Source organism: Myotis yumanensis, unplaced genomic scaffold (assembly GCF_028538775.1).
Source record: "Myotis yumanensis isolate MYYU_CA2020_CCGP unplaced genomic scaffold, mMyoYum1.0.hap1 SCAF_10, whole genome shotgun sequence".
Classification (NCBI taxonomy): domain Eukaryota; kingdom Metazoa; phylum Chordata; class Mammalia; order Chiroptera; family Vespertilionidae; genus Myotis; species Myotis yumanensis.
In genome coordinates, this window is record NW_027223761.1 from 2,273,262 (window position 1) to 2,325,421 (window position 52,160).

Sequence of the window (52,160 nt, forward strand, 5' to 3'; positions counted from 1 at the left end):
TGATGCAGGACTACGAGGGGGGGGCCGCTAGGCTTTCACACTCATGCCCCCTTTTTTCCGTAGGGCGCCCCCGCCAGCTGGTGGAACCACATGCACTTCCAGCACCACGCCAAGCCCAACTGCTTCCGCAAAGACCCAGACATCAACATGCACCCCTTCTTCTTCGCCTTGGGGAAGATCCTCTCTGTGGAGGTGAGCCGGGGCGTGGGCGGGAAGGCCTGGGAGAGTGGAGAGCTGCCAACAGAGGGCTCGGGGTGCTCACAGTGCCGCCAGGGGGGCGAGGGAAGACACTGGGCCGGCTGCCCGGCTGCCCGGACGTTGTGGGAGGCAATGGGCTGCCCAGGGCAGAATCACCTGTTCTCCCGAGTGAGTTCCAATTGGCAGAACAGTTACTGTGTAAGGTGCCCCACGCTGCTGAGGACCCAAAGGGTAACCTGGGGACGGCTGTGCAAACACCCCCCTGTCCTTGAAAGTGACAGATGGCCCCCGTCGGGCGACCCCACGTGCGGCCCGCCGAAAACATTTGTTTTTTTACTTCAAAATAAGATATGTGCAGTGTGCATAGGAATTTGTTCGTAGTTTTTTTTTTAAACTATAGTCTGGCCCTCCAACAGTCTGAGGGACAGTGAACTGGCCCCCTGTTTAAAAAGTTTGAGGACCCCTGCAGTAGAGAGTGAGAAAACAACGCGAGAGTCTAAGTGGAAGGGAACCTTCTCACATCACTGCCTGTACTGCTGCTGCTGGCACTAGGGTGTTAGGAGATTCCTACCCGCAGACCTGGGACCCCCCCCCCCCCCCCCCCGCCCCCGCTTTTTTGGCCTGGTTCTGAGGTTGGCGACAGGCTGCCTGCTGGTATGTCAGTAAATGCCCGGCTCCTGCTGCTTGGGCGTGGCCACCCTCTCTGGCTGTGGCTTACCTGGGCATGGATCCCTGTGCCGGCCCGCCTTTGCCTCCCAGCTCTCCTGCAGGACAAGGGGTACAGAGGACCTACCACCCCAAAGAGAACCGTCTGGCTTCCCAGGGCCAAAGCATACGGGGGCAGTTATTAGGGTCATAAGGACAGGGCTCCCTTCCATGACTGTCGCAGGAGGAGGCCAGAGCTCTGCCCACCACCCAGCCAATGACACACGCTCCTCCCAGGGTCCCCTCTCAGTGTTGCTTGGGGTGGGGTGACCCATATCAGCAAGCCTTGCTTCTTTTTCCTTTTCTTTCTAAATAGATTTTTATTGATTTTAGAGAGGAAGGGAGAGAGGGAGAAACATGAATGAGAGAGAATCATGGATCAGCTGCCTCCTGCACGCCCCACCCTGGGGATCGAGCTCACAACCAGGGCATGTGCCCTGACCGGGAATCGAACTGGCGCCCTCCAGCAGCAGCAACAGCCCTGGAGTGGGCCTGAGCCGGGCCAAGGTCAAAGGGGGAGGGGAGCGGTGACTGGGCCGGGGGAGTTGATTTGTGTTTGCTTTTCTTCGCAGCTTGGGAAACAGAAGAAAAAGTACATGCCGTACAACCACCAGCACAAATACTTCTTCCTGAGTGAGTGTCCCTCCGGGGGCGTGCGGGCGGGGGCGAAGCATGTGAGGAGGGAAGGCGTCTGCCTGCCCGGGTCCTGGCATCTCAGGTAAAGGCTGGAGGAAGCACCACCCCCAGCAGGGCACTCCCCGCGGGGGAGCAGTCTGCCCTCTCCGCACTGAGCCTCCTGTTTGGTCAGGTTCCTCCAGTCCCACCCTGGCTTCCACCGGAGAACTGAATGGTCTGGGGGCCGGGGGGGGGGGGGCATCCCAATTAAAACCTCATGTCGAAACCTGTCAGAGACCTGGGTCAAGGTTTCTCAGTGGGGCATGGTCCCACCCAGAGACGTGAAGATGTGGCTGTGGAGGTTTGGGCCCGAAGAGGGATTGGAGGAGCTGTTGGAAAGAGGAGGAACATATCTGTCGTCTTAAGCTCTTTCTGAAGACGCCACATGCTCCCTGCTTTGAAACTCTGCTCTACAATGCTTCCAACCGGAGTTTTAAAGGAAGGGAGGAGGGTCCCAGCTGCCTGCTACCAGCCGTCCCCACTGGAGAAAGGGGGATGGAGAGGGTAGAGCAGGAACGTCCAGAAGAAAGGATGTTGGAAGGCAGGACACCTCAGGGGAGAGGAGCCATGGTAGGCGTGGTAATGTGGGGGTTGTGCAGAGAAGGGGCAACGCACCGGACACTGTCCCCCTCCTCAGCTCCCAGTGTTAAGGGAGGCACCTCCCCCCTCTCCACAGCTGACTGCTAGGCTTTGGGTTGGGTGGGAGTGAGCTTTCAGCCCACAAGGGAGCAGCAGGGCCCCCCATCCACGCACACGCACACGCACACGCACACGCACACGCTCCTGCCCCCTCACCTGCACGGAGGAGCAGCCAGGAACGCAGGGCAGCTGACGGCAGGGGCAGGCACAGGGTCAGTAGGAAGGCCCGGCAGGGGCAGGCACAGGGTCAGTAGGAAGGCCCGGCAGGGGCAGGCACAGGGTCAGTAGGAAGGCCCGGCAGGGGCAGGCACAGGGTCAGTAGGAAGGCCCGGCAGGGGCAGGGCTGTTGCCAGGACAATGGGGGAGTGTTAGCCGGCCCTTGGAGAGGCACAGGGGCAGAGCAGGTTGCCATTCCCACCCCGCCCCCTGCTGGCATCCTCTTGGGAGACTGCCTTCTGCAGACTTGCGTTCATGCCCACCTCCAGTGCCTGCTGGTTCCCAGGGACGGGGTGCCAAGGCAGCAGGGGCAACAGGAGGAGATGGCGGAGATGCTGGAGGCCATCCCTCCAGCACCCGCCTGCCCTTTAGTGACTTCGTGCTGCTCACACCTCCTCCGCGTCTCCGTTTCCTCCCCAGTTGGGCCCCCGGCCTTGCTGCCTCTCTACTTCCAGTGGTACATCTTCTTCTTCGTTATCCAGCGGAAGAAGTGGGTGGTGAGTCTCCTGGGCCTTTGTCCCCAGCTCCCGGGGGGAGAGGGGGGGAGGGCCCTCCAGGGGAACCCACAGAGGTTGACTCCAGGCCTGAAGTAGAGCAAGACCAGGTATAGGTCTCCCTTACCTGTCGGCGGGTGACTCGGACTCCCCCCCAGCGCCCTGTCCACTCAGCAGTCTCCCGAGGTCCTTGGCTGGGCTTGGCCAGGGGCAGGCTGGGGAGTGGGGAGGGCGAGTGGGAGGCGGCGCCCGCTCCCAGGACATTTCTGACGGAGCAGGTGGAGGGCGCCGGCGGAGGGCGCCGTTGACACCGGGACGAGGTTCAGGCAGAGGGGCCTGAGATTCCAAAAGGGACTGACGACACTCGGCTCGATAAGAGGCGTCAGAAAAGGCTCTGTCATGTGTGCAGCTGCCGCTGGAGGACAGATAGATGCGGGGGGAGGATGGCCTCTGAGCCGAGTGTCGGGGGAGGGGTCTGGTGCAGAAAAGCGATTGGAGATTGGCCCGGGCACCGCGTGACCTGAGCCGCGATGCTGGGGGACTTGCTAGCAGCACATGAAGGACGAGGCTGGGTTGGGAGGAGCGGGCGGCAAGGAGACCCTGTAGCCACGGCGTCCATGAAGGAACAGGCAGGGCGGCTGGGGTGCCACTAGGAATGGGAGGAAGGAGCCGTGGCGCTAGACCCTGCAGACAGTTACTGAGTGTTCCATCCAGTCGGGGTAGCAGGGCGGGGCCACAGCAGGTGAGTGCGAGGGGAGGGGGAGTGCTGTGCCGTCCTCACGCTCTGCCTCTCCGCAGGACCTGGCCTGGATGATCAGCTTCTATGTGCGCATCGCCCTCACTTACCTGCCGTTGCTGGGGTTGAAGGGCCTCCTGGGCCTTTTCTTCGTGGTCAGGTAGTGTCAGGCGGGGGCAGGGGTTGGCGGAGAAGAGATGTTGGGGGGAACCAGTCTGGCGGGGGCTGTGTGGGGCTCTGGGTGGCGGGTATCTCAGGCATTGGCCCGGGAAGGTGGCCGGGCTGGAGCAGGTCCCTGCGGGAGAGGAACTCTGAGCTCCGCTTGTCCTGTCTGTCTTATACCCACCAGGTTCCTGGAAAGCAACTGGTTTGTGTGGGTGACACAGATGAACCATATCCCCATGCACATTGACCACGACCAGAACAAGGACTGGGTCTCCACCCAGGTAAGGGACAGTGACCTGGAAGAACGAGGCTGACACAGCTAGGAAAAAACGGGGTGGGCAGAGACGCGGGGAGGGGACCGGGGAGCAGTAACACAAGTTCCGGCAGCATCGCCTCATTAGCTGGACGCTTCTCCTGCCACCATGTGGAGCGGGGTGACCGGGGACAGTCCCACAGCCCCGCCGCCCCTCCGCTGAAAGGGCTGGACTGGCCTTTGCATCTGGTACTCAGAGCCATGCCCTCCCCTCCCCCTCCAGCTCCAGGCAACGTGCAACGTGCACAAGTCGGCCTTCAATGACTGGTTCAGTGGGCACCTCAACTTCCAGATTGAACACCAGTAAGTAGACACCGGAAGCAGGGCCTTGGGCAGGGTCCGCGCGGGGAGGAGCAGAAGCCCTGACTGCCCGTTCTTCCCGAAGCCTCTTCCCCACGATGCCGCGACACAATTACCACAAAGTGGCCCCCCTGGTGCGCTCCCTGTGTGCCAAGCACGGCGTCGAGTACCAGTCCAAGCCCCTGCTCACGGCCTTCGCGGACATTGTTCAGTGAGTCTCTGAGCCTGAGGGGGTGGCTGGTGGGGAGGGAAGCGGGCAGGGCGGGGCGATAGGAAGGTCGGTCCCCCCCCCCGCCCCCCGCCCGTGGAATGGAGCCCCCCGAGGCCAAAGCAGGGCGCTCCGCGTGGCCAAGTCAGCCCTCTGCTCCTGTGTGCGGCCCAAGCTCTTTCTCAGATAGAGGGGAAGAGAGTTCACCTGGAAGGGAGGGGGCCTCAAGCCATGGACACGGGCTTCCAGACCTCTGCGAGAGTCCTCACTACCTCTCTGGTGGGTGGGTTGGCTTTGGGGCTCGGCCCTGCCCTGCCCCCCTCACCGTCTGCTCCCCTCTTCCCCCTGCAGCTCCCTGAAGGAGTCAGGGCAGCTCTGGCTGGATGCCTACCTTCACCAATAACAGCAGCCCCCCTCCTGGAAGAGGAGCCTCCGGAGCCAATGCAGAAGGAAGCCCCAGGGACAGGCCACTACAATCCTAACACCCAGAGGGGGGCGGTTTGAGATCAAGGCTCTGCTCAAACCCCTCCCCTTGACCTTCCAGGCAGATTTAGGACCCAAACAGGGAGGGGAACGTGCCAGCCCCGGGAGGAAGGGGTGGAGCTCTTGGGGCAGGGATGGGAGTTTGTTTCTTTTTTCTAGTGTCAGATGTAGGTGGTTGCTGAGCAGGAAGGTGTGAGAATAGGGAGGACCAACTGAGCCCAGGAATCAGGAAGTTTAGCAGTAAAATTCCACCCAGAAAGGGATGAACTCATCTTCCGGGTCCACTTCACTCTCCTTTGCAAACCTGAGGTCCGCAGGGTGGAGGGAGGTGAGCAGCTGAACCTCTGGAGCCAGACTTAGGAAGCATCAGTGCTTAGAACTCTTGAGGCCAGCCTCATGCAGTGCCTGGGGGCTCAGCTCACTCGAGCGCCACCAAGTCTGTGACCTCCAAGAGCCTCAGGTTCCCGGAGAAGCAATTCTGCACTTGTAGAAGCACGCAGGGCAAAGGCCGGCTGCGGTACGGAAGACATCTGGCCCCGAAGGATCCTGCTGACGTTGGTCCCGTGTTCCACCCAGAGTCCCAAGGGAGCATTAGGTCCTCGGTCCTGCTAAGCTTGCTGGCTTTGGGCCCAGGCTGAGCAAACCCAGCGAAGCTACCTGAGCCAAGCCCAGGGCCTCAAAGCGCCTCAAACGTGTGGCCTTCTCCTGAGCCTGGGCCAGTGTGGTCTCACCTGGCCAATAACGGACACACCGGTGACAAAGGCTCCGACGGTCACAGTGGGAACATGAGTGATCGCAAATCCCATGACAGCTGAGGAGACGGGCTGAGATGGAACAAGTCGCCTCCGGTCAGATTGTGGCAGAACTAACATTTGAACTCACTTTTGAAAAACTCCCAATGTGCCGAAACCGGTTTGGCTCAGTGGATGGAGCGTCGGCCTGCGGACTAAAGGGTCCCGGGTTCGATTCCGGTCAAGGGTGTGTACCTTGGTTGCGGGCACATCCCCAGTGGGAGATGTGCAGGAGGCAGCTGATGATGTTTCTCATCTCATCGATGTTTCTAACTCTCTATCTCTCTCCTCTCTGTAAAAAATCAATAAAATATATTTAAAAAAAAAAAAAACAACTCCCAATGTTTGCGTTTGTCTTAGTTTCATCTTCCTCCCACTTGGCCAGAGGTGTTTCCTGTAACCAGGCCCAGCATCGCTATCCTTTGGTACCTGCCAACTCTGTTACCACATCCTGACGGAGGAAAGCTGAGAAGTAAAGCAGATTTCGACCAAATGAAGGCTCCTCTGCGCATGTCCAAAGGACTCCCTGTGCCTGTTCTTGAAGCCACTGTACGTCTGTGGGTCTAAGCTCTTTCTGAACATGTTTCGAACATGAATCCCCACACAGCCTGCCCTCTGCATAGGCCCCTTGGGCAGAACGAGCATCAGGAAACCCAGGGGACAGCACAGGTGGACTATGGCCAGGAAAGGCCAGCCCTTCCCAGGGCGCCATGTTCAAACGCTAGAGCCTAGGCTTCTGTGCATCCCTCCTATGAGGCGGTGCCCTCACCCTTGAACTCATTTCTAGTCTGTGTACCTGGGTGGTCCCTGTGTCTGCTTTTTGCCTAAATCTTCCTCTGCAGGCACACGGCCTCAAAGCTGAACTGCAAAGCAATGCTTTTCTAACCTCCATCCTACTAGAACAGCAGTCTTTGAGCCAGCATATTAGAATATGCTAAATAAAAATTGGCAGACTTCTCACTGGTCTAATTAAACAGACATGAGATTAGCAAGAGAAAATAACCAAACTTAGCACCTGTGTATGGGAACCCAGCTACAAAGACTCCATAGGCACTGGAGGTTCGGAGGTAAAAAGGGGACGTGGATATACAAGCCGCTCTGAGCTAGGGATTAGGAAAATGCCTTGGGGCTTCAAAGGGTCACTGCAGGATAAGAGCAGACTACTGTTGTTTTTCTGAGAAAATAAAACTAATTCAAATGCAAAAAAAAGTTTGTCCCGACCTACAGAGATGTTATGAATGAAACAGCAACCTGGACCGGACTTCACAAAAGGAACAAGGAAGTGATGTTTAAAGCAGCTTCTGCAATTTACAAAATGGTGAATGCTCCAATGCTAGAATAGCAGCTTATCTAGTCGGGTGGGGATCATCCAGCCCAGGGTGGTATAAGCCCACAAAATCATTTGATCCGGTCCTGCCCAGGCACTAGGGGTGAGTTAATTAAGTGTTTGACCAAATATAGCAAGGCTGTTTTTGTTGTTAATCCTCAGAGAATATTTTTCCATTGATTTTTCTTTTCTTTTTTTTTTTAGAGAGGGAAAGAAACAATGTGAGAGAAACACATCGATTGGTTGCCTCCTGCACAAGGCCCTGACCAGGGCCTAGGTCGGGAGGAGCCTGCAACCAAGGTAAATGCCCTTGACCGAAATCGAACTCGGAACCTTTTGATCCACTGAGCCAAACTGGCTAGGGCAGGCTAATTTTTAAGTTGGTAATTTTGTATGGTCTGTGAATGATGTTACAAATATCCCAGTGGCCTTGGCAGAAAAAGGGTCCCCACCCCTGACTAAATAGTGAGTCTTTCTCAAAGGAGTCCCTTTATCTCACACAGTAGTTGGAAAACTGGTGACTGTTCCCAGCAAGATAAACTGGCATCCTCCAAATGGCTGAAGTACCTACCGCCCAAGTTCCTTTAGCCATTCAGTGGGGGCGCAGCGCCACCTTGTGGCCACGCTCAAACCACCTGTTAGTAGGGTACAATTCCAGCATGTTATGTTAGGAATGAAAGGAACACTATATTCTGCCTACTTTTATTGACTTTTTTTTTTTTCATACATTTAAAACAAAAATAGCACATGACAATAGCATCTTATCCCAAAGTTTCAACTCAGCTGACTGCCTCAGAGAGGCCAGGAGAACTAAGCCACCTTATGCCTCTGAATAACTAACTAAAGATTCAAGTTACATAGCAAGTTCAAGTTTCTGCCCGGCCGAGAGACACAGCCAGTAGTGAAACCCACGTTTCGAACTCCAGGGACTCCAGCTCGCCGCCTGTCATTTCTCAGTAGCTCTTCTTATCTGTTTAGACCGAGTCTTCCTGCTGGCTCTCCTTCAGGGTGGGTCCAGGCTGAACCAGAGAGAAAAGTGCAGACTGGCTCCGCCATCACTGGCTAACAGCTGGCCGGCGAGGACATCCTCTCCATTCAGTCTTTCGCCTCCACCATGTATCTCCTCTCCCTCCAACACTTGTTGCTATGGCTTTTATGTAACAGTGGGTTCAGTGTTCGTTAAGTTGACTGAAGGGTGGTGTGAGCCTGGCCTATTTTCCTGAGCTAAAATAGAAGAGAACAGAGTACCTCTGTGGCCTTCCTGCCACAAGATCAAGTAAAAAGGGAAAAGCACTACCGAGAAGGGCAGTCCTGGGGGAGCAATGCAATCCCCTCCCTGCCCCTCGCAGGTTTCACTAGCACTAGCTCTTGAGGGTACAAAGCAGGTATTCCGGGGTCAAGGAGGTATAACGAAGGGAAACGCATTTATTTGCCCCTTTTAAACTTCCCTGCCGCCCCAGTCTTTGCCTTCTTCTTAGCGGATCCCTTGGGTTCTGGCTCCTTGCGCTTAGCTGAAGAGAGCGAGCCGGTGACCTTGAAGAAATCTTCCAGGCGGCCCTGGGTGCTACCTTGGCGACTCTTGTTCAGCCGCTTGACGCCGCTGCGGATTCGCTCCTCAGAGAACTGCTTTTCGCCACACAGGAACTTGACGAGCTCCTCTTCCTTCGGCTCACTCCACTTCAGTTCCACAGACTCCGGGTCCAGCACCTCCGGCGCCAGGAACAGCTGCTGGGCCTCCTTGTGGAGCCAATTTTCTGGCACCGGGTACTTGTTGGGGTCAAGTCGGCGCACAATCTCCTCGATGCTCTTGTGCTTCTGGATGAGGTCCACGGCCCGCTTGGGCCCAATGCCCCGAATGCTCTCGCAGTAGTCACTGCCCAGCAGGATGCACAGGTCCACAAACTGCTCCTGGTTCAGGCCCAGCTCCTGCAGAATCCGGCTCAGGTGGAACTCCTGGATGGGCAGCTTCTTGGCCTCGCTGGCAGTCAGGTGCCGCATGAGCACAGGGCTGCCGAAGGTCAGACAGTCCATGTCCTCCGTGGCCGCAGCGTAGACTTTGCCAGCCTTCACCAGGGCTGCGCAGCTGGCCTCTGCCTCACTGGGGGCATCGAGGTACGGGATGCCCATGAGGCTCAGGAGATGCTTGCACTCATCGTTGTGTTGCTTGGTGACCTTCACCAGCCGCTTAGTGAACTTCTCCACTTCCTCCTCGGCCCCAGCAGCCTGAGCCTGATGCAGCTGCTTCTCCGCCTCGGCCCGCCGCTCGCTGCGTTTGGCCAGCTCACCCGACTTGAGCTGCGGTGGCTTGCCGTCGAAGACATACACGGGCTTGATGCCATTCTCTATCATGCGGATGGTGCGGTAGAACATGCCCATCAGGTGGCTGGTGGTCTCGCCCTCCTCATTCTGCAGCACGTCCCCACCCTGGCGAACAGCAATCAGGAACTGATAGATGCTCATGGAGGCGTCGATGGCCACCTTGCGGCCGAAGTAGCTCTTGATGTCATTCTCCCGAATGGCACTGGGGGCCACGTCAGCGATCAGCTTGGCCAGGCCTTGAATGCCCATAGCAGGAGGGACAGCTGAGAAAGAAAGGCAAGTAACACAAGGAGGAAATGGAAGGATGAAAAAATAATAATAATAATAATAAGGTTATATTGGTGCTATCTCACCAATTTGTCATGCCTTTAGCTAAACAAATTTAACACAACAAAAAGGAAACCAAGTTAGCACTGCAGAAGATGAAAAGATGGCAAGGAACTCCATTCAATACTAACTAAGGCTTCCTGAGTGGAACTAAATTGGGTGCTAAGAGGAATAAGACGCTGTTGAGGTCCTTAAGGGACTCAATATTTTGTGCCTAAAGCAGCAACAGAACTAGCACGCATAGGGGCTAAGCAGACATCTGCATCCGTATCATCTGCAAAATCCAGAGTGTGCCTGGCCCAACTTGAGCAGTCCAGGGACCAGAAGGGCAGACCTGAGCCCCGCGGGACAGGCAAATACTGGTTAGGGCCATGGCTGAGTAGCTCAGTCGGTCAGAGCATCATCCAGATAAGCCAAGGCTGCAGTGCAGGTTCTATCCCTGGTCAGGGCACACACAAGAATCAACCAGTGAATGCATCAATAAGTGGAACAACAAATAGATGTTTCTCCCTCTTGCCTTTCTTCTCGCTCTAAAAATCTCTTTAAATTAAAACACACACACACACAACTGGTTAGGCAAAGGTGAGATGAGACAATTACAGCTGAATGTGTAAAGTGGTGAAATAAACATGACTGCCCATCTTCTTGCCATACGTGAAAACCACACTTCTTTCCCAAATCATCCCTCCGCCTTTCTCCCCTAAGCAGCCGTGATGGTTAGTGTTCCGTGTCTGCTTGGCGAGGCTACAACCAAACAGAAATCCAGGTGTTGCCGTGACGGCATTTTTGTAGATGAGGCTCACACCTGCAATCCGTTGACTAAATAAATAAGAGAGATTGCTCTCCGTGTGGCAGGGGTCTCATCCAACTCATCTGAACAACCTCAGCAGCAAAAACGAAGGTCGTGCCCTGCGATTTTGGACTTGCCTACCCCTCCAATCACCTAACCAGTGGCCGGCAAACTCATTAGTCAACAGAGCCAAATATCAACAGTACGACGACTGAAATTTCTTTGGAGAGCCAAATTTTTTAAACTTAAACTATAGAGGTAGGTACATTGTTATGAACTTAATGAGGGTGCTCCTAAGGCTTAGGAAGAGCCACACTCAAGGGGCCAAAGAGCCGCATGTGGCTCTCGAGCCGCAGTTTGCCAACCACGGCCTAAGCCAATTCCTTAAAGTAAGTCTCTTCAGGTCGCTCTGATAGGGGCAGAAACAGAAGGCTGGGGAACCAGCTGGAATTGTAAGAAATGTTAATCATGCTCTGTTTACTGTGACTGCTTTATTCTGAGTCAAGAAGGCACGTTCTAACCGGGCTGGCAGTCGCTCGTGGGACCTGGGTGCTCACCAGGCAACGCAGCCCGCCCTCCCCATCGTGGGAAGATGAACATCTTTGCTGCAGAAACCAGAATCGCCCGCCCTTTGCAGACCCCAGCCCTGCTGCACACTTGCAGGCCTTTGCACACCTCCAGCCGGCTTACCCGCCCAGCTGGCTACTCCACCGTGGACCAATGTAAGCAGCGGCTTCTGGGGGGTGCAGAGGTCTTTGTGGCTGACCTGCTGTGTTCTCCCCATACCGCTGGCAGGATTGGAATACACGCTCATATATGATTCAATCCGTCTCTGCTTAAAGGGCTCAAGCAGTGGCAGGCGGCGCGGGCCCACGGATCCTCCGGTTACAGATCCCTGTGCTATGCATCTATCTGTTCTTTTCCGGGAGAACCCCGACGCAGACAGCAGCCCTAAGAATGGGAGTGACGGCTTTCCCACACGCAGCACCGAGGAGCGCCCGCTCCCACCTCGATGCTGCCAGGAGGTCTGTCTCCCCCTCCGAGTCCCCCACCGAGTCCCCAACGGGAACTCCACCACCGAGTCCCCAACGGGAACTCCAAGGCTCCCACCCACCCAGGCCCTGACCTAGTCACCCCGCCCTGGGTTGTGGTTCAGGCCTCTTCACACCTAAAAAAAAAACACCACTCTCATAATTATTTTTGCTCCTTCCATCCAAACGTGTCCTTTCATCCACTTAAAAGAGCTTTGTGTGTGTCATCACGTACCCACGGGCGGTCTGTGTCCAACACCCGGCGAACCATTCCACCAGGCCTTCCAACGGCCCCCCTCCCCCCTCCCAGGTCCTTTCGAAAAGCATCAGCGACCCGGCGGCGTCCCTTCTCGTGAAGTGCAAGCACCTCGCCGGGCACCACACCGTCTAGGCTCTGGTTCCCAACCCCCCGCCGCCGGGGCCCCCAGGAGGCCCGTGCCCGGCGACCTGCGACCCTGCACAGCACCCAGCGGCGGGGTCTCCACGAGGAGGTTTAAAACTGCTTCTCCTCAGGATCTCAGTCAAAACACGCACGACCCCGGGAGGTGGAGTTATTCTCCTCTTTCTAAATAAAGAGGCTCAGAGCTTCTCGTCCCACAGCGGGGAAGTGGCGGGACAGCACCCGCGATCGCCCCGCGCGGAGCCGGCCTCGACAGCGTCCAGCGCACCGCAGGCCCCGCCGCTCTCGGGGACGCCTCCCAGGGGGTCTCACCTGTTCTTGGGGGCGCGAGGACTCGGCAGCTAGCGGCTGGCGCGGTGTCGCCCAGCACAGTCCTCCGTCCCGCTCTCGCCTCCGCTCGCCCGCGGGTGCCTCTTGGTCCACCGCCTTCCAAAGCCCGCGCTCCCGTCACGTGACCCGCCGCTGCGCACAGCCTCCTGGGAAGCGTAGTGCAGGCCCGACCGCTCGGCCCGCCTTTCCCTCACGGCAACCAGCCCCGGCTAGGTGAACGCACTCCCTCGGCGACCCTTCCTCACCCTGCTCCACCGCTGGCCCTCACTCCACCCAAGGCCCTCGCTGGCCCCAGCTCCCGCTGCACCCGAAACAGCCGGACTACAAGTCCCACAATGCCGCGCGCGCGGGTGCCGCTTCCTCTTCCGGCCGAGCAGCGCGCCGGCTTCTGCCGACGTGTTTTTCCGGTGGCGGAGTGGCAGGTTACCCAGAGCCCGGCAAAATGGTGAGAGGGGTGAGAGGGGTGATGGGAGTTAGGAACAGGGCTGTGAGGAGCCCTCGGCCCGCCCCACACCCCTTTCTCTCGCGGAGGCCTCGGAGGCCCGGGATCCAGGCTCCCACAGCCTCCCGCTCGGGCCATGGACTCCTTAGGCTGAGGTTTTGATCTCGCCCGTTTTAAGGGGGCGGGGGGGGGGGGGGGCGTGAGGTGCATTTAAAGAAAAATCTCTATTGTTGAAAGTATTACATATGTCCCCTCTTTTCCCCATTGACCCCCCGCCCCGAGGTGCAGTTTTATTATCTTGGCGCTTTTATCCCTCTCACTTGTGACCAAGCCGTTCTCTCCCCGGCCGAGCGCGTCTCATGCGACAAGGCCTGGGGCGAACGTCGCCTTCCCGGGGAGCTTGGCGAACCCCCGGCCGGTGGCCCTTCCCGGGGGCGCCCACCGGCTCCGCGCAAGCCCCGTGCCGCGCCCTTCTGGGCTCCGCTGCCCGCGGCCACGCCTCCCCGCGACCCCCCTCCGCCGGGCCTCCCGCCCTGAAACAACGTCTATTCATCTTTGTATTCCCAGCGCCAAACACGGGGCCTGCCAACGGAGGCCCGTAAAAGGCAGCCATTGTCTTTGTTGTGTTGGGGGGGGGAGGGGGGGCGTAAATGTTTACGAGTTGAATTCCAGTGTCTCTTGGAACAACGGGGTCAGTCTGCTTCCCCGGAGTTGTTCTGTTCAGGGATTTAGAAGCGCTGGCTGCGCTGGACAGTGGAAGCCAGACCGCACAGACCTGTGTGTTCACACCCCTCCCTGCTGGGCGTGACCTCATAATCGCCCCTGACCTCGGGGAAGGGGACAAACACCTGTTGAGCCACTGTCCTAGGCCAGGCCGGAGCCGGGCGCTCGGACATCTGTCATCTTTCCTGAATCAGACACACTGAGATACTGTGACACCTCGACGGAGGCGCGTGCTGTTCAGTGGAGACAGGATTTTAACTGGTGTCTTCTGCCTATAGACCCTGAGGATAACGCAGAAGGAGAGGCTGAGATCACCCCGAGATTCCATAATAACATAGGATAATGCAGAAGGAGAGGCTGAGATCACCCCGAGATCCCATAGTAACATAAGATAATGCAGAAGGAGAGGCTGAGATCACCCTGAGATTCCATGATAACATAGGATAACGCAGAAGGAGAGGCTGAGATCTGGGTACCAGTCCAGTGTCCACAGACAGATGTGGGTCCATAAAACTTTTTTTTTAAGAGAGAGAAACATCAGTTTGTTGTCCCGCTTATTTATACATTCATTGGTTGATTCATCTCTCCCCTCCCCGCCCCCATTGGTTGGTTCTTTTATGTGCCTTGACCCGAGATCGAACCCGCAACCTTGGCATACCGGGACGAGACTCTAACCCATGGAGCAACCCGGCCGGGGCCAGGCTTTTTCTTACATGTGGCTTATCTCAGGTGGGGAGTTCATACCTTTCATTACATTTTTTTTCCCCATAGAGGTCAGTTGCCTCAGAAAGCGTTAGGGGCCGTTCATTGACCCGCAGCTAATCAGCCACCTTCGGCGTCCCAGCCTCTGACTTCTGATTAATTGTGGAATGACACCGTGCCGCCGTAGTTTCAGATGCGATTGTCACCCCCAAGCGGCATCACTTCTTGGTGCAGGATTCCCACATTCCCCAGGCTGGCAAGCTGTCAGCAGTCACAGCGGCCTGGGGCTCCTTGACGGCCCCGCTCGGCCCCCAGGCTGAAGCCGGGGGATTCTTTCCTGGCTCTGATCTCCTCTGTGCCCCTAGGAGCTCGAGGCCATGAGCAGGTACACCAGCCCCGTGAACCCCGCCGTCTTCCCCCATCTGACCGTGGTGCTGTTGGCCATTGGCATGTTCTTCACCGCCTGGTTCTTCGTGTATCCTTTCCGCTGAGCAGCGGGGGGGCCGGAGTTGGTGATGCGGGAGACGGAGGCAGGAGCCATGCTGGGTGCACACGCCCTGCCAACGTTTCCCTGGTGTGGGGAGGGCAGGTTGAGAGAAGGCCGTTGCTGTTCCAAGGTGGGGGTGTGGCCGTATTTTTCAAGTTCCGGTGAGTTCGGTTTGCTCCTCAGATGCCTAGGACAGTGAACAGAGGGTCCGGCTGGAGTAGAGGAAATGGGGGAGTAGATGAAGGGGTGCCCTCTGGTGCCAGGAGGTCTGAGGACTAGTCCAGCTCCACCGTTTATTTCGGTAAGTACCTAACCCTCGGGCCTCATTTCCTCCTGGGTAGTAGAGGGATTGCATGGAGCACCAGCCCGGGTCTCTCTTGGCCTCTGCCTGGCTGCGCGAAGCCGGACAAAACTCCCAGAATTCCGTAGCCGTGCCTTGCTCCCCGAGTTGCAGTGGCCATGCCTCCTGCTCCGTGCAGGCCGTGCCTGAGCTTCTCCTTAACCGTCTCGCCAGCTATGAGGTCACGTCCACCAAGTACACGCGGGACATCTACAAGGAGCTGCTCATCTCCTTGGTGGCCTCGCTCTTCATGGGCTTTGGGTTCCTCTTCCTGCTGCTCTGGGTTGGCATCTACGTATGAGCTCCCACGGGTAAGAGCTGACAGGGTGGGACGCTGGAGAAACCCCCCACCCCCCACATCAGGGGCGTCCTCGGGCCCGCACGACCCTGGGTTCATGGAGACGGGCTCAGCAGAATGGATAGGGACACCAGACACGTGTGCCCCTTTCCCTGCTCCTAATGGGGATTTGAGCCAAGTGTGACCTGCTTTGTCATTCCCAAATTCTGCACACTGCCCGGGGCCGCGACCTGGCTTTGGGGTGTACTGCCCGGGGCTGTGGGCGCAGGCTGCCCAGGGCTGTGCATTACACTCTCACATTCACACGCCAGGACCTTGGAGAGACTGCCGGGGAGTGGCCCAAAGGGGGTCGGGGGCTGGGACTTAAAACTTGCTGCAAGGAGTACTGTTTCGATTAGGAATGTTTCGGCCACTGAAATAAACCCTGATTAAGTGAGGAAAGAAAATCAAACAGCTGTGCTGCGGATAATCCACCAAACAGGTCATGAGAATTGGCTCTGGTGGCTCAGCCTCAACGGCTTGTGCCCTCAGCCCTTGCCCCCCGAGCACGGGGCTCGGTCAGAGAGTGGAAATGAGGATCTGTGGTCTCACGGTGACACCTCTCTCCTCTTTCAGGCTCCAGCCGGGCAGCTGCACCGAATCCCTGCTTTTGTACATTAATTTTTTTTACTGTTGCTGGAGGTGTCCCGCCTGCTGCTCACAATAAAGGCAGATGTGTGCCATCTCGTCTGGTGCTCCTTCTGCGGGTGGAGTGGGTGCTGGTGCCCAGACCTACCGGACTTCCCCCGTCCAGCCCCTCCCTTTTCTCTCTGCCTGCCCGATGGTTCCTGCTGCTGGGTGCCTGCTCCCCCTCTGAGGGCCAAGGGGCGTGGGAAGGCTTCCCTGGGGACAGGAAGGAGCAGGTCCACCCTCCCGTGGTTTCTAGAGCACAGTTCTCCAGGGACCTGCACCAGTCAAGCCTGCCCTGGGCCCGTCCCCTGCCCCAGGTGTAGCCACTCTTCTCTGGGCTGGGAGCCCTGGAAGGCTCAGCTTGTCCCCTAAAACGGCTTTTCCCTGGGGTGCCTACCTTTGGCCCAGGCCAGGCAGATCCCTGGGGTGTGGCCAGGGACGGGGCCTGCTGAGTCCTGTGTCCAAGCCTTGCTTGACGCTAAGAAGGACAGTGGGCTGTAAAGCATCCATGTGGCTGTGGGACCCCAGAGAGTCCATCCAGGAGGTCCCAGCCCCAGAGGCGACCCCACCTCCCACCAGAACAATCTCAGAGACGGGGAGGCAAGCTCAGATACAAACCGCATTTATTCGTTTATTTATACACGTGCATGTACTTCAGAAGGAAAGAACCGTTCAGGCGACAGGAAGCACACAGGCCCAGGGCTGCCTCCCTCTGCCCACTTGAGTCAGAGCTGGTCCACGATAAATATGAGTCGAAGCTCGGGCGGGAACGGGGTTGCGGGGAGGGGGCGCTCTATGCACACGCAGGCTTTTATGGAAGATAAAAGAGGGCCGGGGTCTCGTGCATGGAGAAGCCCTATGTACAGCATGAAGTTTGGAGATTAGCCCAGTGGCTACAGGAATAAGGGCCACAGGGGAGAGAAAGGGAGATGGCTGCTGGGCCCCAGGTAGGGCACGGAGCCACGGCACCCACTCACCAGCACCGGCCCGGCAGCTGCCAGCAGGCGGCCCGCTCCCTTCCCCTGACGCCCTTTCACTTGACTGGGCTTAAGGCAACTTTGGTCCAACGTTGACCCCCCCCTCTAGCAGCTCGGAGCCCCTGCTTGGCCCCAACCCCTGCACCGGGGACCCGCTACCCCAGACATGGAAACAGCCAGCTGCAACCGGCCTGGGGCTGTGCTGTCCAGATGGGCTCCAGGGGGCAGTGGAGGGTCAGTTTCCAGTTAAGGACTGAGGGGCCGCAGTCCGTGAGCACAGCCCCAGAGGAAGCCCCAGAATCATGACAAGGAGTGAGGCGGAGCAGTTTAAAGGCGATTGGGGAGGTTCCCCCACGGGAGGTGAGAGAGTAGTCCCAAGTGAGGCTGGCCCGCACCGTGTGAGAGCCATGTCATTCCGATGTCAGAATGAGCAGTGGGGCCACATGGGAGGGGGCCAAGTGGCCCAGCATCCCCACTAGCCCCCACCCCCTGGTGTCTCCCCATCCTGAGGGCAAGTGCTTTGAGATCACAGCAGAAGGGGGCCCACCCACAGTTCCTAGGCTTTTTCAAGATTCAGCCCCCCCACCCCCCTCCACACACACACACTAAGGCCTCCCATTCAGAGCTGAGAATGAGAGGTAAGTGGCAAGGCCTGGTTCCCAAAACGGTGCAGACCATCACAGAGCAAGGACGTACGGGCAGCCCCGTCCCCCTGTCAACCATGTCAGGGCTAAATGAGTCCCACACTTCCACGAGCCAGGTGTGGCTCAGCATTGCAGGCGCCCACGGAGATGAACTCGCACTTGAGAGAAGACGTCTGCCCTCACCTGAGCCCCTGCCCTTAATTTGGGGAGACGAGGCCCCCAGCAAACTAAGAACGGGGGAAGCGGCCAGTCTTGGGGTGGTCAGGAGTGGGACGGGTGTCTCACTGGGACAGGTCCAAGCCGGGGTCCTGTCTTTGCAAGTGTCACCCCAGCGTCTGGCCCCTCTGGGCTCCCATCACCGTCCCCCCACCCCGTCCTGGTTGCAGTGCAGTTTAGTATTAATGACAGCGAAAGCTACCTGCATCCACCCATCCGCCAAGGCGGCTGCTGCTGCCTCGCAAGGGTTCCTGCTCCTCCGCCCAGAGAACGATGGGCCCTGACACCACTGTGAGCCTGGCCCGCACCACCGTAAGCTCACAGGAACTCCCCTCAGGGCACTCCAGGGTCCAGGCTCCGAGGCTTACCTGGCCCCCTGGCCCCCTGGTTCGGCCAGGCACTACGTGTCCATAGCACATGGTCAGTCTCTCCCATCCGCTCAGAGCCAAGCTCAGGGAGAAGAGACCTCCGGGCCACACTTCAGGCTTCCAAGTGCAAGTCCAGCGTAACAGTCACCCCAGAAGTCCGCCTCCTGGCCACCCCTTGGGGAGCAGCTTCGAGGGTGAGGGCTGTCTGCCCTCCACTGGTGCATGGTCCCAGCCAAGTCTCAAGGCTCCACCCGAGCCCCCGCCCAGCTCAAAGGCAGGCAGGTCTTCGAGGGCCAAAGGGAGCTCCTGGTCTCCAATGGGGTGGCAGAGCGGGTGGGCTCCGGGCCCTGGAGCCAGCCCTCCCACCGCCATCGGGACAGAGGGTCCCGGGTGGGAGCCAGGAGTGACCAGCGAGAGCAGCAGCTCCAGTGTGAGACTTCCAGTGTCCCAGGCAGAGGCCAGGCCCAGCTCGGCCGGGGCAGTGCCCGCGGATGGAGAGCTGGCGGCACAGGCTCCAGTGTAACAACTGCATCCAGTGTGGAGGGGCGCCCGGGGCCCCGGGCCCTGGCGTGCGGCTGCCTCGGAGGGCAGCTCAGTCACACAGGCGGTAGAAGCGGAAGTAGTAGTCCGTGGCCAGCGGGACCGGGGCCTCCGCGCTGCAGTTGGCCTGGCCCTGGGGGGAAGGGCAGAGGGACTGGATGAGGTTTGGGAGTTGCAAGGGGGGAGGCACCCCCCCCCCCGCCCCCACCCCGCTGACATGGCCTAACACCATTCCAAGTCCTGCCCTGAGCTCTGCACCTGCACCCGCACCCCCACCCCCACCCCCACCCCAGCCCCATCTCTCCCCCAAGCCCCACACAGAGACAGGGGCCTGTGCTCACCGGCAGCGCCACCTGGAAGTGGTAGGTGAATTCACGGAAGGACAGGATGGTCACTGGCCACTGGTGGGAAGTGCCCTGGGGAGAGGGGAGAGGGGTCAGGACAGGCCCGGCCGCCATCCTCACCAGCGCTCCGCTCCGTGGCCAACGCAGAGAGCGCCCGGGCTCTGCGGCAAGTTTAGGAAGGAAATGCATCCCTGAGGCGATGGGAGGGAGCAGGGTCTGCTCTGGGCACGATGGCAGCCACTCACTGAGCCAAGTGCCCACAAGTCCGCAGCTGCCTCCCCCCACCCCCCAGTCTCGTCTACCTTCCCTCCTGCCCACCATGCTCTGGGCACATGGAAGTAGCTCATTTACCCGCCTCCCTACAGCCCAAGGAGGCGGCGCTGCTGACAGGTGAGGAAAGTTATTTGCCTAAAACCACTCGTGACACGTGGCAGAGCTGGACCCCAAACCTAGCTGTGTCACTCGAGTTCCCTGGCAGGGCAGCGTGAGGCCCGGCAGGCAGCGGGCCCGGCTCCTACCCAAGGCTCTGGCTTCGACCCGGCGGTACGTGTGCCCAGGCCTGAGCCAGGCGGCCCCTGAGCGCCGTGCCGGGCTCTCCCCCAGCTTCTTGTGCTGCCCCCTCTGTGGGACGGCGGGGCCTGGGCCTCCTGGGCTCCCGCCCCCACCCCCCGAGGTTTCTCTGCACGTCTGTCTCCCACGGGGCCCCACACGGCCTGCGATGGGGTCCCAGTGCGTTTGCGAAGGCTGAGGAGAAACTCCCATAACTTGTGCTGAGTCACAGCTTCAGGTCCCGGCCACTTGCTTCCAGAGCAGGAGGGAGCCCGAGGGAGCTGGCCCCGGCCCCAGCCTGAGCTTGAGGTCCAGGCTCCCAACCCGCTGCCCCCGCCCCTCACAGCCCTGCCAGTTCCAGCTCCACCAACACGCCACCCCCCCCCCCCCCCCCCCACCTCCAGACCTCTGCCCCTGCTGCTCCCCTCTCCTGGGACACTGTCCCAGATTGTCCTTCAGGTCTCACTTAAATCAACAGGACTTTTTTTAATGGCTGTCCTCACCTGAGGCCAGACGGGTTAGCTCTCCCTGCCATGGGCTCCCAGGGCTCCCTCCCTGTCCCTGTCCCTGTCCCCACCACTGCACCCAAGTTAGTCCTTGTGGGACCATTTTCTTCCCAGGGCTCTGCCAGGCAGGAACGGGACAGAGCAAGGGACAGAGAGGCTCCCCCGTGCGTGGTGCACACGCGCCCTCCCCGGCACAGACGCCCAGCCCCCAAGTGTCCCCGTGGAGATGCCTGCACTCTGACCCGGCTGCCTCTCCTCACCCATTTGGGGGCCCCGTTGTGCTCCGGGGACCCCCAGTGGCCCCCTACCTGGGTGTCCTGGTGGGTGTGGAGGCTCTGTGGAAAGCTGCCCTCCTCGCACGGCTCCTCCGACCTCAGGCTGCACAGCACCACGGACACGGGGAACGAGGAGCTGGAGGAGGCCCAGGGAGCAGGGAAATGGGTTCTGAGCGCCCCCGCCCAGCCTCCTCCCCGCCAGCCCTCCCCTCCACCTCCCTGCCCCGCCACCTCTCCCACCCCCCATCCTGCTCGGTCCTCAAGGCCCCTGCGGGCAGCAGCCCATTCTACAGATGAGGAACCGAGGCCCAGGGACCGTTAGCGGCCAGGGACCCGGGTCTCCCCTCCCCACGCGCACTCACTTCATCTGCAGGGTCAGGCCGAGGTGCAGGGGGGTGCTGCCGCTGACAGGGATGTGGTAGGTGAAGTTCCCAGGCCTAAAAGGGCAAAGCTGGCCCCTTAGCCCCAGGCCACAGCCTCACCTCCTGGGCTCCTCAGCCCCCAGTCTCCATGGAGCCCGTCAGGGGCCTAGCCAGGGTCAAGTTCCTCCCCAGTGGGACAAGGTCTGGCCATGTGGGCCGCCTGGGCTTGGAGCACCTGAGGGAACCCGTCCCTGGGTGGGGGGAGGAGCCAGCCCACCTGCAGGCACCCCCCGGAGCACAGTACTGGGCGGTGATGGGCATCGAGTTCTCCAGCAGCTGGATGGAGGTGAGGGCGGGCGCCGAGTCTGCAAGGAGAGGCGGAGGTGAGCATCTACCCCTTGGGGTTTCTCGGTCACTTTGAACTTCAGTCTCAGCAAGCCACAGCTTCTCAACTTTTTTTTCTTTAAGCCACGACACCCGTCAAATGCCAGTCGATGGGGAGGCCCAGTACCCAGAGCAGAGCCAGCTGGTCGAAGCCAGGAAGGCTCCTGGCCTCCCCTTCAGCCTCCAAGGCAGCCCAGGGGCACCGGGGAGGAACCCATTTGAAAACCTCTGCAAGAGAGGGTTCCCAGCTTTGTGTGGCTAAGGGTTTGAGGTTTGGGAAAACAAGAGCCAGGCCCTGGAGCCAGCAGGTTGGTATCAGTTCCAGCTCTGCCGCTGACGGGTTATACGGCTCCTGGCGAGCCACCTCCCTTGTCTTCACCTCTGTTTCCTCATCTGAATAATGGGGACAGTCCCTTTCTTGCAGGAGTGCTGTGAAGATTACATGGGTGATCGGCGCAGGCTCCCGGCCCGATCCCTGGCTACTTGTAACGCTCAGCAAAGGCCTGCTGACGGAGCTGTGCACCCAGACACTCAGGTGCCTGGGCTGAAACGGGCCCTGGCCAGGGAGCCCGGCTGGGCTGGGCTGGGCTGAGAGGTGCGGGGGGACAGGGCAAGTACCTGCTTGGCCCCAGGGCTGAGTGGGCGGGGGGACCCCTCGGCGGGCCCGGCCATGGACTCGGAGGCTGGGGCTGTTCTTGGTTTTGCCCTGCCCCCCCGGGAAGGGGACTGAAGGACTGGCCACAGGCTCCAAGCTCTTTGAATGCTTGGAGTGGCCGATGCCATTGGCTGCCAGGCCCCAGGACTTGGCTCTGATGTTGGTGCCGGGCAGCAGGGCCATCTGGCTGGGGTCTGTGGACAGAACCGGGGCGGGCTGAGAAGAGGGGACTGCTGCCTCCTGCCCAGCTGTCTCTACAGCCCCCCTGGACTCTGGTGAACCCATCGGTCTCTGGGCCCCCCCCAGGCGGCCCGCCAATCCTTTCCAGAGCCTCCTTCTGGGCTCCAGGAGACCCCCCCACCCATGGGCCTGTGGGGTCTTCTCTGGACTCAGTTAAATAAAAACAAACCCAACCCCAGCCCTGAACCCAATAGCCATACCTGAGTGGTTAGCGGAGGGGCTGGGACTGGGGCTGCGACCATGGCTGGGGTCAAAGCTGGGGCCAAGACTAGGGTGAGTGGCAGGGCCTGGCGTGGGCGAGGGGCAGCAGACGACGGGGCAGGGGTGGCTGGAGCACAGGTCTAAGGTGCGGATGGCCGGTCCTGGGGCTGAGCGGGTCAGGCCAGGGGTAACTGAGGAAGCCAGAGGCTGTATGAGCCGGAGGGGGCAGCAGAGCCCCCTCCCCGCCCCCCTCCCCCCGCAGAACACAGCCATCTCCCCCCTCCCACCCGTCCAGACCCGCCCCCGGCACGCACCCAGCAGCACAGAGGGCCGTGTGCCTGGCAGCCCAGTGGTCACGGGCGACTGTCGGAGCTGAGTGGTCCCAAAGCTCTGGCTGGACCTGCTGGGAGAGGGGGGGCCGAGCTCAGAGGAGCTGGAGCCTGGCGGGGAGCTGGAAGTCCCCGAGAAGCAGGAAGGGCAGGAGGAGGTGGACGGGGAGATGGAGAGGAAGACGGCAGCCGGAGCCAGAGGCGGGAGGGAGGGGGCTTGACCCGGACACGTACCATGGGCACATGGCCTCACTCCCCCCCGGGTGCTGGGGCCGGAGCAGGGCCAGAAGACAGGAAGTGGACACGGCAAAGGAGCTAAGGACAGCAGAGAGGAAAGGGGGGGCCAGGCACAGGGGGAGAGAGAGAAGACACAGTCAGAGACGGCCCAGAGGCTGAGGGTGACAGTGGGCAGACAGAGCCCAAGGCCCCACCCTGGCCCTCCTTCCCTCCACCCCCAGTCCGGCCTGGACCCCGCCGATGCCCTGGACTCTCAGAGGCCCGGCGACCCGGAGAAGCAGTGGGTAGGAGGCCTGAGAGAAACACCGGTTTCCGCAGGGACTGGAAGACAGCCGGCCCCCTCCAGGGAGGCCTTCCCTCCTCCACACCCCCCCGCCCCAGCCCCCCGCGGGCTGAGAGCCTAAGCTGGAACCCCTTAGAGGGGACAGCCTCCGCGGCTCCCCTGACCCCGGGCTGCCCACCACAGCCCCGCCCGAGCTGGCGGCTCAGCAGACACCAGGCCTCCAGGGACCTACCCATCCGTCTCTACCAGGTCCTCCTCGGTGCGCAGGCTCAGCACGTACAGCGTGGACATGGACACCACGCTGGGGGCCACGGGGAAGGCATGGTTAGAGCTGAGCCACGGTCTGGGGCTGTCTCTCTGGGCAGGGCCTGGCCTCCCAGGGGGTGCCTGTACCGGGTCTCCCAGCCCCAGGGGGACGGACGGGACAGAATGAGGCAGCCCACCCCCTTCCCCAGGACCTCAGGGACTCTCCCAGGCCCTGCCTTCCTCTTCCCCAGGCCTGGGCCCCTGGGCAGCCACCCCGCCCGAGCCTGCGGGACAAGTCACCTGAAGGCCATGACCACCACCAGGGCGATGATGGTTCCCTGCAGGAAGCGCGGGCTGACGCAGGCCTGCTCCGGCACCACAGACGGCGGCTGAGGAGAAGGGAAGAAGCAGCAGAGGCCCAGACTTAGGGAGCCCATGGCCTTACTCACTGGGGTGCTGCTGGAGGTAGGGGTGCCAGGAGGGCTCATTCCCATGGGGGCAGAGGGAGAGGAAGGGACAGCAGGGCTGGGAGGGCCAGAGGGTCCGTGAGCCTGGAGAGGGGCCGGCAGGAAAGGAAGCCGCGGGGAGGGGTGGCCCCGGTCAACCTGCCCGCCTTACCTTGCTGGCCACCTTGGGGGGCCTCTTCTTGTGGGGGACGCTGCCTGCCCGGCTGAACTGGCTCCCTGTGTGGCTGCAGCAAGAGGGCCAGGGTCAGAGGTGGCCCTGGGGCGCGGGTCTGCCCTCCCCCACCCCGAGCCCCTACCTGAAGGCGCCGGCGCTGCCCGTGGACTTGAAGCTGTCCAGGCGCCGCAGCTTGGCCAGCTTGTGGCTCCAGCGCTCCAGCTCGTCGATGCGCGTCTCCAGGTTGTCCGTCAGCTTGCACAGCTCCTTCACGGCCCCCACGTTCTCCATGAAGATGCGCTCCTGGCGCAGGCAACAGGCCAGTGTGGAGGGCGCCCCGTGCTGCCTCGGACAGCCTCCCGCCTGGCGCCCACTGCCCTCCCCACCCCGTCACAGTGCCCGGCTCCCAGGGCCCACGCTCGCCCCTCGCCCGCGGGAACGGGCGCCTCACTGCAGCACTTCACTGCGCAGCTGAGACCAAAACATGCCACCTGCGCCTTGCAGCCCAGCCCTCGCCAGGGAAGTTACAACAAACCCACAATGAGCCGGTGTCGGGGCCTTGCCATAGCCGCGAGGAAGCCTGAGCGCTGCTCCGGCCGCCCTGCCGCCGAGGAGGGAACCCTCGGCGAGGCTCCTCTGGCCCCGTAGCTCAGCCAGAGCCCAGCCCCACGCCCGAAGCTCCCCCTCCACCTCCGAGGGATGAGAGAGGGCTGGGCCGCTCCGCCCTCAGCACTGGTGCCCAGCCTCCTGGGAGGGGTGACCCGCCCTCTGCCTGGGCGCCCCAGGCTCCCCCCTGGCTGCCGACCTTGTTCACCACCAGAAAGTTCTCGATGGTCTTCCCGTTGGCAAAGACCACGGCGCCTGCGTCCTTCACGGCCTCGGGCAGCACCTCCTTCACTTCCTGGGCGATGACCCCTGGGGAGGGACGAGCCAGTGTGTGTGGATCAGGGGGTGGGGGGTGGGGGGAACCTAGTGGAAGGGGGCCGGGGCGGCGGGCGCAGTTCCGGGCGCTAGAGATCTGGGCTCCCAGGAGCCTCGAAGCAGGGGCGCCACGGGCCCGTGTTCGCAGGGTGGCAGTTCCAGGGCCAAGGTGTGGGGCTCCCCTGGCTGGGGGACGGGCGGGTCCCTGGGAGTAAGAGTCCCAGGGGAGGGGGCAGGGACCCTGGGGTGGGGGGGTGAAGGCAGGGTTCATCCAGGGCAGAGGGGCGAGGATCCCCGGACACGATTCTCCAACTTCCAGTGTCCAGGCCTGAGGCCCCGGGGCTGACGGGGAGTTCCAGGGGTTCAGGGGAGGGTTCCTGGAGGGGTTCCTGGACAGAGGTTTCTAGAAGACCCGCGCAGCATTACCAGGGGACGGGGCAGGGTTCCCGGGTCCCCCGACTCTAGCATCAGGGCCTTACCCGTCTCTGGCGCCGAGGCCTCGATGCCCGCGGTGGCGGCGAACTCGGGCTTGTATCTGTAGTGCACCAGGCGCATGCGCGAGATCCTCTTCAGCTGCTCCATGGTGTCCACCTGCGGGAGCCAGGCCTGAGCCGGAACCCCTCCCTCCTGGACGTCGGGAGCACCCCGAGACCAAGAGGCTGCAGGGTGGAGGGGAGACCCTGCTTCCGGGATCCCTAGGTCCTGAGATCCAGGCTCAGCCTCCCCTCCTCCTCCCCCCCACCCCCGTCCCCACCCCCAGCCGCAGCCCCACCTCCTGCACGTGCTCCTTGGCCCGAAGGTCCGACGGGTGCATGAGTGAGCCCATGACCTTGACGTTGCCGTGCACGACCAGCGCCTCATCGGGACGGTCCGTGTTGATGCCCACGCGGCCGTGGTGGAAGACCGTGTCGGGCACCTGTGCCCGCTGCCACAGCACGTCACTGTCGCTCTCGAACTGGCCTGGGTTGGAGGCCTAGGCGCGTTGGGGTTGGATCGATCAGTGCCGGGGGGTGGGAGACCTGCAGGCCCCTGGGAAAGGGGCGCCCCCCCCCCCCCCCCGCTGCCCCTCCAGCTCCGGCCAGGGCTCCTCACCCCACTGTGCCTAACCTAAGCTGGCCCTCCAGCTGCGGCTGCGGCAGTGTTCAGTTACTTGTGGGACTTGGGGAAGCCCCCAGGCCTGTCCACTTCCTCCCTTTAGGAGACGCCAGGCCCAGAGAGGGTGGAGCCTTGCCCGAGGCCACACCGCCCGGGCCCAGCGGGACCCTGACTCCCCACTGCCCCGGGATTCCTCCCGGGTGCTTTGCTCCCAGCTCTGGGGGGGGGACCCTCAAGCCCCTGGCGGGGGGACCCTCACCCGCACGATGATGCGCTCTGAGATCTGGGCTGCCAGCGTGTAGTTCTGATTCTGTGCGTGGGCCTGGAGGGCCACCACCAGCATGAAGTACCTGCGCACACCGCGGTCTCAGCGGCCCCACCGCGGTCTCCGCGGCCCCACGGCCCTGCCCCCCTCCCCCCCAGGTCAGATGCACAGTGCACAGCACTGCCCGCTCAGGCCCCCGCCCCCCCCCCCCCCCACGGGCTCCCGGCACCCCAGGAAGTGGCATGAACATCCCATCCTAGAGGAGGAACCCGAGTCTCCACTAGGGGGCGGCATTTCCCCGGGACCAGAGGGTTCCCAGCCCAGGAGCCAGGCTTCCGCGCTCCCAGCCTCAGTCAGTTAAGGGCTGAGTTTCAGGTTCCTCATCTGTACGATGGGTGGGTGTGTGGGGCTCTGTGCCTGGCGTGCCACCCGGGGCGGCATCTTCCTGGCCGCCCCCAGCAATGGGGGGGCGGGGGGCTCGGGGCGGGGGTCCGGCCGCTCACCTCTGGTCAGGGTTGGGCTTGCCCTTCTTGCGCATGTTGTTGGCCGTGGTCTCGCTGAAGTGCAGGCGCCCCACAGTCACCTTCGTGACCTGCTCGGGGGGCAGGCTGACCCTGCGGAGAAGGGCAGGACACTCAGGGGGCAGGCAGGGGGCACCCAGGTGTGGAGGGTGGACGTCGTGGGTGCCCGCCTAGCCCCCCTCAGCTCCCAAGCCAGCTGAGGGGTCAGCCCTCCCAGAGGCCACCCCCAAGGTCACACACTCACGTGACAGGGTTGAAGGGCCGCTTGCTTCGGTCCGACTGCGACTGCTCGATGTTGATGGACTGGTTCAGGGCCTCTAGCTGGGGAGGAGCAGGGCCAGTGGGCCCTCAGGGCCGCGGTCCCCCCACCCCCACCCCGTCCTGGCCCCCTTCACCTCTCAGCCCAGCCCGGCCCAGCTGGAGCTCAGGGGGAAACAGAGGCACCGCCTCCCCTCAGCCTGGCTTCCCCATAAACTCAGGTCCCTCTCCTACACAGCCGCACCCCCAGACCCCCATCCACAACCCTGGGGCAGACACACTCCACGGCACCTCACAGCCCCCAGTCCGCACCCACACTGCCCCAGCCTGAGCACACCCCAAACCGGCCTCCACAAACACCCCCTCATACCCAGCCCACCACTCCAGCCCCTCCCATGTCCCCTCGACCCCCCATATGACACTGAAGGAGACACACCCTGCCCCCCCCCCCCGCACCCCCACAGAGCTCATGGGCTCAAATTCACTAGGGTTGTGCTGGGGAGGGGGCCTAGGGCGGGGCCTCCCGGTCAAGATGGGCCTCAGGGCAAGTCTCCTAGGACCGCGGCAGCAGCAGAGTGGACGGTGAGGCCGGGGAGCAGGCAGGCGGGAGAGGAGGTGGGATGGGCGCTGGGAGGGTGGCCCAGGGGAAGGAGACCACTGGGGCTGTGAATGGGCACAGTGGTCCGGGCACAGCCCATGGCAGGGCCAGACAGACCCGAAGGCCTTTGTGGGCTGAGCTCAGAAGTCCTGGCAAAGGGGGGGGAGGGGAGTTGTGGAGGAATGGGGGGGTCATGCCCGCCTGGGCCTCCGGTGGAGCCCGAGTTGGGAGCCAGAGTGGAAGCTGCTGTGGGGGTGGCCTTGTCCAGGGAGAGGGGGCAGCAGAGTCTGGTGCATGACGAGGTGTGAGCAAGTGGGCCCCGGATTTATGGCCTGAGCCCCCATCCTGAGGAGGGAGGCCGGAGGAAGGGGGAGTTCATTTCAGGCGCGGTCAGGAGAGGGGGTCTTGGCTGGGGACACAGACCTGGGGTCGGGGTGGAGAAGGACACGGGAGCCCCACGGTTCAGGTTCAGGGGCATCACCGGGGCAGGGCGGGGGCGGGGCGGGGGCGGGGGTGGACGTGGCGTGAGGGCTCCTCCCCGGCTTCGGCCCGCTGTGCCCGCTGGCCGGGCCCCACACCTGCCTTCACGCCGTGCAGCTTCAGGGAGAAGCAGTCGAGGGGTTTGAGGCCCTCGGGCGTCTTCACGAACTTGGGCTCGCCCAGCACGCCGATGTACACCGTCACCTGGAAGTGGTTCTTCTTCTGGCACACGAACGCGTCGTCGCCCACCGAGAAGTTGAAGCCCTTGTCGGCGTCCACGCGGTAGGTGAGCATGGGCCTGGGGCGGGCAGGGCAGGCGCTCACCGGGGCCCCGGCGGGCCTGGAGCGTCCGCCCTCCCCGCCCCCCACACCGGCCGTCCGATTTCCTACCCTGAACCCCAGATCGCGGGGCAGCCCCCACTTCTCAGAAAGGGAAACTGCGTCCCGGGGGGATTTGGGCTCAGGCCTGCCACCCCCTCAGTCACTATGTCACTATTCTTTTCCTCTACGTGCCTGGGACCAACCACGCTGGGGAGGAGGGAAACACGGCCGGAGACCTGAGCCCACCAGATGGGAGGGAACTCCTGGGGGGGCTTGGGGGCCCCTCACCACACTTGATTCCTCCCCGTAACACTTCCGAAGCCCCCGCCCTCGTGGGAGATGGGGTTAGAGGGGATGGTCTGCGGAGCCTCACTGCGGCTGACAGCTGGTAGCCATGGAAACGGTGGAACCAGGCGCCAGGAGCTGGCCCAGCCCCTGCCCACAGGCTCCCTCCAGCCCCCAAACATCCTCATTCTGACTCCTGTATGCCCGGGGGGGGGGGGGGGGGGCAACGGGGGGGGGGACGGGACCCAGCCTCAGTTTACCCATCTGTTGCTGAGAAAGTGTTCCAAGTCTGTACCCTTTGGGGGGGCCTCCAGGTGGCAGGAAAGAGAGCCATTACAGCGTGGCCCACCCTCACCCAAACCCCCAGGCACAAGCAGTGCCCCCCAGGCCCGGTGCCTGCCTGGAGGAAGCTGGGCAGGGAGAATGGCTCCACGCGGCGGGAAAAGGACCCCGGGCCTGTAATGTCGACAGGAAGGCCCAGGGCTCCCCGATTCTCCCTCCCGGGGCCCCGCCCACCTGACTGCGCCAGAGAAACACCCAGGAAGTGCCCGGGCCACACTGGAGCCCCGGCTGCCAGCTTCCTGGCCTTGGGGGCCTGGGGTGGCAGGGCTGGCCCAGAACTAGGAGTGGGGGTCTGCACCAGGCCATAGGGGCTGGACCCCCAAACACCTCCCCTCAACCCTGGCAGGGTCTCAGGGCCCCTTCAGCCACCGGAGCAACTGGACAGCCCCTAGGCCCGAGGGCTTCTGGGTAGGAGACCCACAGAGCCCGGGTGCCGACTCCAGGAGGCTGGTCTCAGCGGTGACAGGGCCCTCGCCCAGCCACCCTGCCCAGGCCTGGCCATGTCCATGCGAGTTGTGGGGGCCACACGTTCAGTCCTCACCGGCCCCCGCGGGAGCGAGGGGAGAGTCCCAGTGCTCCTGGCCAGGCCGGGAAGCTGAGCCAGGTGGGTGCTGAGGAAGGGCTAAGAATCCAGGCAGCCTCTGACCAGTCCCCCCCTCCTCCCGGGAGGGTCTGCGGGAAGGGCCTCCTAACACTCAGCTTCCTGCTACCTTCCTGGAATGCCGCAGGAGGAGGGGGAGGGGGCAGGGGAGGAGGAGCCCTGACTCGCCCCTCCCTGGCAGGCACCACCTTCTTAAGGAGGCCTCGGGCTGGCCCAGGAGTCAGGAACCCTGAGCACTGTCCTAGCTCTGCTCTCCTGTAAGTGGGCCACCTGGTCCCCAGTGTGCTCCAGGCCCTGCTCTAGGACCACGGTGCCAGGCGGGCGGGCCCCAGATGGCCGTGTGGCCAGGAGGGTGGAGGGGTGCACAGCTCACTCACAGCTCCTTGTAGTTGGCGTCGTACAGGGTCGCCCACTTGTTCTGCTGATGTGGTTGCCACTTGATGGACTGGTAGTTGGGGTCCAGGTAGGAGCCACTGAGGCTGTCATTGTCCTGCAGGAGACCTGGAGGGGGGGATGCTATGTGGGCCCTGCGCCCCACTCCCCAACCTGAAGGGCTGCCCCCGGCAGGGCCCCGCAGGCCAGCCTCGTACCTGGCGAGGGGGCACCTGGCGGGTGCCAAGGTGGTGTCTGGACCCGGGCGATGCTGAGAGGCAAGGAGCCAGGGCCTGGGGAGAGGGGGCCCTGGGGAGGCCAGGGCGGGGAGGGGGCTCTCGGGGGGTGCGCGGGCAGGGCTGTCATGGTCCCAGGCTCCTGTTTGATCATTCCGTTCAGCATCTGGGCATTGAGGGTGTTGGGGGGCGATTCCGAGTGCTTCCTCTTCTTGGAGGGGTGTGTGGGGAGCCTGAAGGGACAGAGGTGTGTGCCATGGGGGGCTGGTTCCCCCTGAGCCCCTGCCCCCAAGGCAGTGCCCAGCCGGATATGCCCAGTCCGGAGGACACCTCCTGCAGGAAGTCTCCCCCCACCCCCCCACCCCCGGCTTGGCCTCCGCAGGGCTCCCCATCACTCTGTGCTGCATTCCTTGGTTCCGCACCCGCCCTACCCCCGAACTGTGGAAGCCAGGCGGCAGGAGCCACACCGGACTTGCCTATGTGTCCCTGTCACACCGCAAGGGGCCTGGCACACGGAGGGCGCAGAACCGGGGGAGGGAGGAGGCCGTCCTCCCCTGCGCTGTCACCCATGTCACCCCGTGTTACCCCCAGGGGAGCCTCTGCAGAGCACCCCACGGGCCACAGAGGCAGGAAGGAGCGTTTCTTGGAACGGGGCTGAAATGTGGGGGGCTGCACAGGGTCTCCTTCTCCTGCTTGACAAAAAGTTTTGGCAGCGGAATCTTTCCTTGAACTAAATCTCTCAGGAGATAGCAACGGGTAGCCCGGCCAGTGTGGCTCCGTGGTTGAGCGTCGACCTATGAACCAGGAGGTCAGGGTTCGATTCCCGGTCAGGGCACATGCCTGGGTTGCAGGCTTGGTCCCCAGTAGGGGGTGTGCAGGAGGCAGCCGGTCAATGAGTCTCTCTGATCATTGATGTTTCTGTCTCTTTCTCCCTCTCCCTATTTGAAATCAATAAAGATATATATATTTAAATCTCAATGTGTAAAACATAAAATGGCAATTCTTCAGGTTGGAGGCAGAGCAGGGAGCTCGGGTCCACGCCCGGCACCTCCTCAGAGCCGAGGGCTCCGTGCGGCTGGGAAGTCACCGGTGCCGGGGAACAGCACAGCCCAGGTGCAAATCTCCACTCCGTCCTTCCCGTTCCGTGACCTAGAGCCCAGGTTCCCAGGCGGACAACGGGGGTGGCCACGCCTGCCCCGAAAGGCAGCCGTGAGCACTCGGCCGTGGCTGGAATACCTGCCGCCTTGCTGGGCACAGGCGGACACATACCCTGACCCCGTGTCCTGGGGTCTGAGCCTCCTGCCTTCCTAGGTTTGCCCTGTGCCCACCTCCACCTCTGTCCTGCCTGCTGCTCCCTGACCCCCCACCTCATCGTCCCCCCCGGGGAGGGGGAGCCCCGTCTTACTCAGCTCCATGTTGCTGCAGCAGCTGGTGCAGCATCTGGGACTGCTGCGTGTGGTGCAGGTCGGCGGGCACCAGCCCCGGCCCCATGGCAGCGTAGGGGGGCATCGGGGGCTCCGCCTTCATGAACAGGTCCCGCTGGAGGACGGGGTAGTGAGGTGGGGGTGGCGGGGGCGGTGGGGGGCCTGGCAGGTGGGCTGGGGGTGGGGGCAGGTGCTCCAGGCGGGAGGGCCCCCCCACGTGGCACAGCGTCTCGGGGGTGAGGGTGCGCAGGAGGTGAGGGTCTGCGGAGAGAAGGGGGCAGGCGTCAGACACCTGCCCGGGGCACCAGCTCTCCCTGGCCTGGGTCTCCCCATTTCCGCCCCTGCCGGGCCAGGCCTGGGGCTGCCCTCCCACCCGGCCCATGTGCGAGGAGGGCTGGGCAGCTCAAGGCTGGCCACTAGAGGCCTGGGCAGGGAGGCAGGCCCCGGCCCAGGCTGGGTCAGCGGCCTTTCACCCCACTTTAGCCAGCTCCTTCCACTGGGCCCGGCTGGGAACCGGCTCCCTGGGGAGGGCCCCACATCCCCAGCTCCTCCCCGGGCCCCCGGAAGGAGTCTCCCGAGACCCCCAGGGCAGGCCTGTGGCAGCATCCTCCCGGCAGCCCCCCACCAGGCCCCGGGCAGCCCCCCAGCCCGAGCGGGCGGCCAGCTGCCTCTGTCCCCAGGAGGCATTCCAGAGATGTTTGGTAAGATAAACAGAACTCTTGACCCCTCTCTGGGCGTGGGGGGACTGCTGCCCGCGATCCTTCTGCCTTCAGCCACCTGGGGGCCACGGCACCCCGCGCACCCCCAGGCGAGGTGGGCCTGGCCGCTGGGAGGCCTGGCCCAGCCGTCCACTTACCGCCGAAGGGCGCATCCATGATGGCGCCGGCGGGCAGGCGGAGGCATCGCCGGAGGGACACTCGCTGGGGCAGGGCTGGCTCCCCACCCGCCCGCGGGGAAACAATGGGCAGCGCCCGCCCGAGTATTTGACCAGCGATAATGTGGCCTGTGGGGCAGCGCTGGCCCCCTCCCTCCCCGCTCCCTCCCTCCCGATAAGGCCGCCCCAACCACTTGCCCCAGCCCCGGGGGGAGGGCGGTGCCCGCTGGACTCACCATTCACCTGCTGGGGGGAGTAGGCCTCGGAGCCCGAGTCCGGGGGGGATTCAGGCAGCGTGCTGCGGGAGAGGGAGGGGTGTCGGGACGCAGCTCCTCCGGGGGCCGGGCCCAGGGACCCCGAGGTGGAGGCAGCCAGGTCTCCTCACTCCCACCCTCGGGGCATTTCTCTGCACCAGTCACCTCGGGGTGCCTGGCAGTTATTGGGGGGGGGGGTCTTGGGCTCTTGCCCAGCATTGCCTCAGACTTACTGGGCACTTGGGGGCCCGTCACCAGCGTCCCTCATGATGGCATCGGCATTCAGGGCTCTGTCCCCAGGCAAGGGCCCAAGCCTGCCCCCCCGTCTTTGCCCATTGAAGCCCCCACTTCCTGGAAACGCAGGGCTCTCGGGGGCTGGGAGGGCCTGGGGGGCTGGCCCACCCAGGGCAGGTGTGGACGGGCAGGGAGCCAGCTCGGCGGGGCCGGGCTGTATTCTTTTCTTGCAGGTTTGGTGTTATCAGCGGTTCGAGCAAAAGAACAAACTCGACCCCGAGAGGTCAGCACGTCCTGCATGAGGCCTGCGCTGCCACCCGGGGGCCGCTCACTGGCCATCCCTGGTCCCCAGTCGGGAGAGACTGCCACCGCTGTGCCCAGCCACGTGGACACGGCCTGGGCGGACCCCAGAGTGCCCACGCTCCAGGACAAGCCACCTGCCCACCCCCCAGCCACATGAGGAGGCCAGAAAGTGCTAAGTGGCAGGGGCTGACCCTCCCTGCGGCCCTCGCTGCTGACCGGGCCTCTCCGCCCCACGGCCGGCCTCCCGGCCGGCTCCCCGCACCCCCTGATGGCGGCCTTGGGTGTCTGCAGTGGGTCAGGGCCTTTCACACCCTCCGACCCCTGCCCCTGAGGCCCCTCGTGCTCCTTCCTTCCGCCTCCTCCAGGCGCTCTGAGCCCGCCACACGGTGGTTCAGGGATGGAGAACGCCCTCCCCCCCGAGACCGCGGTTCCACAGCCGGGCGGGCCCTGCCTGTCTTGTTTACCTTCTAGAACAGGGCCTGGCAGGGGCGGGGCAGTGAAGGGCCCAGTCACAGAGGCCCCGTGTGGCTCTGGACAAGGCCTTTCCTTCCCATTAGAACCCGCGTGATGCCCTAGCCGGTTTGGCTCAGTGGATAGAGCAGTGGTTCTCAACCTCCTAATGCCGCGGCCCTTTAATACAGTTCCTCATGTGGTGGTGACCCCCAACCATAAAATTATTTTCGTTGCTACTTCATAACTGTAATTTCGCTACTGTTATGAATCGTCATGTAAGTATCTGATATGCAGGATGTATTTCCATTGTTACACATTGAACATAATTAAAGCATCGTGATTAATCACAAAAACAATATGTAATTATATATGTGTTTTCCGATGGTCTTAGGCGACCCCTGTGAAAGGGTCGTTCGACCCCCACAGGTTGGCGACCCACAGGTTGAGAACCGCTGGGATAGAGCATCGGCCTGCAGACTGAAGGGTCCCAGGTTCAATTCCGGTTAAGGGCACATGCCCAGGTTGCAGGCTCGATCCCCAGTGGGGGGTGTGCAGGAAGCAGCCAATCAGTGATTCTCTCTCATCACGGGTGTTTCTCTCTCTCTCCCTTCCTCTCTGAAATCAATAAAAATATATTTAAAAAGAAAAAAAAAAGAACCCGCGTGAGGACCAGCGGAGCTTCCCTCCGGGCAGTGACCGGGCCGATGGACAAGCTCACACAGAGGATGGGGTCCAGCAGCGGACGCTTCTTACACGTTAGCGCGCTCCCTGCCTCCCTTCCCTTTGGGTCCGTGGCTCGGCCATGGCCGCCGGGCCTCAAGCCCTCGAGCAGCTCAGCCCTGACACCCAGCTCGCCCTGCTGCCCAACCCGTAAGCCGGGAGACGGCGGCGGTGCCCCCCGCATGGCCCCCCATTTCCACAGCGCCTGGAGGGAGCATCGGGGCTCACTCTACAGGGAAGATCCTGGGGCTGACCCAGGGGTGGGGCCGGGCACAGAGCACTCAGTTATTCCCCCCAGAGACAGGACCCCTGTCCCCGGCGAGGGAACCCAGAGCCTTCTCCCAGGCCCTCCGCAGAGCCCACCCGTCCTGACTTCCCCACGAACATGTGTCCGGGGCTGCCCTGGAGCCTGGCTGGCTGGACTGGTGGCCGCCTGGAGCCTCCGTCACAGCCAGGCCCAGGCTGACCCCTAATCAGGCTGTCGCTGGGGACCCCCCTGACATGGGCGGGAGGGTCTAGGAGGCGGCTGGGGTGGAGCGTCGGGCCCCACATCTGCACATCAGCCAGCTCCCTGCAGCCACAGCAGATGGCGGCTAAACGCACGGCTGAGTGGACGGGGCCGCCCAGTGAGGGGAGTTGGCGTGCCTGCGTACGTACACATGTGTAGGTGTGCACATGTGTGTAGGTGGTCCCGTGAATGTAAACAGTTGTGAATGTAAATACCAGTCTCCCCCCCTCCTGTCCACTCTGCACACAGCTCTCAGAGATTCTTCCAGCACCTCCGTCAGCCCTCGCCCCTCCTCTGCTCGGAGCCCTGCGTGCCGCCCCTGGCTCAGCAGGAGGCCCCGAGTCCCTCCTCAGCCTGGCCCTCGTCCTACCCACCTTACCTGCCCACTGGGCAGCCCGACCACCACGGCCAGGCCTTGGCCAGCTCCTCCCAGGCCCATGGTCACTGGCCCCACGCCCTGCCTGCCCCGGGGCCCTGCTTCTAACCCCCCACACACTCGCTCCCTGCCCTCACTCACCCTGGGGCATAGGGAGCCTTGGGCTCTGCCTTGATGGGGGGCCCAGAGCCCCCCAGGAAGGGCTTGGGAGCGGCGCCCACACCATTGTTGTTGTTGCAGTTGAGCGGGGCGCTGTAGCTCGGGGGAGGGAGGGGGCCATGGCGCCCCGGGGAGGGTCCACCCCCAGGTGGGCTCAGGTGGAGGACCCCGCTGGAGCCCGGGATGGCCGGCTGCCCGTGGGCGTAGGAGGCGGTACTGGCTGGAGCAGAGATGTCAGGGAAGCAGCTGCGGAGAAGGGGGGAAGCTCAGCGCCAGCCAGGACCCCGGGGCCCCACCCGCAAGGCAGACCGCGGGGTCAGCCTGTCCCAGGCAGGGCCTGTCACCTCCCAGGTGGAGGCGAGGCCGGAGGGCAGGGCGGGAGGCGGGCCGGGCACTCACAGGTCCGAGGCGTCCTCCTTGCTGATGTACTCCTCCAGGATGCTGGTGTCGATGTTGGAGGGCTCCAGGGCCCCGCTGAGGTCGTGGCCTGCGGGGAGGGGCAGACGTGAGCCGGGAGGAATGGGTACAGCTCCCCGAGACTCGTGGGCCTCCGGGCCCAGCCCTCCAACTCACCCCAGGCGGGGTCTCCTCCCCATCCATGTACACCCCTGCGGGGCGCGGCTACAGTGTTTGGGCAGGTTCAAGCCTCGGACTGAGGAGAGGGCACAGTCCTCTCATGGCCACGTGCAAGTCCCAGCTGGAGGACAGAGCCCTCCCAGCACAATTATAGCCAAAAGCTATAGCTGTGAGCTTGAACCTGTGGTCCGAACACGTGGCCCCACGTGCCTGAGTGACGTGGGCTTGATAGAGTTCAGGTGCATGTAGTTGAGTAGGATCGAAACCCACGAGAACGCTGTAAACAACGTGATCACGCCCTTACATTGCCTCCTGGCATCTGCTATAACATAAAGACACGGCTTGTGGGCGCTGGCACTGGCCATCAGAGGGGCAGCGTCCCACTGAGACCCAGCTTTCATTCTCATGTCTGTCTTTTCTAAGCCTTTCATCGCCCCCCACTCAGGGCCACTGAACCAGGCTGAGCTGGCATGAGTCTGCCATGGCCGTGCTGGCTCCCCACACCCCGCTGTGGGGCAGGGTCCCTCATCGTCCCCGCCTGACACCCCTCCCGGGAGGCACTGACCACCCCAGCCCACAGGGCCACCTGGAGTCAACAAGGAGGGGAGGGGCCAGAGCGCAGATCCGGACAGACAGCGGCTTCCTGCCCTCCACCCCTTTCCAGCGTCCTCACAGGAGCAGCCCCTCCTCTCCTCTGTAAAAGGGGGCAGCCGTCCCCCTGCCCCTGGGCTGAGGAACAAGAAGCCCAGTGGCCGCCCGCCGCCCTGGGGCCCTGCCCTGCCCTGTTCAGTAGCCGGCCCCACATGTGGGCACCGGGAGGGAGAGGAGGCCTAGTAGGTGGACCACCATCTGGGGGCGTGCGCCATGGGCTGGGGGAGCCTCCTGCACCCCACGGCCCAGCGGGGGAGGGAGTGGGGACAGACACGGGTGTGCCCAGCTTACTCCCACTGCAAATGCCCGTCACCCCGTGACAGGCTGGGGTGCTTAGCCGGTTTCGCACAGCGAGAGGCCCAGAGAGGTGAGGGCCTGCCCTGGCTTCGTAGCGGCAACATGATGGCGGACTGGGCCTGCTCTCCACCAGCCCTCTCCCGGGCCCTCCTAGTTGGGCCGGGCCCTACCCTCCCGCGGGGAGGGACGCACAGAAAAGGCGCGTCGGCGGGAGGAGGGGGAGGCGCTGGCCTTTCCCCTCCCAGGGTCACCTTGCGGGGGGAGCCAGAGGGAGGGGTGATAAGGGGGCTGACGTGAGAGATGCGTCAGCCCCGATAACAGAGGACGGCCCCACCCACGCCGCTGGCCTGCGCGGGCAGCCCACTGAGGCAGAAGGCACCTCCCACAGGCCCCTGGAGCTGAGTCTGGGGTCTGCACCTCATGTTCCCCCTGGTGAGCCCCGGGAGCTGAGACAGGCCCGGGAACAAATCCGGGCTCACCTACTCCCCGCTGGGTGACACTGGGCAGGCCACACACCCTCTCTGTGCCTCAGTCTCCTCCTGAGGAAGATGCGGACAGGAACAGCGAACACTTTCCAGGCTCGTTTTGAGGGTGAAACAAGTTGAGGGCTGCAGGGTGCCTGGCACAGAGCGGGGGCTCCGCAGACGGAGTGGCTGAGCTCACTGCCCGTTCCCAGAGCCCTGGGGTCCCCGGAGCCCCCCGCCCGGCTCCTCCCCGGCCCCGGCCCCGGCCGGCATCTCAGGAATGCCGAGCCCCGCTTAGGTGATTAACGAGGGCTAAGCCCTCCTGGGAGTCACGCGCTGCCTGGGACAGGCCCTCCTGCTGCCCCCACCCCTGGCTCACCCCGCCAGGAGCCAGGGACACCCACCGAGCTCGGCCAATGGCCGTCCAGAGCCCCATGTGGCCCGGGCAAGGGGAGCTTCTCAAGCCGGAAATGACCAGTCTGCTCGCCGAGGTTCCAGAACCCCTTCTCCACCCATCCTTCCCTGCTAACCAACGGTCCACTGACTGAGCGCCTACTGCGTGCCAGGCCGGTTTGGAGCCAAGTACGTGAACAATCACAGGAGCTTATTACATGCAAGCACCCGCAGGCTCCTCATGGCCGCGAGACCATCTTCCCGACCGGTGACGGTGACGGTGACGGTGACGTGATAGATGGTGGCACCATGGCTCACCTGCCTGGCCCACACCGCTCTCCGTGCTCTATGGGTTTACCTCCCAATCAAGTCTGCAGACTTGATGTTCTTCGCTTCATTCCCTTCGTCCAGAGAGGGCAAGGCCCCGGCCCAAGGCAACCCAGCAAGGAGGAGGCAAGCCCAGGTGCAGGGGCCTGACTCCAGGGGAAGGTGTGGTTGGTGCTTACGGAGACCTCCCCGCCATCCTGGGACCCCCACCTATGGGCAGGGGACGGGGCTCTTGAGGGAGGACCAAGCACAGGAGGTGCAGAGGGAGCGGGCACAGCAAGGCACCCTCCCCCAGCCCCGCCCCCCCGGCCGCTGAAGCTGCAGGTTTGAGACTGAACTTGGAATCGACAGTGAATGATGGGGTGATGGAGTCACGGTGTTGCTATTTATAACAGGCCAGGCCCCTCTTTCCCTCCTCCTCCTCCCCTGGCCAGGAGTGTTCCTAATCACCCCTAATCCTCCTGCCCACCTCCCCCAGGAGAGGGGGGCTGCAGGCGGAGGCATCCTGGGACCCTAACGAGAACCAGATGTGGTTGTGGGGAGGAGAGACCCTCCCGTGCCAGGGGCCGGGTGGACGGAGGAGGGAGGAGGGAGCCCCTGGGGCAGGACGGGGTGGGGGTGGGGGTGGGCCGGTGGTTCGGAGACAAGACTGAGGTTTGGGGGTTGGTGGGCCTCCTGAGGAACAATGAGCCCACATCGTCCCCTTTGCTGGGAGCCCTTTACTGGTTTGCTCCCCGCACAGCCTGCCCGGCCTAAAGGGTCCAGCTACCAGGCGATGCCCCCAGCCTGCCCCACGAACCACACTGCGGATTTCTAACCAAACATTCCAGGAGGACGGGGTGGGGGTTGGGATTCCTAAGTCTGGGGCGGAGCCCCCGGGAACCCAGGAGGAAGGCAGGGCCCCTGGGCACTCTTGGGGGTCCCCTCCCCCACGGCTCCCGAAATAGCCCTGGAATATTGCTGAGCCAGCAGCAGATACCTGTCGGCAGGAAGCCCTGGGAGGCCGAGGCCGCCCCGGTCCCACGGCCAGAACGTGGTACCACCAGGTCACACCAGCACCCCACCCTCCCGCTTCTCCAACCCTCAGCCACGGCCCAAGGCCTGGCTAGGTGGGCCCCTGCCTGCCCACGGCCTCCTCTCCTGCCCAGTTTCCTCCGTGCAACTCTCCATGGTCCTGCCCGGCCCCATTCTGACCCGGACAAACATCCCGCCCGCCCCTGCCCCACACATCAGGCCCTTTACGCGAGCCCCGGGGAGCCCCCTCCTAGCGCTCTCCAGGTTGGGCTTAAATGTCAGTCCCTCCGGGAGGCCGGCGCTGCCTCTCCCATCCTCCTGAGCGGTGCCCCCTTTCTCCTTGCTCACCAGGCTCTCCGCTCTCCTGCAGGCACAGACATCAGGCGGGTGGCGGGTCTGCCCGCTCCCACAGCTCTCACGCACGGCGTGGTCACCGTGCCCACCACACACTTTATGGGACTCATCCTTAATTCTCAGGTGGGTTTCTTGTTCTCCATTTTACAGATGAGGAGACGGAGGCCCAGGAAGGGTGACTGTCCTGCTGGGATCCACGTAGCTAAGCCTTCAGCCGGCGCTCAATAAATGTGCACGGGGTGGACGGGCACAGTGGCCGGCAGGACCCCGGAGCCAGGCCTGTCTGGGTCGGGCCCGGCAGGCCGCACTGTGGTCAGGAGCCAGGGCTAGACAAGGCCCCTCCAGGTACCGTCTCTGCCCTGCTGAGCTGTGCACCCCAGATGCTTCTCATTAATTCGGTCCTTTATTACCTGCTTTTAACAGGATCCAGACACTGCCCCTTCCCAGGAGGCTGGGCCCGGGCTGCGGGAAGGAGCCCCCTCCCTCCACACCCCTCCCTCCTTTAAGGCCACTCAGCTGGGCAGAAGGGGACCGAAGGGCCATGAGCCAGGTGCGGGATGAGGGCGGCTGGGGGCCCAGGTGGTCCTCCGCCCGGGACCCCTCCCTTCTCCCCTCCTCGTGCTCATGCCCACCCCCTCCCCACCAGCTGTGGCCACTGGCTGAGTCTCGGCCATTGTCCTGGGGGACGGGGAGGGTGGGGACCCGGCACAGTGGGTGGCTTGTGCCCTGCCCACACCCTCCCCCCTGCCCGTCAATGGGGCACTTGTCAATTCATGCCCCAAACATGGCGGAAATCCCGTCAGCCACGTGGCTGTGGGCAGGGCAGGCCAGGGCCTGAGGACGCTGGCCAGGCCGAGCTCACCTGAACCCGTGGCCCACAGGGCACGAGGCCCAAGCCTGTCCCCCCGCTGTGCTGAGTGTCCGAACCGGGGCTGGAGTCTGAGGGGCACCCTGGCCCCAAGCAGTGGCAGGAGGTCAGGGTGGTAGTGGTCAGGAGACTGCCCACCTGGGCACCCCATGATGCCCTACGGGGCCCCTGGGGTCAGAGAGGCCCTTCTGCCAACATAGCACCCCCCCTCCCCAGCTGTGCGACCTCAGCAAGTGGCCTGTCCTCCTGGGCCGGCTTCCTTCTCTATCAGAGCAGCAGGGGCCCCGTGCAGTGCTGTGTCCATCTTTCTCGGGACCCCATCTCCTTTCCTGCCCCGCTGTCCCACTGTCCCCATGCCGCTCCCCTTTGCTGCAAATTGGCTCCAGGGAGCCTCGGAGGGGCCTTGCCCCTTCTCCTGAGCCCCTCTGAGGCCTGGCCAGCGCCATGCTGCTACGCACGACACAGTCCCGCCGCCAGGCCGTGGTGCTGGCCATACCGCCACGGGTCAGCCTGCCTGCCCCCGCAACCCCTCCCCCATCACCCCAGTTACAGAGGCCCCCGGGGGCTATGGCTCATCTCCCAGGATTGACTGAGCTCAGCAACCTGTCCCAAACCAGTTCACACCGGGACAGGGCACAGAGGTCTCCCACCTCCCTGGTTTGGATTTGCTATCTCTATTAATATGATCTACGATTACTGTGATGACTGCTGGCTGTCCCCTGTGGCCAGTCTTCTCACTTAACATGCCTTCAGGTCAGATCCTTGATCTTGTAAGCCAGGCTTTGCATCCCTGCAACAGATCCCGTTAACCTGGGGCTGAAGGACAAGGATGTAGCTCTTGAGCCACTGCCAGCAGGTCCTTAAATCGAAGCCACAGTTGTCTCTGTTCCCTCTCCACTTCTTGTTAAAAACGCAGAAGATTCCCGTGTTCTGCAGAGACCACCTCCTCTGGGGAACTTGCAGTCTCTGGCTGTCCCTGGGATCCAGCTGTGTCCTCCTCCGGCCGCCACACGGACGCCAGGCTGAACTCACAGCCCCCAGATGCCTCAAGCCAGGTCCAACGGAACTGAGCCCACCGCTGCGACCTGTTCTTAGGGAACCCGCATTAGTCCCAGGGGCCTCTGCTTTGCTCTGGGGATCCCCAGCCCTTAGCGCCCCATGATGCCCCAAGAGGCCCTTGGAGTCCCCAGGGCTGCGTTAGTTCCTGCCTGAGGCCCCCAGCCCTCTCCCACGGGGACCATGACGGACAGGCCACAAAGGTGGAATAGAGACCCTGCAGCATGGGGTAGGGGCACGTCTCCATCCGTATCCCACACGCATGTGTGTGCACAAGGGCGTACTCCCGGCCAGGTATCCACCGGCACGCACATGATCGTGTACATACGAACACACACATATACACGGTGGCACACCCCTCCCACACTGACACACACATGTCCACACCCCAGCATGCTCCATACATGCTCATTCATTCCATCAACTATTTACTGAGCATCTGCCATGTGCCAGGGACAGCAGTAAACAAGATGAACAAGACCTGCCCACGTGGAGCTGACATTCCGGAGGCAGAGCCACATGACAGGTCAGCAAAGTCCATAGCGTTTTAGAAGGTGACAGAGGCTCTGAGAAAACAAAGCCGGGGGAGGGGCTGGGGGCCTGGGAAGTGGGGAGAAACTGTAGTTCTAAGTAGGAAGGTCAGGGCAGGCCTCGCTGAGCAAAGATGTAAAGGAGGTGAGCCACAGGGATATCTGGGAGGAGCATTCCAGGTGTGGGAGCCAGTGCAAAGGCCCTGGGGCACGAGCATGCTTGTGCATGCTCACATCTCAGCACACGGCACAGGCGTGTACACGCGTGCACACAAATGCACACGGACCCAAAGGCAGGCCCAGGCCAACACACCTCCCCGTCGGCTCCAGCTGGAGCCTGATCTAACTGAGCAAACTCGGTGTCAAGACCCCCAAGTTCCCTGACAAAGGCAGCCCCTGCAGGCTGGCAGGGCAGGGGATGGGGATCGCCCTCCTCCCACCCCAGGCCCCACGAGGGAGACCCACAGAGAGAGAAGAGCACAGGGGCCTGAGAGGTGAAGAGGGGAGGGAGGGAAGGCCCCGGAGGGAGGGAGGGAGGGAGATGGAGGCTGCGGTGATGCATTACGGGGGCGGCGGGCCTCGGTCCGATGGAGGAACTTTCCTACTGATGCGGCCTGGAGGAGGGGGACAGGGTTCCCTGGAGCCCCCGGCCCATAGTCCAGGCCAGTGGGGACCCGGGCCCGGGTTTTGCCCTTCCTCCCCTCCCTATTCCAGGCCTTGGCACTCCTGGGGTCTCACTGTTTATATCATACAACCTTGACCTTCTGAGTGAGGGGCCCAGAGGGTGGGGGGGGGGCAGAAGTCACCAGCACAGCCATCAGCGCTGGTCAGGGTCCTGGGCACGGGCACGCCCTGCCTCGCCCCAGGCTGGCACCCACTGTGAGTGGCTGCAGGTCAGGAGACCCAGGACCCCGTCCCAGCTCCGCGGTGGCCACCCCGCGTGAGCCGGACACGTCACCTCTCTCTGCCTCAGCCACCCTCTCGGAAACGAGGGGACCCACCAGCACCTCCACTGAGCTCCAGGGTTCCCGGGAAACAACATATGCAAAACCTCGGGCCTGTGCGGCAGGTAACGACAAAGGACGTCAAGCCCCTCCCCCTGGCCCGCCTGCCCACCCCCAAGTTCCAAATCTCTGAGGTGAAGGGTGCGGTGGGCCTCGCTGGAGGTGCCAGGAGCCAGGAGCAGGCACCAGGACCAGACCCATCCGGGAGCATGGACAACAAGGCCGACCCGTCTCCTCCTGGTTAGAAAAAGCAGCCCAGAGAGGGTGAGGGGCTTCCCCAAGGCACACAGCGCCAGCCAAAGGCCCCAGCCTACCCTGTGGACCAATACATCCTCCAAGGGAGGACATACGCCTGTGAGCCTGCCTGCGGGACCGCATGCGCCATCCAGCCTGACACTGTGGAGCGTGACTCTGCCCGGCCCGTTTACCCAATCAGAACCCTGAGAGGGAGGCGCTGGGACCACAACTGCACTCCCATTTTACAGAGGCGAAAATGGAGGCACACAGGTGCGGAGATATGCCCGGAGAAGAAGCGTGGGGAGCAGAGCTGGGGGCAGGCCCGGGAGCAGACCCCGCAGCACACCCAGTGAGAGCTCAGAATCCAGCCGTGGGCAAACTACGGCCCGCGGGCCAGATCCGGCCCGTTTGAAATGAATAAAACTAAAAAAAAAAAAAAAAAGACCGCACCCTTTTATGTAATGATGTTTACTTTGAATTTATATTAGTTCACACAAACACTCCATCCATGCTTTTGTTCCGGCCTCCGGTCCAGTTTAAGAACCCACTGTGGCCCTCGAGTCAGAAAGTTTGCCCCCCCCTGGCTCAGACCATCACCTCATCCGACTCCTGCCCCAACCCAGGGGCTACTCCCACACACTGGCAGCAGGGGCTGGAGACTTTGGGGTGGGAGAGGAGGCCCCCCCCATACACACCCAGCTGGGAGGGGGGGACACTGAGGCCCAGAGGAGGGAGTGAGGAGGAGGAAGGTGGAAAGAAAGGGCAGGCGGCTGGTGGGGCGGGGCCGACCCGTTAATGATTCAGTTAATGATTTCTGCTCCTCCTTATCGGGAGGGCAAAGTCCAAGGGCAGCAGCCAATCAGGGGCCCCGTTGGGCTGTTTCCCAGCAGCCTCTGCTGTCAGGGCCCCCCAAGTCCTGTAAGCCCTTGGGAGCCAGGGAGTGGGGGCCAGGTGCCCAGGAGGAGGCCAATCTGCCCAGAGCGGCCGGTCTTTCTCCCAAACAGCCTGCGTGGCCCCGTCTAAGACCCAGGGACCCTCCGCCAGGCGCCCAGACTCAGGAGAGGGCCGGGGCCAGCTGGGGGGCAGGGCGGCTCCTCTCCCCTAGGCCCTCCTGGAGGGCTGCTTCCTGGGGTGCCCCCACCCCGCCTTTGTTCACACAGCCATTGTTGCTTCCCTGAGAACACTTCCTGCCCGCCCCCCCTGGCGCTGGGTGTGGGGGACAGGGGATGAGTCAGGCCCCCCCGCTTTCCCCTCCAGCTGCACTCAGGACCCAGGGAGGTGGGGCTGGGACAGGAGTTCCCCCCCGCCCCCCCCGGGGCCCCGGATGGGCCTAGGAGGCAGCTCATCTCATCTCCTTAAGAGTCAGGGGTTTGGCTGCCTCCCTCTCCACCTGCTCCTGGGGGCGCAGTACCACCCATCACCCCCCCCCCCCCCAGCTCAGCCCCAGCCTCCCGTCCAGGCGGGGTCCTCTCCTACGGTCACAGGTGGTCTCCCCGAGGCCTCCTCCTGTTCTCTGGAGGCAGAGGTGCCGGTCCCCATAGAAGGGCCACCCTCCTTCCCCCACGGCCCTGGCGGCAGGGGAGAGAGCAGGGGCTGGTGTCAGCTCTGCCTAACACTGGCCACCCCCCTTCTGTTGGCCCCTGGGAAAGGGGGGACAATGCCAGCCCCCACCCCAGGGCTGGGTGAAGGGTGGCTCTCCAACCAGGATCCTGGTGCTCTGGGGGACTGTGGAGGGGGCAGGGTGGGGGGCCCTGTCTCCAGTCTAGATATCTCATCAAGAGGACAAAGGCAAAAAAAAAAAGAATCTGTCTTTGTTTGGCGGCTAAAAAGAATCCCATGGGAAGTCCCATCGCTGGTCCAACACACCTGCCCGCGCCAGGAGGGGATGTGAGGCCAGAGAGGAGGAGTCACAGGCCAGGCGCCCCGGCGGGTCTGCAAAGAGGGGGAGCACTCAGCTCCCACCTCCAGCCCTGGTGGGGCCCGGGGGCTGCGTGGAGGCCCCAACCTCTCAGAGGTTCCCCTCGGTCTCCAAGGCTTCCTCCACACCCGCCTGCTCTCGGGGGGCAGTGGCTGCTCGCTCAAGCCCACGTGCCCCTGAAGTCAGGGCCAGCTCCCCCCATCCCCGCCCCCATGCTCCTTCCTGGGCTGAGACAAGGCCCATCAGAGCTGAAGGTACCATCAGCTCTGTGCCACCCCCTCCTGTCCTGTAGGTGGGGAAAGGGGCCCAGAGAGGGCGAGAGTCCCGCACAAGGTCACACAGCTCTGGGTGCCGAGCCTTCACCAGAACCTCTAAGGTCCTATTGGGATCTCCGGCGCTGCCTTGCCCCTGTCCCTAACCAGGTTCTGGGAGTTCAAGGCCCCAGCTGCCACCACAGCCCTGTTACCTGCTGGGAGCCAGTGCATCCTGCCCGGAGGTCCCCTCTCCGCCGGCCTGTGGGCGACTGCAGCCTCCCTCCAGGGGATTAGCAGGGTGCTCACGGGGGCCCAGCTGTACCAGCCTCGAGGGGCCGCCCTGCCCCAGCCTCCCACCCAAGGCCCAAAGCGCCTTAGCCCTCAGCCCACCACCCACACGGGCAGGACCAGGACGTACGCCTGATGTGCCTAGAGAGTGGGCCATGCCCGACGAGGGGCCCCGATGCTCCCAGAGCAGAAGGCACAGACCCCGCCCCTATCCCCACTGCCCAGGGGAGAGGCCACGGCCTCGCGGGGACCGGGGAGAACTCGGGTGTTCCAGCCCCGAGTGCGGGCACAAATTGTTCCCACATACTCCGAACACGGCACAGGCGCAGAAGCACAGCTCCCCCCCTCCCCCCGCCCCACTTCCATCCGTACGCCCTCGAGCACGCCCGGAGCTCCCTAACACCCACGCTGGGTCCACACACCACTGCCCACCTGAGCCCCCGCAGGGCCGTCCCCTCCCGAGTGGCCCCGGAGACCCCTGCCCTCAGCGCCCACCCCACCTTCCCCGTCTCGGCCTCTGGGAACACTCAGCCCGGCTCCCCAGCCCTCCCCACGGGCAGCCCACTCCACCCTGCTCCCCACAGACATTCTTGAGTCTCCTCTTATCTCTCTGGAGGGAGCAGCGCAGCCTCCCGCCAGGCAGCCGCATGGCTGAGCCGTGGCGTCAGCCCCCACCCCACCCCCCACCCCAAGCCAGGAGGGAAGGTTTGGCTCAGGAGCCAGGGAGCCAGGCCAGCCGGGCCCATCCCTCTGCCAGGGCCCCGAGGTGTGGGGGTATCTGCAGGCAGCAAGGGGGTTTGGCCCACGGGCACTAGCAGGCTCAGGGCACCCCAAAAGCGTACCCTCCAAGCCAGGACTAGTCTCCTCTCCTTGCCTCCCCAGGGACCCCCACCCCCATACAGCCCCCCGAAGGCTCCTAAAGGGTGAAAGTGTCGGGGGAGAACGAGAACCCCTGGGGCTGATGGGGGGCCGCCCAGGACTTTCAAGGGCCCAGCACCTCCATTTACTCCAGTGAAACGTGATGGCGTGGGGGCCAGGGGTGTCGGAGCGCCCAGCATCCCAGCAGGGGAGGCCTGAGGCCTGGGGTGCCCGTGCCTGGCCTGCTCAGCAAGCAGGAGGGGGCAGAGGCTGCCGCCCCCCAAGTCACCAGAGGGAGAAACTGAGGCAGAGAAGGGCTGTCTTTTCTCCCTCATGGGACCTGGGATCTGGGCACTGGGCTTGAAACTGGGGTCCTGATTCCAGGCCCTGTGGCCCAGTGGCCCAGTGGCCCCAGCACAGTGCCCCCTGGGTCACCCCTGCCTCCCGGGGGCAGGTTCATACCCATGGAAGTTTCTGGATCGCTGAGTTCTGGGTTCTGAATGCGCGGAGGGGCAGGGTGTAGGCTTAGGGACCAGGGAGAGGGTCTGGCCAGATGCTCTGTGAGGGTCTGAGCCGCAGGGTGGGCTGGGACACGCTAGCCTGCACCTCGGCCCCCGCCCCCCTCGGCCCCATCCCTTTTGAACCCAGCACCCCGAGGGGCAGAGCCCTGGGGGAGGGGAGGGGGCAGATGCGTGAGACCTCCAACGCCATTGTGTGGAGGGGGGCGGGGTAGGAGAAATGCTGTAAGGTGTGTGTGGACCCCAGCCCTGGGAGGGTCCTGACGGGGTCAAGGTGAGGGGTGGGGTCAGAGCAGGCAAAGCTCCAGGGACAACGGAGGAGGGGGGGGCAACAGAGTCCTGAGGAGCCTGGGGGGGGGGAGGGCTGGCAGGATGCAGGTCACAGCTTTGGGAGGGTCTCCGCGTGGAAGGGGCTGGCAGTAGGGACACCAACTCAGGGGTCCCAGCCCAAGGAGGGCATTCTGGGGTGGGGGGGGTCCAGCCCCAAGCCGCGGAGGGGGAGCTGCTTCGAGGGGAACCACAGCCTTGGGGGAGGGAGCATCCTTGCAGAAGGGGGTGGCAGTCTTGAAGGGGGTCCCAGACTCAAGGGAGCAAGTGGGAAGGTCCCTGGGGTCTGGGCACGGGGGTGATGTGTGTGGTGGGGCGGGGGGAAGGGGGCAACCCAAAAGACGCACCAGTGGGCGCGTCTCTGGGCCGTGGTCCCAGCCTCTGGGGGGAACGCTAGGGGTTGGGGTGCCAGCCTGAGACATGGAAGATTCCAGCAAGTGTTCTGGGGGTCCCGGCCTGGGTGAGGCTCCAGAGAAACACAGAAGGGGGTCCCCAGACTCTGGGTTGGAGGTATCCGAATTTGGGGGGGTTAGGAGGTGCTGCAGGTCCTGGAAGGCACGCAGGAGGACTGAGCATGGGACGGGACACAACTCCAAACTCCAAAGAAGTTGTGTGTTGGGGGGGGGGGGGGCGGGAGCCGGGAGCCCAGCTCAGTGGAGGTGACCAGTGACCTGCAGGGGGCCCCAGCCCAGAGCAGGAGTCCGGGGTTCCCAGAGGTGAAGGCACAGTCAGGGTCCCGGTCCCCGGGGAGGTCAGAGGGGGTTCCCAGCGCGAGGTGGGGCGCTCCGCCGCGCCGGTCCCTCACCTTCGAAGAAGCGCTGCAGCGCCTCCGTCTCGTCCACCACCTCCATGGCCGCCGCCCGCGCGCGCTCCGCCGGCCCCGCTACAGCCCGGCCCCGGGGCGCGGCATCCCGGCTCGGCTCCCGCTCCCGCTGCGGTCCCGCCGGCCGCTGCCCGCTGCCCGCCCGTCCCCCGTCCCGCGCGGCCCTGGCCCGGCCCCCGCCCGCCCCGCGCGCCCCGTGCGCCCCGCCCGCCGCGCTCTGCGCCCCCTGCCGGCCGGCCCGCGCCGCAGCCCCCGGGACGGGACGCGCGGCTCCCCAGGCGGCGGCGGCGGCGGGCAAGGGGTCCTTCCCGGGTGGGGGTGGCGGGGCGCCCTGGCCTCGCGGGGGAACGGGGGGGCGCGCGGGCTGGGCTGGGGTCGCCGTGGCTGGGGCTGTGTCAGCGGCCACTCCCTGCCCCCAGTCCTCGCCCTCCCCTCTGACGGGGGAGGGCGGGGGGGACGGGGATCGCAGGATTCTGAATCAGGTTTTCAGAACCAAACCTCGGAGACACCCTCCATTTCCTCTCCTCACCCCAGACCAGCAGTAACGACCACAGCCGGGTACGCGGCCAAGCAGACTCTGTGCTGTGCGCCTTGGAGACAAGGAAACTGAGGCGCAGTGACCCCAAGCCCCATGCGAGGGGGCGCCGCCGGTGCCGTTCCCTGTGATGACGGAGGTGTCCCCTGTGTTGGTCAGTGTGGTAGCCACTAGCCACATGTGGCCACTGGGCACGTGAGATGTGGCTACTTGGGTGGCTGAGGAAATGACGTTTCTGTTCTGTTTCACTGTAATAGGTTCAGGTCTAAGTAGTCGCGAGTGGCTGCAGTATTGGACCGCACCGGTCTAACCAGTGGTCGGCAAACCGCGGCTCGTGAGCCACATGCGGCTCTTTGGCCCCTGGAGTGTGGCTCTTCCAGGGTTCAGGTCTAAGTAGTCGCGAGTGGCTGCAGTATTGGACCGCACCGGTCTAACCAGTGGTCGGCAAACCGCGGCTCGTGAGCCACATGCGGCTCTTTGGCCCCTGGAGTGTGGCTCTTCCACAAAATACCACGTGCAGGCGCGCATGTACAGTGCGATTGAAACTTCGTGGCCCGTGTGCAGAAGTCAGTTTTCGGAAAGGAGACAGACGAAACAAGTGTACAAGACGAGTGTGGATGGGAGAGTTGGAAGGGGTCGACCTCAGCGAACGTACCTCAATCAGATTGAGGACGTTTTTATTTTTTATTTATTTTATTTTTTTATTTTAAATATATATCTTTATTGATTTTAGAGAGGAAGGGAGAGGGAGAGAAAGATAGAAACATCAATGATGAGAGAGAATCATTGATTGGCTGCCTCCTGCACACCCCCTACTGGGGATCCAGCCCGAAACCTGGCCATATGCCCTTGGCGGGAATCGAACCTGGGATCCTTCAGTCCGCAGGTCGACGCTCTATCCACTGAGCCAAACTGGCTAGGGCGAGGACGTTTTTAACAAAGGCCAGCTTAGGAGCACCCTCATTAAGTTCATAACAATGTACCTACTTATATAGTTTACGTTTAAAAAATTTGGCTCTCAAAAGAAATTTCAGTCGTCGTACTGCTGATATTTGGCTCTGCTGACTAATGAGTTTGCCGACCACTGGTCTAAGCGTTTCCGGGTAATGAGGTCAACGCCCGCGTTCAGAGCTGGACCCTGGCGACCCTGGGAGCTGCCCTCTGTCACTGCTGCCCCGGGTGGTAGGGTGAGGCCGGAGGGTTTACCTCCCGGGGAGTCCTAGGTAAACCCGCCTCTCTCATCCCCTCCCTCCCCCTTTGGGGGCCTCCTCATCTCTCCTGCCTCCTGCACAGCCCCCTCCTCACGGATCCCCACAACGCTTCCAGATCACCTCTAAAAACGTAAATCAGGTCATGTCACTCCTTTGCCAAAACCCGTGGCTTCCCTCTGCGCCCCAAACAACAGCGAACCCTCTTGCCCTGCTTCCCAAGGCCTCGTCGGGTCTGCCCCCGTCTGCACCCCTGACCTCGGCACCCACTTTTCTCTCCGGTGCTCACTAAGTCACGGCCGCCAAGGCCTCCTCGCCAACACTCACACTGCCGTGGGGCTGGCACATGCTGTTCCAGCTCCCCTCATGCTTGTCCCCGCATGGCTGGCCCTTTCTCAGCAGTCAGGGCTCAGCTCCCACATCTGACACCCTGCCTCCAGCCCCTAGCGAGGCCTTTCCTTCTCCCAGTGAGAGTTTTATTGAGTGTTTGTTCTTGCTCTAGGTCGGAAGGAAGCCCTGTGAGGGGGAGGGATTGTTCTGGCTTGATCGTTGCTGTAGCTTCAGCACCAAGCACATACCTGGCACACAGTAGGTGCTCAACAGATATGTGTTGAATGAATGGACAACGACATTTTCTTTAAAAAAATATATTTATTGATTGATTTCCAAGAGAGGAAGGGAGATGGAGAGGGAGATAGAAACATCAGTGATGAGAGAGAATCATGGATCCGCTGCCTCCTGCACGCCCCCGGGACCGAGCCTGCAACCCGGGCCTGTGCCCTGACTGGGAATCGAACCGTGACCTCCTGGTTCACAGGTCGACGCTCAGCCACTGAGCCAACCATGCCTGCCCGGCTGGACAACGGCATCTTCAAACTTCGAAATCCGCGACCCCTGGGGCCTCGGCACCAGGGACTCCAGAATCTCAGAGCCAGCGAATCATGTCGCCACGGAAGGGCTCCGCTCCGCTCCCGGCCTCTCGGGCTCTGCAAGTCTGAGCTGAAACCATCCACCCCCCCGCCCTGCCACACAGCGAGACGGAAACTGCGGCCCGGGGCTGGGAGGACCTGGCACAGGTCAGGGTGCCAGCCTCGCCAGCCTGGAGCTCTCGGCTCTGCCAGCCGGTGGCCCCCAGAGCAGGAGAGTGGGGACAAGCTGGGCCGCCCGAGGGGCTGGGGTGAGAGCCTGGAAGCTGCTCCCACCCAGGCTGACCGCCCCCCCCCCCCCGCCCCGCCCCTGCCTCAGTGACCAGCCAGGGGGGAGGGGCGGCCGCTGCCTGAGCCCCAGATGTGGCCCAGTCAGCAGGCCCGTGGTGGCCACCGAGGAGGGTCAATGCCATGACAGTTCTGGGGCTGGGGGAGGGGTGCCCAGGCGGCGGGTGCCTCACAATGAGGTTTTGTCCCGGGGGCGCAGGCTGCTGCGCTTACATATATAGAATGGGGTTTGCTGGCGGCCCCAGCTGTGCGCGCTCCCCCCCCGCAGGGCAGGCTGGGGGGGGGGGCACACTGAGGCGCCTATTCTTTGGCCTCCGATACACCCCAGAGGTCTCTCTCCCTCCGCAGCCTCCCTGAGGACAATGGCTACTCTCCGCTCGCTCTGCCTCTCCCCCAGGCTCTCCCCCACCCGGGAGGCTGGCCTGCGGGCGAAGTAGACACCCAGCTACGCCCTGCGATTTTAAAAAATGAACTTGTTTTAGGAGTTGCCGGACCAACCGGAAAACCAGCCCCTTTATAAGCCGCCCCACCCACCGGCCCTTTGGTCCATCCCGCGTGGTCCAGCATGTCCGTCGAAGGGCCGTCCCCCGAGCTGAGCCCGGCCGCTGTCTTGGTCATCAAGGGCGGGGTACGGGGAGACGCGGGTGTTTTATTCCCAGCACCCACCTGCTGAGGCTGGGTCACTGTCTCGGGTAGCCCTGAGCTGGGATGGGGCAGGATGGAGCCTCCCGTTCATCCCGTGGTTGCTGGCCCGCCCTGCT

At 63.0% G+C, this 52,160-nt stretch overlaps 4 protein-coding genes across 10 annotated transcripts in view; 2 read left to right on the top strand and 2 right to left on the bottom strand.

Moving 5' to 3' along the window:
* Positions 1-6,247, top strand: part of FADS1 (fatty acid desaturase 1) — a 10,467-nt gene extending 4,220 nt beyond the window's left edge. Inside the window, exons 5-12 of the mRNA XM_070427202.1 lie at positions 64-192; positions 1,476-1,536; positions 2,854-2,930; positions 3,726-3,823; positions 4,013-4,109; positions 4,365-4,444; positions 4,527-4,652; positions 5,001-6,247. Coding sequence (XP_070283303.1) covers positions 64-192; positions 1,476-1,536; positions 2,854-2,930; positions 3,726-3,823; positions 4,013-4,109; positions 4,365-4,444; positions 4,527-4,652; positions 5,001-5,052 — 720 coding nt within the window. The 3' untranslated portion in view covers positions 5,053-6,247. The remainder of the gene's footprint in view (positions 1-63; positions 193-1,475; positions 1,537-2,853; positions 2,931-3,725; positions 3,824-4,012; positions 4,110-4,364; positions 4,445-4,526; positions 4,653-5,000) is intronic.
* A 1,693-nt stretch (positions 6,248-7,940) lies between these two features.
* Positions 7,941-12,539, bottom strand: FEN1 (flap structure-specific endonuclease 1). The gene is made up of 2 exons (XM_070426361.1): positions 12,430-12,539; positions 7,941-9,832 (listed from the first exon to the last, which is right to left on the bottom strand). The coding sequence occupies exon 2, from the start codon at positions 9,816-9,818 to the stop codon at positions 8,676-8,678; it is 1,143 nt and encodes a 380-aa protein (XP_070282462.1). The 5' UTR covers positions 9,819-9,832; positions 12,430-12,539; the 3' UTR covers positions 7,941-8,675.
* Positions 12,540-12,825: 286 nt separating this feature from the next.
* Positions 12,826-16,161, top strand: TMEM258 (transmembrane protein 258). Its single transcript, XM_070426362.1, has 4 exons — positions 12,826-12,892; positions 14,680-14,789; positions 15,316-15,452; positions 16,055-16,161. The coding sequence occupies exons 1-3, from the start codon at positions 12,890-12,892 to the stop codon at positions 15,440-15,442; spliced, it is 240 nt and encodes a 79-aa protein (XP_070282463.1). The 5' UTR covers positions 12,826-12,889; the 3' UTR covers positions 15,443-15,452; positions 16,055-16,161.
* A 553-nt stretch (positions 16,162-16,714) lies between these two features.
* Positions 16,715-48,561, bottom strand: MYRF (myelin regulatory factor). 7 transcript variants are annotated; one of them, XM_070427204.1, is made up of 27 exons: positions 48,425-48,561; positions 36,085-36,172; positions 35,668-35,931; positions 32,915-32,976; positions 31,786-32,065; positions 30,363-30,613; positions 30,150-30,273; positions 28,326-28,521; positions 27,132-27,208; positions 26,870-26,980; positions 26,361-26,451; positions 25,779-25,979; positions 25,486-25,597; positions 24,891-25,000; positions 24,228-24,388; positions 24,083-24,155; positions 23,765-23,853; positions 23,451-23,519; positions 22,933-23,013; positions 22,684-22,769; positions 22,369-22,560; positions 21,892-22,122; positions 21,167-21,254; positions 20,890-20,964; positions 20,561-20,663; positions 19,195-19,269; positions 16,715-18,986 (listed from the first exon to the last, which is right to left on the bottom strand). In XM_070427204.1, exons 1-27 carry the CDS (start codon positions 48,468-48,470, stop codon positions 18,906-18,908), a joined length of 3,417 nt encoding a protein of 1,138 aa, XP_070283305.1. In that variant the 5' UTR covers positions 48,471-48,561; the 3' UTR covers positions 16,715-18,905. The 7 variants fall into 7 exon arrangements, with proteins under 7 accessions (XP_070283305.1, XP_070283306.1, XP_070283307.1 ...); XM_070427205.1 differs by lacking the exon at positions 48,425-48,561 and adding an exon at positions 45,841-45,905; XM_070427206.1 differs by lacking the exon at positions 22,933-23,013 and having other exon boundaries at positions 22,684-22,772.
* Positions 48,562-52,160: the final 3,599 nt, after the last annotated feature.

Excerpts from the sequence above, each read along its gene's own strand:
- FEN1 (XM_070426361.1), bottom strand. The coding sequence starts at position 9,818 with ATGGGCATTCAAGGCCTGGCCAAGCTGATCGCTGACGTGGCCCCCAGT.
- TMEM258 (XM_070426362.1), top strand. Across the intron at positions 14,790-15,315 it reads TTCACCGCCTGGTTCTTCGT|CTATGAGGTCACGTCCACCA; the intron begins GTATCCTTTCCG and ends CCGTCTCGCCAG.
- MYRF (XM_070427204.1), bottom strand. The coding sequence starts at position 48,470 with ATGGAGGTGGTGGACGAGACGGAGGCGCTGCAGCGCTTCTTCGAAG. Across the intron at positions 23,854-24,082 it reads CCCCCAAGGTGGCCAGCAAG|CCGCCGTCTGTGGTGCCGGA; the intron begins GTAAGGCGGGCA and ends CCTTCTCCTCAG. Across the intron at positions 22,123-22,368 it reads CCCCTCCGCTAACCACTCAG|ACCCCAGCCAGATGGCCCTG; the intron begins GTATGGCTATTG and ends TTCTGTCCACAG.